The sequence below is a fragment of the Arachis hypogaea genome, chromosome 5, assembly GCF_003086295.3.
Source record: "Arachis hypogaea cultivar Tifrunner chromosome 5, arahy.Tifrunner.gnm2.J5K5, whole genome shotgun sequence".
NCBI lineage: Eukaryota > Viridiplantae > Streptophyta > Magnoliopsida > Fabales > Fabaceae > Arachis > Arachis hypogaea.
Window position 1 is genome coordinate 106,193,910 of NC_092040.1, and position 70,326 is coordinate 106,264,235.

A 70,326-nucleotide genomic window follows, 5' to 3' on the forward strand; every position below is an offset into this window, starting at 1 on the left:
TACAATAAAGACTAAGATTGATCAGGTTGAGCCCGAACTTATGTGCATACAGCCTTAGATTGTTTGAGATTCGCTTGTGCCTCGATGTTAACAGAGCCCAATATATCTCATGTCTTATTAGTACAAGTAAATATGATACTTTATATAAAAAATATCTCATTAAAATACCTGCATGATGTTTGCTAGTACCCAATTATTATTGTTATCATGGAGTGAAAATAGGATTCAAATATTAATTCCCCACAAATAAATAAATATTACTAATGACAAAAAATTTGTCTATTCATCTCTAATATTGTAGCTTATAAATGTTAATTGCATTAAATTTGATATAAGGTTTTGAGAGTCTTGACGTTCTTGTCAACATGGTCGAAGGAATAACTCCTTGCAATACGTTCATAAATCATTATCACTTTCTACTTAAATTCATGATTTATTGAATGCCTAAATGTATAAACAACATATAAGACAAAGTTTAGGAAGAATAAATTATATTTTTATTCTGTAATTTATTCTCATAGATAACGAGCTTGAAAATTCAATTAACGATTGATTAGCCAAAGCTAATAAACAAAACACTCAACATGGACTTTTGGAGAGATGAATGGGAGAAACATGAAACTTATAGCCTTACTAAGTTTAATCAATTTCAATTTTTTAGATTTGTCATTGCTATTAAAAATAAGTTAGATATCCGAAGGGTACTCCAGTATATTGAATCACGCCCTGATACAACTACAATTTATAATTATATTGACATTGTCAATGCAATGAAGGCTGACTTTGGTCAGGTTGAGTGTGAACATATATCTATACAATGTTAGATTTTTTGAGGTTCGCTTGTGACTCGATATTAACAGAGTCATATATATTTCATATCTTATTAACACAAACAAATGTGTTACTTTATTAAAAAAATATCATATTAAAATATCCGCATAATGTTTGCTTGTACCCAATTATTATTATTATCATGGCGTAAAAAATAGGGATCAACTATTGATTTGTAAAAAAAAATATTACAAATAACAAGCAACATATATCTTTATCTCTGATATTGTAGCTTGTAAATGCTAATTGCATTAAATTTGATTTTAGGTTCTGAGTGTCAAAAAGTTTTTGGCAACATGAGGGCATGGTTAATTTCTTGCTATACATATATGAATGCAAAATTGTATATATTACACATAAGACAAAGTTTAGGAAGAATAAATTGCATTCTTATTCCTGTGATTTATTCCCATAGACAACGAGTTTGGAACTTGAATTAGCGATTAATTGGACAAATTTAATAAACAAAACACAATACGAGTTTTTGAAAAGATGAATGAGATAAACATGGAACTTGTAGTCTTGCTAATTTTGATCAATTTTAATATTTTAAATTTGTCATTGCCATTAAAAATAGGGTGGACATCCAGAGCATACTCGATAATGCTAAATTAGACCTTGATATAACAATAATTTAAAATCATGTTGACATTTTCAATACAATAAAGGTTAAGATTGGTTAGGTTGAGCCCGAACTTATGTGCTTACAGCCTTAGATTGTTTGAGGTTCGCTTGTGCCTCAATGTTAACGGAGTTCGATATATCTTATGTCCTATTAATACAGGCAAATATGATATTTTATACAAAAAATATTTCATTAAAATATTCGCGTGATGTTTGCTAGTACTCAATTATTATTATTATTATGGAGTGAAAAATAGGATTCAAATATTGATTCCCCATAAATAAATAAATATTACTAATGACAAGGAACTTATCTATTCATCTCTGATGTTGTAGCTTGTAGATGTTAATTGCCTTAAATTTGATATGAGGTTTTGAGAGTCCACAAGTTCTTGCCAATGTGAGCGCAGGGATAACAAACTAGACTTCAAGGAACAAGGCCTTAAAGAGTTCGACTGATTTTAATTATAGCTTCGAATATTTGAAAGGAGAGGTGTCAGCGAGTGTTCGAGCATGTCAAGGAGCCTCTTAAAAAACGGTTGCAAGAACCGGACCGGTCAATGAATCGGTGAAATTACTGGTTCAATGGTTCACTGGTTCAACCGGAGTTCAACCGGGATTAACCGGTTTAATTAAATATTAAATAAAATTATTAAAAAATCTAAAAATAATTTTAAATATATAAATTTAATAATTTCTAAGTTAATAAAATTTAAAATTTCACATAATAAAGAGCAGAACTTCGAGCTATGTAGAGTCAACACTTAAGTATAAATATGCAGCATATACATATAGTATTCTTCCATAGATACGTTTTTAAAATAAGACTAAAAATGCACAAGCACAAGCACAAGCATAAAAATCAAAACCATGTAAATAACATGACACTTATGTCTAAATTGTTAATAACCACAACACCATCAGCAGTTTAAATACAACACCAAGAACAACACAGCAAGATTATTAACAAAAAAAATACAGATTATTGTGTAATATAAATTATTAACAATTAATCAATAACACAGCAAAAAGAACAATTATTAATACCATAACAAGAACACAGCCAAAAACACAGCAAAGAGAATTGCAACAGCATACCATTCCATACCATAACACAGCAAGAACAACTTTTCAATACACAACACAGCAAGAACACAGCAAAAAGGAGAGAACTCACCTACCAGAATCTTCAGCAAACAAATTCATGAACAAATAACCTAGAATCATGAAGCTAGCAAACAAACAAATAATGAAGCCAGTAAACAAAATCATGAACAGATATCAAAATCAAGCAGAGAAAATCGAAATTCATGAACGAATAACCTCAGAATCATGAAGCCAGCAAACAAACAAATAATGAAGCCACTAAACAAAATCATGAACAGATATCAAAACACTTTTCAAAGTCGATTGAGATCCTGGCGTAGTCCTTTCTTTAAAGTAACTTCCAATTTGTGTAGCTACTACAGCTCTTCTCTTTCCTTTATTCAACATAGGAAGTTACAAACAGAAGCCAGAAAAACTTATTCAACATTTAACAAATTTATTCAACATACAAAAAATTGAAGAACAAATTTTTATTCCTCTCACAAAAAATTGAAGAACAAATTTAATTCAACATTCGAACGGAAGCCAGAAACCCAGAACTTACCGCAAGTGAAGAATGAATAGAAGCCAGAAAAATAGCACGAACAAAAGCCATAAACCCAGAAATCCAGAAGCCAGAAACCCAGAACCCGCAACAGTGCTTGAAACCCAGAAGCCAGAAAGTCAGAAACCCAGAACCCGCAACGGTGCATCACGACCAGCGACCAAAACCCAGAAACCCAGAAGCCAGAAACCCAGAACCTGCAATGCCGCAACGGTGCTTCACGACCCGCGACCAAAACCCAGAAACCCAGCAGCCGCAACGGTGCGGGACGACCCGCGACGAACCGCGACGGTGGGAGTGTTCTTCATGGCGTTCGTCGGTTGTTCAGTGGAGTGTTGAGTGGAGTGTTGGGAGTGGAGTGTTGAATGTTCTTCGAAGATTTTGGGAGATTAGGGATTGATTTAGGGTAAACTGATGCTTCTACCCACGTTGTTCAGCGCTTCGGCCTATTTTTCTTTTTTTTTTTTTATAAAATAGCCAAACGACGCCGTTTCATAGCAGGAGTGAAAATCCGTACTTGGAAAAACCGGGCCGATTCGCCTAGTTCACCGGTTAACCACCGGTTTGTTCAGTTTTTCTACCGGTTTTTTCAGTGCGGTTTTGCATGTGGACCGGACCGGCTATGTGACCGATTTTTGGTTAACCCGGTTGAACCGGCCAGTCCGGTTCGATTTTCAGAATATTGGAAAAAAGTGCTAGCAACATCGTTTAAGTTGAATCAGGAGCTATCTATTTTGCGTTATGTGCCCTAAGATTTTTTCCTTATTTACTTTTCTATGTTATTTTCTTCTTACAATTTTACCTGTTCGTGAATACTTAAGAATCTCCTTTTTCTATTTTTTGTCATGACTTTTGAATATTATATTTATTTCTCTATTGAATAAAATACCACTATTAATTATCTTTAGAAAAAAATGATTTATTTTTCTAATATTTATTAAAAAAATTTGTAAACAATCCATAATGTTTAATTTTTATTAGTTTTGTACGTAACGAATCAATTTTAATCTTCTTTTTAAATTAAATGTGTTAACATACCCTTTAACACAATTGTCGTTGCCACCACATCCTCTGTCGCCGTCCCTCCACTCCTATTCAACATTGCCACCAGCACTTCCACTACATTTTCACCCTCATTCCTTCTACGTGAGTTTTACTCCTTTTTTGTTAGCTCTATTGTTTTTTAAAGGAAAATATTAGAAAATCAACAATAAATTTTAAACATATAAACTAAAAATATGTTATTGTATTACTAAACTAAAAGAATTACATCGATAGAAAATGATAGCAAAAAATAATAAATTCTACTAATCATTTAGTATTATTTTTTCAAATAAAAAATATTAAAAGACCATCCAAATTTATTATTTTTGCCTATTACTCTTAGCTAGCTATGAATATAATTTTTTTAGTTTAGTAATCTAATAATATATTTTAGTTCACATTTTTAAATATTAATGATTAATTTAAATATAATAAAATACTTTTATTATTTATTATCTAACATTATTCAAAGTGTGTAATGTATTAAAAAAATTTCTTTAAATAATATAAGCAAACCAGGTAGATAAAATCTGTACTTGAAAAAGCGTAAAATAATCTTAGAAATTGTGTATGAATAAATAGACATTCAGTAACATATTACAATGTAATAGAATACCTTAGAAGCATAACATTCTTATTTCATTTGAGAAAAAATTTAAAAACACGGAATACTTATTTCAAACTCGCGTCCAAATATCAAATTTTTTTTTTTTTTTTGAAAGTTATGCATAAAGGATTATCAGTGAAATAAAAATTGAAAAAAAGTTACAATCAGTGTCATCTACTTGTCCAAGATGTTAAATAGAAGATGAATCGGTCTTTCACTGTTTATGGGCTTGCCTAGATGCAAGGGAAGCTTGGAGAAGTAACAATCTTAGCTTCCATCGCCGAACCAGGAAGAAACTCCATGGAAATGGTGGTTTCGGATGATGAAGAAGATGAAGACTCTGGTAGCGACTATCTTGTGGTTGATTTGGCGAGTTAGGAACATGCAGATCTTTTTGAAGAAGCTGAAAAGAATTAGATGGAAGACATGGAATTTTCTCTCTTCAATTAATTATTTATTTTAATGGTGGAACATTTTTAATAATTTCTTTGCTGTAGGCCTAATTTAGACCATACATTTCACTACCACTTCAACTGAAATAAATTATCTATCTTTGCAAAAAAAAAAAAATTTCCTGTTCAAATAAAATTTGTGTTTTGATTCTAACGTTTAAAAATGTGTGTACTTAACAAGTCAAATTATTTTGATATAATTTTTCTCTAACTTAATGCAAAAATGATATAAAGCTACCAAAATAAGAAAATAAGAAAAAAGACATGCATATTTCATCATTTTTTGGTTGGATACAATTTTGTGGCTTTTTAATTTAAATATGGAAAAAAAGGAGGTGTTAGACTTGCATATGGAGAGGAGAGGTGCTTCACCTCGTTGTGGGATCAGAGGAATCAGAACTCAGATCCTGCGAGTTGTGTTCCTGAAAATTGACGGTCGAGTTGCGTTTTACTCAACAAATTTAGTCAGAAAAAATAAAACGGATGGTCCGAGTTGCGTGTTTCAGATTTCAAATTCCATCAGCTGCAAATCGGACCATGCGAGTTGTTCTATCTTTGGCTCAGAAAAATCTGTCTCACATTTTTGTCGTGTACGCCATAACTCCACATCTGAAAATAGCACACCCAAACCTTCCATATCCATAAAATTGAGCCCAATCTTATAATATATGTTACTACATATTTAATAATAAAAACTTTTAATTTTTCATAGGTGCTTTATTACATCCAATTAAGACTTAATAAGAATTAAACAGAATATAATAAAATAACATATTTATATATAAAATACATAATATATTTATATATTATTATTTTAAATTAGTTAAATACTAAAAAATCGACTCCATTATTGGTTTATTGATTTTAAACTAATTTTTTAATTTTTTACCAATTCTCTCACAATCGATTTTTTTTATCTGAACCAAATGGCTCACGTGATTGAACCGGACAAAAATTGGTCCGGTTATTAGAACGATAGTCACACCCCTTTGATATGACATAGAGACAATTAATCAAAATGAGTCCACTCTCACTGATGAACTGAACTTTTTGCTGTGCTCTTCATTCGGAGACCAAAAATCAGAGGAAATCAAAGTCATAATTATGGCAAGAAGATGGTCCTTCTACAAGAATCTGCTTCCAATCTTGTTGCTTATTAGTATAGAGTGCAATGATATGGGGTTACTCACTTTGTTCAAAGCAGCCACCAATAAAGGCATGAGCAACCATGTGTTTGTTGCATATGCTTATGCTATTGCTACTATTGTTCTTATTCCTGCACCTTTCATCTCCAAAAGGTTAGAATTTATTAAATTATTCTTGTTCCAAATTGATTATATGGTTAATTATTATTATGCTCTAGCATCAACATGATATAATATATCTATCTTCATGTTTTGTTCATTTCTGTTTGCAGATCAAGAGTGGTTCCTCCACTCAGTTTCTCCATACTTTCCAAAATTGTCCTTCTTGGGATCATAGGGTAAAAAAAAAAGGCACTCTAGCTTGATTACTTTAAAGTATGATCAAAGTAATTGTTATGGATCTTTAATTTTAAACTGCTGGTTGCACTTTAGAAAGTAAAATGCATAGTATTTAAAGTCATTGATTTTTCATCATAGATTAGATTTATTAAATTACAAATATATATGTATAACCTTTTTGTGAAATTTGAAACTACGTAGATGTGCATTTTATTCTAGATGATTCTAATGTTAGATTATTAATTAATAAGTGTCAAATTGACAACATTCATAAATAAATAAATAAATAAATGATTATGATCCAGAGGAATCTCATGTTGTAGTTTTTTATTTGGATTTTGATGGTGATGTGTTTCTGTAGAAGTTCATCTCAAATTCTGGGGTATGCTGGAATCAGTTACAGTTCTCCAACACTTGCTTCATCAATTGGCAACTTGGTTCCTGCTTTCACCTTCTTGCTTGCAGTCTTTTTCAGGTTTCATTGTTTCCATTTCTGAATTAAAGTTAACAAATAATTTTAGCTTATTTAAGCTAAGTTGTTATTTTATTTTTGTCTATTTGAGGTTCAACTATATATATACTAAACAATTATAAATAGATAACTAACCCATTTTATTTACTTACGTGCCTTGTACGCAATGCGACCTTAGTAATTTGTTAGTAATTTTTTTCAGTTTTTTAAAATTTATGTCTTTACGCTATGTTTATTTAGGGATATTGAAATTGATATTGAGAAGTCTCACTCTATATTATATTTAATAATTAAAAATTAAAATTAAAATTTTAATTTTAAAATATTTTAAAAATTTAAACTAAAATTTTAATAACAGTTTTTTAAACAATTTTATTTAACTTTTTTAAATTTCTATTCTACTTTTAGATTAGGATTTTTTCTGTTTGTTCTATTCAGTCACTCCTCCTCCTTTCTCTCTTCTCCATCTTCTGTCTCTACATTATTTTTTTTCTCTTACATCATTTTTTTTCTCTTTACCTTAGCGCCACCTCTCTTTTTTCTCTTCTTTGCTTTCGTAGCACTGGCTCTCTTCTTCCTGCTTCCTCCTTCCTCTCACCCTTTTTTTTGTATGTCGCAATATTTTTTTTCTTTCTCTCTGTCACCGTCAATGTCGCCTCTTTATCATTGTCACCATTACGTCGCCTCCTCCTCCTCCTTAAGTTCGCGTTGGTGGTTCAGACTGAAGGAGAAACGAAGGAGAAGAGGAGGAAGGGGATTTATTTTTATTTCTTAGTTAAAAAGATTTGTAAATAAAACCCAAAAGGTGGTCCTATAGCAGCAGCAAGGTTCTCCTAGCGTGTTAGCAACCATGAAATGATGATGCAACACTCTGTCACTCTCTTCCTCTGGCAATGGTTTTGAAAGACTCAACTCCTTCAAGTGCTGCAAGAATCTCTGATTCTCCCTGTTTCTTGAATACACTTCTTCTTCTTGTTTTCTAAATCCACTAAAACTAATAAAATTGAGTGTAACTAAATTAAACCGACTAACTAAAATGGTTTGCATATAAAATACTTAAAATAGTATTCAGGCTGAAGTTTTATTAGGTTAAATCGTCTTTCGTACGATAGAAGGTGGTAAAGAGGTATATGGCTGGAATTCGTGAGAGGATTCCAACACCATGGTGTCTGTCACTGGAGGCACCGTCGTCGAGGTAGAGCTTTACTAAGCAGATGGAGATATGGAGGAGTCCAATCTGATGAAGCAGATGTACGACTTCCTGGTTGCGGGATTGGCGTAGTAGTAGGAACTACGTGGTTTGGGTTAGGGACCATGATGAACGACTGGTCCTGTGCATCCATTGCCTGTGACGTCCACAGGGGTAGTCGGCGTAGAGGGGGTCGATTACGTAGTCGATCCATGACACCTCTAACTCTTGTCATGTCTGTAGAGAGAATATCAATTAACAGTAGTCACAAAAATAATGTAATAGCAAAGATAAAGTTTATAGACACTTTAAATTACATAAATCAACAACTATAACATAAATTCTGTGTACATTTATATTATTTAAAATTTTTTTTGGCATAACCTCCCTTAAAGTTAGACATATATCCACGTTTACAGTTCATATAAATCCAGCCAACTTCAATTATGAATTAAAACTTACAAACAACCACAACATATCTAAAATAACTTAATCAATTAACTAATTAGTTGAGTTCCTAACTACTTAGGTGTTTTAATTTATTCATAATCAAACTAATAATTTAATCAACAACACCTGAAGACATGTTTTAATTAGAATCAGAACAAATCAGAATCAACTAACGAACATAAAATTATAATAATAAATCATAATCAAAATTATAATTACTTATAATAATAAATTAGAATCAAATAACGAACACAATTATAATAACAAATTAGGATCAAATAGCCAACACAAAATTATAATAACAAATCAGAACTAAAATAACAAACACAAAATTATAATAACAAATTAAATTTTATTCCTATTTTAGAAAAAGTAAAATTTAGAAGCATTACCTGAAGAAAAGCATTAGCACAAAAAAGAAGAGGGTGGCAGAAGTGGTGGCAACAACAACGACAGAATCTGGTAGCAGGAACGGTGAGGGGGCAAGAGGGTTAGAGAGAAAGAAATTCAAACGAGAGTAAAGAGGGTTTGCGGTTGAATTTAGGGCATAATTATCATCGGATTTATCAGCGGATAAATCTAACAGTAACATATTTTTTTCGTTTTCTCTCCAATTATTACTGGCAAATTTATTGTCGAAAACGAGAATCCGCCAGTAATATTTTCTCACTAATGCCTAAACCGCCAGTAAATCTACTAGTAAAGATACTGTTGCTCTGCAATGTTAAATCCGATGGTATTCAGTATTTTTTTTGTAGTGACGAAAGAGAGGAGGGAAATAGAAAGTTTATTAGATGGGATAAATAATTTGTTGACTCATACTCAACTTCTAAGATTATTTATCCTTAAGTCACCAGACTTTATAAAGTTCAAATTTTATCTTGTTTGCTTATATTACTTAAAGAAATAATATACATTTGTGCTTGTTAATCATCAAAACTAAATTTAAAATATTGTGGAGCTAACAATAATAGCGAGAATGAAGGATGACATGACAATGGCAGTTGGAAGGGGAGGAATAGTGGTTATTGTTGTTAATGTTGATGATGGGGTGGTTCAATTCAGGCATAGTGGCAGTGGTGGTGTAGTGAGTGGCAATGATGAGGGTAGTGCGGTGAATGGTGGGGTGCTAGTGTTAAGGGATGGGATGGTACAATAGTAGAGCGGGCATGGAATAAAGAGAGGAGTGTGACGATGATGATGGATACAGAGAGGAGGGTTAGATTGGAAATAAAAACAGTTGATAAAGTTTTTTCTTTTTATATATTTTTAAGAGTGGAGTACGTATAAACTTTTTTCCTAAATCTTAAATTGAAGAAATTATGAGGCAGAAATGTGTCTCACTTTTGAACAAATGGTTTGATTAGTTTCTTGTTTCTATTTTTGTAATTTTGTGAAAAAAGGTAGTGAAAATAGGATCGATTTTATTAATTTTAATTTTTTAAATGTTATATATACATACCAGTATGCTGCTCCTCTTAAATGCAATACCAGACACCCAAAATGCTCAAAATATTAAAACACTCATGTGATAGCCATAGAGCTATAATTTCAAATTTTCAATGTATCAAAGGCAACGACTTATCATATTCATATGAATTGAACCATTAGAAACATGTTTGTCTAAGATGATGATATAACTTAATAATTTTCTTTAACAGACTCTTAAATACTAAAGGAAAGGAAACAAATAGTTACAATTAATTAATGTTTAGGAACCTTATAAATTAATGAATTCTTTCTCATTTTATTTATGATTCTTATTTTGTTCTTCTATGGCCATAATTGCAATTAAGGATGGAAAAGATAGATGTAAAAAGTAGAACTAGTCAAGCTAAGGTAATGGGAAGCATAATATCAATAGCAGGAGCATTTGTGTTGACTTTCTACAAAGGTCCATCTATCAGCAACAATTCTCATACCAAAATTACCTCATTGCCCCTGCTTCAGCAACCAATTAACCTTCCCAGAGCAGTGGACACAAATTGGGTCCTTGCTGGAATTCTTCTAACAGCTGACTATTTACTTTTTTCAATATGGTACATTTTACAGGTACACACAATTCAAATTCTTTACAATAAAATTATTAATTGATAACAATTAAAAAAATAAAATAAAATGTTATTTGGATAACTTTTTGAGACACTATGGCTTGCACTTTAGACTTATACAATTATATCCCTGAACTAGAGGATCAAATTATAATTTGTGTATTAATTTAATTTTATAGGTGGATGTATTGAAGGATTACCCAGATGAACTAAGTATGCTCTTCTTTTACAACGTGACTTCAACCATCATATCTACAATTGTAGGTTCAATTTTAGAGCCTAATGCAAGTGCTTGGAAGATAAGGCTAGACATTTCATTGGTCTCCATTCTTTGCTCAGTAAGATAACTAACACCTCTTTGGACTATAAATTCTTAACTATAAAGCAAAAATCATTTAATCGATGTGTCAATATGTTCGACATATATCAGTGTCCGCTCAAAAGACACTTTATGACACGTAACATGTATATCTTTTTTATTAATTTTTTTTTTAAATTTGTTGACGCTTCAAATACTTAGATATAGTGTTAACAGGGGGTTCAAAACTGTTAATATTGGTTGTTTATCGTGTTCTTGTCTTATTATTTTAAAATTTTGATGTGTTTGCGTGTTCTAAATCATATGAATCATATCTATCGTTTCGTGTTATGTATCCGTGTTAGTGTTCATATTTTATATGATCTTAAGTTATAGTAATTTATTGATGGAACTATGTTTTGTATTTTCTTTTTTAAATTAGGGTTTACTTGGAAAGTTCTTGAGCAATGCAATTTATGCTTGGGTGATGCACATAAAAGGTCCAGTTTTTGTAACAGCATTCAAGCCACTATCAATTGTTATTTCTGTTGCCATGGGAGTCATGTTCCTAGGTGACACTCTTTATATTGGAAGGTAGGATTAATTCACTTTTCTTTTCCCTTTAAACATTTGATTCTTTATTATGCTTATATCATAGGGAATTGAAGCAAACATACAAAATAAACTATCAATCGCAATATGAAGGCATGTGCTTTTTATAGAGTAAGAGTTAATGAAACCACACCATGTAATAGTGTATTATATTATATTGAAATATCACATAACTCATACACTGGAATTAGGCCAGTTTGAATAACCAACTTAATTAAACTCCTTTTGATAAAATAACTTAAACAATAAATAACTCTGTTAAAAGTAACTTATAAATAAATTATTTTGTATTTGGATTTTTAACTCTAAAAATGCTTATTTTATAGAAATGTGATAAAAAGTAGAAGTATTATGAAAAAAGTCATTTTTTTAACTTCTCTATAAGCTCCTAAATAACTTCTTAGAAAGTTGCAATTTGATTTTGAAAATTGTACCAGACATTAATACTACTTTTCATAAGTCAAAAGTTAAAAAAAGTTACTTCTAAAAGTTTCAAATGGGCCCTTAGTATCATTCATAAAAGGGAAAGTATGAGGAGCCAATGAAATATTTATACAATGTATACAATGGAGGTTTATGGAGTATTAGAGATATAATTATTAGTGTTACACTTTTCTATCAGCTGAAGCTTTTGGGATGAGTGGTATCATGACATGGTATTAAAGCGTTACATTCGAAAGGTCAAGAGTTTGATCTTTGGTGAACCCAAAAATTAAATTAATTTTTCGAGAAGATGTTTATTATCACTTGTACTCGAATGGTTATTCTAAATAGTATAGGAGATGTTCATTTCATAACTCAATAGCCATTGTACACATTGTATAAATAGTCCATTGTCCTTCGTAAAATCAATTCAAGTCGCCACTTATACATCATTTTTTTTTCTTTTTAGCTTTTCTTCGTACTCAGAAAACAAACCATACAATGCAAAATATGATTTAACTCCTTCCTCATATTTTGCAGTATAATTGGGGCCACAATAATATCAATTGGACTCTACACTGTATTGTGGGGAAAATCAAAAGAAGAGGCAGAGGAAGATGTTATTGGTAGCCTAGAATCACTAACTAGTGAGAATGTTCCATTCTTGCATAGCTACAACACTTCTTACTCTGAAAAGAAAACAGACACAAATTAAATGTGTAAATGGCAAGGCACAAACAACTTTTCCTACATTTAACCTTATATAAAGAAGATGTAGTATAACAACTTAATATATGGTTATGACCTTATGGGAATCAAATTTACGGTTCGGTTTTCACCTAAGCCATAAGTTCATGGCAGGTTCCTAATGATGGTCATTAGTTATATACTTATTATATGACATCGGTGACGCATATAGAAAATTTAACTGGTAGAAACAAAAATATGCTTAAAGAAAATAGATATAACGTAAAATGCGAAAATAAATGTATAATAATCTTTAATTAAAAAATATTTGATTAGTAATAAGTCTCATACTGATTAAAGGAATGTAAATTAAATCTTTTATCTTTTTTAGAAAAAATATACTTATGAATTATTAAAAGATTTTGGATATTCATTAATATATTTCTTACATCCACCTCTTTACGATAAATTCAACTAAATTATATATCTTAGTAATAAATCAATCTTAGTAAATAATTAATGCTTGTCTTAATGTATGTAAATAAAATTATATGGAGGCAAAATAAATAAATAATGGAGTGAAACCATATAACTTTTTATATATTTTATAAGGGCAAATCACATAAACAAAACATTAGAGTTTTAAATTTATCTAAATGTCCTAAAAAAAATATTATCCTAAAAAAAATGTTACATGTATGTCTTAATTGACATTTATATATAAATCAAATTTATTAAATTTAAATTAACCATTTTAGTGTTAAATTGAATCAATAAGATTCGAATTAGTAGGTTTAAATATAAAAAAATTTTAATTGTATTGATTTATTATGGCTTGAAATTCGAATTAATAAGTTTGAATGTAAGACGATTTTAATCATTGTAAATCAAAATAACAAGTTTCAATTTAATTATAAGTCCATGGTTTAGACCCCAATAAATCGAATGGAATAAATTCAAGTAACAAGCTCCTAGTAAATCGAATGAGCTGAATCAACTATCTGCAACTATTTTCGAACTCCTTATATTTTTCGTAGTACTTGGCATGGTTTGATTCTAGCACTTTGTACTCAACTTCACCGCGGATACTATAAGTCTTCACACATAAGACGACTTTCTTTTTATTCTGAAATTGCTGACCGAATTAGAACTCAGCTAGAGTTGTGGTATCCTGTGAATTTTTTGCCCCGAAACGGGATACTACATCCAGGAACCCCTGCTATCTCATGGCATCTGAGTCTAGAGTTGAAAAATGCGGCGGGTACTGTTGAGTTTTCGAGCTCGATGATCCACTAGCCCCAACAAGAATGCTCCTCCCTATATCATCATATCTATCATCATCAATCATGACGGGCTCTACATCATCGTCATCCCCTAGTACATCTTCCACGACATCTGGTTCTCCAACCTCCCAAAAAATCAGGATCATAAAGGAGTATTTCTGTTAGCACCTATTTCTGCAATCTCATCGCAGTGTAGATCAGCTGCGAAAGACGGAGATGCCACTAAATCTCTCGCAAATGTCATTACAGGAAGAGATGAAGACGCAACAACATGAGTTGAACTAGAGGCTGCTGTCATTGATACTGATTGACGATTTCGGTTTGATCCTCTTGAACTAGAGACTGTAACACCCTAACTTTTGGCATCTTGTGTTCGTTCCAAAAGTTCAGGCGTTGCTTACCTCTAAACCTTTTTTATTCTATACTATCTTTATTTAATATTGAGCTTTTGCGAATACAAAGTAAAATTTTAGCCAAGAAAACAAAGAGTCTGTACTTTAAACCATTTAATCACAAATACATACATACATACATACATACATATATATATATATATATATATATATATATATATGGTAAATTCTAGCCTACCCTTCCTATAATAACATGTAATTTACCCTCTGTGACATGTCATCTTTTAATTGGTTGCTATGTTAACTATGGTTAAATTATTAGTAATTAAATTATAGTCCAAAGTGGGTGATTATGTAATTAAATACCTCCAAATTTAATTTCAATGCCATCCAGAAATCCATATCATCATCTTTTTGTAGAAAAAATATACTTATGAATTATTAAAAGATTTTGGATATTCATTAATATATTTCTTACATCCACCTCTTTACGATAAATTCAACTAAATTATATATCTTAGTAATAAATCAATCTTAGTAAATAATTAATGCTTGTCTTAATGTATGTAAATAAAATTATATGGAGGCAAAATAAATAAATCATGGAGTGAAACCATATAACTTTTTATATGTTTTATAAGGGCAAATCACATAAACAAACCATTAGAATTTTAAATTTATCTAAATGTCCTAAAAAATATATTATCCTAAAAAAATGTTACATGCATGTCTTAATTGATATTTATATATAAATCGAATTTATTAAATTTGAATTAACCATTTTAGTGTTAAATGGAATCAATAAGATTCGAATCAGTAGGCTTAAATGTAAAAAGATTTTAATTATATTGATTTATTATAGTTTAAAATTCGAATTAGTAAGTTTGAATGTAAAACGATTTTAATCATAGTAAATCAAAATAACAAGCTTCGTATTTAAGCTCATGGTTTAGACCTTCAATAAATCGAATGAAATAAATTCAAGTAATAAGCCCCTAGTAAATCGAATGAGCTGAATCAATCATCTGCAACTATTTCCGAACTTCTTACACTTTTCGTAATACTTGGCATGGTTTGATTCCAGCACTTTGTACTCAACTTCACGGCAGATACTATAAGTCTTCACACATAAGACGATTTCCTTTTTATTTTGAAACTGTTGATCAAATTAGAACTCAGCTAGACTTGTGGTATCGTGTGAATTTCTGGCCCCGAAACTGGATACTACATCCAGGAACCCCTGCTATCTCATGGCATCTGAGTCTAGAGTTGAAAAATGCGGCGGGTACTGCTGAGTTTTCGAGCTCAATGATCCACTAGCCCTAACAAAAATGCTCCTCCCTATATCATCATCTCTATCATCATCAGTCATGACGGGCTCTACATTATCGTCATCCCCTAATACATCTTCCACGACATCTGGTTCTCCAACCTCCCAAAAAATCGGGATCATAAAGGAGTATTTCTGTTAGCACCTATTTCTGCAATCTCATCGCCGTGTAGATCAGCTGCGAAAGACGGAGATGCCACTAAATCTCTCGCAAATGTTATTACAGGAAGAGATGAAGACGCAACAACATGAGTTAAACTAGAGGCTGCTCTCATTGATACTGATTGACGATTTCGGTTTGATCCTCCTGAACTAGAGACTGTAACACCCTAATTTTTGGCATCTCATTTTCGTATCAAAAGTTCAGGCGTTGCTTACCTCTAAACCTTTTTTATTATATACTATCTTTATTTAATATTGAGCTTTTGCGAATACGAAGTGAAATTTTAGCCAAGAAAATAAAGAGTCTGTACTTTAAACCATTTAATCACAAATACATATATATATATATATATATATATATATATATATATATATATATATATATATATATATATATATATATATATACTTATTCAAAGATCCTCAAATACTAGTCCTACCCCTCTAAAAACCAAAACAATAAATGACGAGGAAAAAATAAAATCTAACAACTCAAATCGTAAACATAATCTTCTATGCTCCTGTACCTCTGCACTAAACCTTCGCACCTGTAGTTGAAAGGGGTGGAAATAGGGGTAAGAATTGGGAAGTTTTTAGTAAGATAGAGGTGTATAGTTATGTTCATTTTATTATTTGTCACACAGAAATTCCATAACAAAATGCTTACAATCTTCAACAGATGGCCAATAGCAACAAACCTCACAATACAAATAACTTCAACAAACCAGAAATACAGAAAAAATCACACGTCAAGAAGCGCGCACACACACAATCGCAGAAACACATATCACAGAGAAGTATGCGCAAACAAGTATGATGCATGTCAGTCATATGGCTGATGAGTTCATTTGTCGTTTATACAGCCAATCCGACATGTCCAGTAACTAATCCGAACATCGTCCTCTTGAAAACTGGTGAGCGGTAAATTACCTCAATCCCCTCCATCTATGGGTAGTAAACCATCTCGATCCCCACAGACATTTTTAATTGAAAAACAGCACACACGTGGGCAGTAAATAACCACGATCCCCACAAACACATTCACAACTCGTGGGCGGTAAACAACCACGATCCCCATGTCTATCGCGACACTGAATAAGCAGTACACCACCACGATCCTTGCCAGGTCATAACTCAAATTCAAAATCATAATCTTTCAAAATGTTGACTCAGAGCAAGTGGGACTAAGCCACAACCCTTAGATACTACTCAGGTCCTTCCAAATATCAAAATTTCTCTTTAAAAATAATTTAAATCTATTTCTCTTTCTTTAAATTTCTTTTTCACCAAAACAAAAGTCTCAAATCAACTTTAAAATTCATTCTTTAATTCCATTTAAAAATAAAATCCCAAAATAGAACATAAACGACAATTTTTAGAGTAATTTGAGAGGTTTTAACTCCAACATGTTAAAACCTTTTAAAATACCCTAAAATGAATATGGTTTGTGACAATTTTGCAAGAGCTAAAATGCACAGGATTCCATTTTCTAATTCTTTAACTATTTACACTGCTCTTTTGCAACTTATATATTCTGATGTTTAGGTCCAACTCTTGTGATTTCTCATTTAGGTTATTGATATTATGTGATATTTGTTGATGCATTCTCTCGTTACACTTGTTTATTTCTCTTAGTAAACAAATTTCAAGTGTTTAATGCCTTTATTCAATTTAAAGCTTTTATTAAAAATTTAATCAATCACAAATTGAAATGCCTTCAAATTGATAATGGAAAGGAACATATATCAAATGCTTTTACTACTTATCTTTAGCAAAATGATATTGAGCATAGATATTCAAGTCCTTATATTCATGAACAAAATGGAAGAGCTGAGTGAAAACATCGTCATTTCACTAAAATGGCCTTGGCAATGCTCTCTACAACTGGGATGCCTCTCACCTTCTGTGATGAGGCGGTTCTGACTTCAGCTTATTTGATTAACAAGCTACCTACAGAAACTCTTAAAGGAAAGTCTCCTTATGAACTCATTTATACTCATAAACCTGATTATAATTTTCTTAAAGTTTTTGGTTCATCTTGTTATCCTTACTTCGTTCTATACAATCAAAACAAATTTAGTTATAAATCACATCAGTGCATTTTTTTGGGCTATGCACAAAATTATAAAGGCTATAAATGCCTATCTCCTACAGGTAAAGTTCACATATCTAGAAATGTGGTGTTTGATAAAACTATCTTTTCCTACAAAACCTTATTTTCAAATTCTGATATGGCTATTGTCAACTCTGTACAAAACATAAAATTTGATGTTATTCCTAAGATTTTAGCTAAGAGTTGTAACAAGAGAGATTTTCAACAAATTTCACAACCATCCTCTACAGAAACTGTTTCTACAACTTTTCTTGGAGACATTGAACCACAATCTCAAACTTCAACATCTACTGACCCTCAATCTTATTCTATAGATTATTTACCTTCTACTATACAATCTTATCAACTTGGAGCTAATCCAACCACTAGCACAGAGACATGCCTCCCCCTGCCCCTTCAATTGAACCACCAAAGAATAATCATCCTATGGTCACTAGAGCTAAAGCTGGTATTATCAAGGCAAAAGCTCTCTTGACCAAGGTCACCAAAGTAGAAGCTGACACTATTGTACCTAAGAATGCATCTGCAGCTCTGAAAATCCCTTATTGGTATGAAGCAATGCAAGATGAATACAAAGCTTTGATGCGAACAATTACATGGCCATTGCTTAATATACCTAATAGTGTTAAAGTTATTGGATGTAAGTGGCTATTTTCAGTTAAAAGACTACCAAATGGACAGATCCAAAAGTATAAAGCTCACCTTGTTGCTCAAGGCTTTCATCAATCAGAGGGATTCAACTTTGAACAGGTTTTCAGCCCTGTTATTTGACCTACCATAATGAGATTAATCCTAAGCATCACAGTGTCTCAGACTGGATAGTGAGGCAATTCGATTTCAATAACGCTTTTCTTAATGGAGAGCTTCATCAGACAATTTACATGATACAACCAATTGGCTTTGAGATTAACTTAGAATCACAAGTTTGTAAACTAAATAAATCACTCTATGGCCTTAAATAGGCTCCTAGAGAGTGGTTTATGAAGTTAAGCTCTACCTTATACTCTTTCGGTTTAATAGCACCAAGAATGATATGCCTCTTTTTATAATATAAACTACATCTGTTATTTACATATTATTTTACGTAGATGATATTATTATAATAGGGTATGATGCAATAGAAATTGACCTTATGATTAAACAATTAGCCAAAGTGTTTTCCTTAAAAGATTTAGGTTCACTAAGCTATTTTCTTGGAATTGAGGTTTTTAGAACAAACAGTGGCCAAATGCACTTGTCTCAAACTAGGTACATATATGACTTACTATCCAAGGTAGGCATGCAAGATTCAAGTCCCATGCCTACCCCAATGTTATCCTCTCTTCAACTTACTACTACCGATTCAGAATCTTTTGAAGATCCAAAGTTGTATCGTTTAGTCGTAGGCTCTTTACATGATGCTACTATTACTTGACGTAACCTTTGTTTCACAGTATGCAAGGTTAGCTAGTTTATGCATGATCGTAAACTTGCTCATCGGAAAGCGATTAAGCGAATATTGAGACATTTGCAAGGAACCAGAGATCTGGGGCTGCTCTTTCACAAGTCCCAGGATTTCAGACTTTATGGCAAATACCTCGTAGTAGGGATTGACTACTTTACTAAGTGGATCGAGGCAGAACCATTAGCAACTATCACTGTCTAAAGAAGTCAAAATTTTTTCTACAAGAACATTATCACTAGATTTGGAGTACCCCACTCTATTACCACTGATAATAGAACTCAGTTTACCGACTCAACCATCAGAAATTTGGTGGCCGACTTAAAAATAAAGTACCAATTCACATCGGTGGAACATCCCCATGCCAATGGACAAGTTGAAGTAGCCAACAAAATTATATTGGCCGGGTTGAAGCGCCGATTACAAGAAGCCAAAGGGTCATGGGCAGACGAGTTTTCCCAAGTCCTGTGTGTATATCGAACAACCTCTCATTCCACAATTGGGGAGTCACCTTTTCGGCTTACTTACAGAATGGAAGCCATGATCCATATAGAGATCGCTGAAGAATCACCTAGGATTATATTTTATAATAAAGGGGCCAATACCAGTGCACAAAGGGAAGAACTAGACCTCCTTCTAGAAATCTGAGAACGAGCTCGGGTTAGAGAGGAAGCACTAAAACAAAGAATGGCCCTAAGGTATAACTAGAAGGTGATCAAAAGAGGCTTCACCACAAACGACCTCATACTAATCCAAAATGACATCGAAATTTAGAAGTCGAGCAAAGGAAAGCTAGCAGTAAATTAGAAAGGACCCTACAAGATTGTTGAAATCTTGGGGAAAGGTTATTACAATGTGTCCGACTTGCAAAAAAGGAAACTCCCGAGGTCTTGGCACGCATGTAACCTAAAGAAGTACTACAGTTAAGAAGCCTTGTTCCCTGGTGTACTCTTTCTCCTAACCTTAAGATTTTTTTCTAAAAAGGATTTTTTGTAAAGGAGGATTTTAACGAGGCACCAAAGCAAGGGCTAAAAGTTCCTAAAACCTTTAGTAAGTAGACTTATGTAAAGGAATTTCTCATTTATCAATAAAATTTCTATTTTTCTTCAAAGATTTTTTATTAAAAATGTGTTAATTTAAGCTCGACAAACCGCGAAAATCATTGTCTGACCTTAAATGGTCGAGTTGATGAAGCGATGAGGTACAAATTAATGTAAGAATTTATATAAACAACTTGTAAAAACCGACCTCAATGATAGGCCGAAAGAAAAATGACGTGTAAAAGTAACTTAGCAAAGTCTGACTACACGAAGTCAGAACTTGAAAAAAAGAACCTTTATAGAAAAAACTCACTACTTAAAATTAGCATAAAAAAAGGTTGATAAAGTAAATCATCGTGCTAAGCAACTACCCTACTTCTTAAAAAATACCTAGCTTCAGTTAAGCACAAAGGTTTGAATACCAACAGTCATTAAAAGCCACAAAAGTATTCAAAAAGTTACTGGCTATTACAAAAATTAAATGGTGTTTGCTGATGCCTATAGAAAATTGCCTAATTTATTAAAAAAGAATAATTATTAATATTTAATATAACAAATATAAAAATAAATTATTTTTAAATATTTAAAATTTACCATAAAAAGTAACTTCGACAAATTGGACGCCAAACTTATGGGCATCAAAGAATTTGCCAAATTAAATTGTCCAAATACCCACAGGTTGGGCTATCTCAAACATCACTAAAATAAAACTATAAAGAAACTATGAAGTCGTGACAAAAAGTAGATTGAGGGCTTCACCAGTGTCGACATCTTTACCTCGGACGGGAGGGGTCAGAGGATGCACCGAAACCGGAACGGCAGGGATAGGACCAAGAGGCTCTAGGGTTGGCACGATCTTCCCATCTACAACAATATTGTCTTGACTGAATAAAGAGAGATTGACCTCGAGAGCCAGGACCCAAACTTGGGCCTTCAGATTCTCGAACATTTTATCCATCCCTTCGACTACAGACTTTTGAAGAGAAGCATATTCCTCTTTGGCATTCTTTAACTCTTCTTGAAGGTCGAGCTTCTCTTCATAGACCCAGGTATAACTTTCTTGTGTCCTCTTTTTAATCTCTTCTGCTATAGCCGCAGCAGCCTCTGTCGTCTTCACCTAGGCTCGAGCTTTTTCCAGGTCGGACTTCAGCCTGGATTTTTCCTCTTCTAATACCTCTCTCAAACCCCTTAGTCTCTCCACCTCGACTCGGGCAGCATCAAGAGAACTTTGAGTGACATTAATAGGAGTTTTTCTTGACTCTGTGAGAAGAGAAGTGCACACTCCTGCTAGTTGGATGCTGCTGCGGGCCATAAGATGGAGGTGATTTTGGATAGCTGCATCATCCATACTTATGCAACTATGGGGGAGGATATTCTTTTCACTCCAAGCGAACCCATCGAACCCCTTGTCATAAATGCTGCCTTCTTCAGCAGTTTTTTATTTCTCATAGGCAACCAGATTTAGTTAATAATATTCCTACTAGCATTAACTAGGCTTTACAATCTATCTTTACCTTGGCGCCAAACTATAATTGAAGAACTTACTGCTCTCTCTAAAACAAATACATGGAATATTATTAATCCACCAGAAAATTCCAAAATCATTGGTTGTCAATGGATTTATGCCATCAAATGCCATCCAAAAGGTGATATATTGAAATATAAAGCCCGCTTAGTTGTCAAAGGCAATAATCAAATTGAGGGCATTGATTATGATTAGGTTTTTGCCCCAGTTATTAAACCCACAACAGTAGTGCTTACTACTGCATTGACGAATAATTGGCAAATTCACCAATTTGACTTCAGCAAGCGCTTTTTTAAATAGGAATTTACAAGAGCTTGTATTGATGAAACAACCACCAGGATTTGTTCAAGGTGATAGTACTCAATAAGTCTATCGATTACATAAGTTTTTATATGGACTCAAGCAAGTTCCAACGTCATAGTTTCTTAAATTATCCACCACTATGGCTCAATTTGACTTCTTAAATATCAGGTTAAATCATTCTTTATTTGTTACACGTGATGGAAAGCTTATTTTATACATTCTTGTGTATATTGATGACATCTTAATAACTGAAAATTATTCTATGGCTATACAATCTACTATCACTCAGTTAAATAACATCTTTTCTCTCAAGAAACTTGGTGAATTTAGTTTCTTCTTAGGAATTGAAGCACACAAGTTAACTTCTAGTGCTATTCATTTGTCACAAACTCAATATATTTCTGATTTACTTCAAAAAGTTGGTATGAGAGAGGCTAAAAGTGTTCCAACACCAATGATCACCTCTATCAAATTGTCCAAACAGAAAGCTAATGAATTTGATAATCCTTCTCTTTATAGATTCATTGTGGGCTCCCTTCAATATGCAACATTGACGTATTCTAATATCTCCTTTACTGTAAATAAATTGTCACAATATATGTAGAGGCCTCTTCATAGCCGTTGGAAATGTGTCAAATGCCTATTTTGATTCCTGGCAGGTACTGTTTCTCATGGATTAATATTTCATCCTAGTCATGATTTGCGCTTATTTGGCTTTATAGACTTTGAGGGCTTGGATGTAAAAGATTGTAGATCAACTTGTGGTTTCTGCATCTACATGGGATCCAACATAATGACATGGTCAAGTAGAAAGCAAGCTTCTATGAGTAGATCAAGTATGGAAGCAGAATATAGAGCTCTTGCCACTACTAATTCTAAAATAATTTGGATTCAAAATTTGCTATCTGAACTCAAGGTCTCTTCATCAACCATTCCTACCTTGTATTATGACAATGAGAGTGTTGTTTTACTCGCAGTCAACCCAATTCTTCACAGTAGAACCAAATATTTTGAGTTGGACTTACACTTTGTAAGGGATAGAGTTAATCAACAAAAGCTTCATGTGGTTCATGCATGTTCATTCACGAGAACAGCTTGCAGATATATTTACAAAGACATCATCGTTAGATTTGTCTAACTAGCTATGCCTAGTGTATGCATGAATATACATGCTGTAACTTTGATCAAGTCAAACAGAATAATAATAACAATTCACACAATTCAAAATTTATTTTTGTCTGTAATCACATTCCTCTGTCCTATTAGAACTCTATCAGGTGGTGGAGAGACAAAAACGGAAAAACTGAAACTGAGAGACAAAGATTGAAATAAATTTCAGTATTCTATTTGGCGCAAAGTGGGAGACAGAAATTGAAACAAGAATAAAACTTTAATTTAATTTGTACATATGGTAAAATTGGAATTAATTAATTGAAATGAGAATATTTTAGGTATAAAATGTTATTAAAGTTTCAGTCTCCATTTCTAAAAATTTTAGTTCACTGGTTTCTATCTTTCGGAGGTACAGTACTGAACCAACTAATCTCAGTCTCTCAGTCTCTGTCTCAATATCTCGAAACAAATGCTACTTCAATAATGACGAAAGAATTAATACAAATTAAAACATAATTAGTTAGGTAATGTAGTCAAATAAAATATTAAATAAATAATTAATTAATTAACATATTTAAATGAATCGATTAAAATAAATAAAAAAATATTTTTTAAAATACATCATATCAACTATGTTATTAATTAAAAGAATTTTATTTTAATAATGTATAATAGATAATAAATGTTCTGTTTCGTAGTACCCATCAATTCTAATTTAAAAACACCTTTTTTTCTCTTATTTTCACGTTTTTTTCTTTTTCTCATTAAATTTCTTTTTGTTTCGTCAAATTTGGATAATTTCCTTTTTGTAGACTATTAGCCTTCCTTAGCCATTTATTACAACACGACAGATACAAATTAAATTCACTACTGAAAATATTATCTAACCTTATTTTAATTTTTTGTCTACTTTAAAATACAAAATAGAATAAACGTAATAGTACTTTATCTTCACCAAAAAATCATAGTACTTTATACCGCTCTGTTCTTGTTTTGCTGTAACTCACATCAAGAATTCAAGATTGGAGGTATATCGGGAATTAAAGAAAAAAAATTCTCCAAATCGTATAGATAATTCAACATAAGATGTGGCATTAGCTATGTTAAAATAAGTACTTCAGTAGCTATTTCATTAGGTCCTGAATTGGATCCCTCAATTTTATGAATGCAGAACACTATATCACCACCAATATAGTGTGATTTTTAATGGAGGTTTAGGTGACAAAGACATTTCATTAGTCCTGGTGGTGGATATCTTTCAAAAATAGAAAAATTAATCTATTAAACATGATGTGCACTTATTACTTGAAACATTTATGGCCTTAACACTGGTTTCCGTTATGAATATTATACTTTCCTAAGAGTGCTAATAAGTAATAAGGCTTCTTTTTGTTCTGCAGTAAATTCAGAATTGACATGAAATAACATATTGTGACAATAAAAATAATACAGATAGAAATTATAATGACAAACACAGAGAAATTGGTAATTAGCTTTTTTTTTGCATAGAATTTTTTAGGGGTTTAAATTAAAATCCCCACATATTATAAATAAAACTGTCTTGAAATTGATTTTGTTAAAATATTTGAGAGATTTTTTAATGAAAAATTTACATTGTATCTAAATAATAATGTCGATAGTTAAGAGTTACATTATCCCTCGTATAAATGGACAAAAATCGAATAATAATAATAATAATAATAATAATAATAATAATAATAATAATAATAATATGAATTGGGATCACAAGTTACAATCTCCAATCTACAAAACAAAAAAAAAGTGAACATGGATTATTTAGGAGAAAAAATAAAAAGAATAGAAGGAAAAGAACAACGGTAGGAAGTACAAGTCAATCCAACCATTCCACTATAAAACTTATGATGTATACAAATCATCATCGAATATATATAGGATCAGTTGCAAATTCTTATCTTCAAATTGAAAGTGATCAAATTCAAGTGTCCTCAAGTAACCACTTTCCATTCCTACTACTTTAGTACTTTGTCCAGTTGTGAAAGTGTGGTCATAAGAAAACAGTATTAGAGACCGGAAAGTGGAGGATCAGTTTAATCCAAAACAGATATTTTTTATTTTTTATAAAAAGAAAGCTGTCACTATCTTGAAAAACATATGTTCCATACAAAATGAATAAATTATTTTTTGTACAACATATAACTCAACACATAAATTCCGAACTGTGAACAAGAGTACAGTAAGATAGAGATATTTGATGGATAGAAGGGGTTGTTACAAGGAATTGGTGCCATTTGTGGTGCTTGTGGCGATTGAATGCAGCAACACAGGCTTGTTCACTCTCTTCAAAGCAGCCAGCAATGGAGGCATGAGCAACTATGTCTTTGTTCCATATGCTTATTCTGTTTCAACCATTGTACTCTGTCCTATCACTTTCTTCTATAGAAGGTTAGTAATTAGCGACAAACCCTCCAAGAAAAAAACATCAACACTTGATGGATTTATATGAATTCATCTTGTTTTTGCAGATCAAGAGTGGTTCCTCCACTGAGTTTCTCAATCATTTCCAAAATTGCCCTGCTTGGGGTCATAGGGTAAGTACCCTTTTCTTTGAGTTGACTATTGGAATTCACCATCATTAAGGCTCTTTTCACCCTTAATTGTTGTGAATTTTTTGCAGATGTTCATCACAGATGCTGGGCTATGCTGGAATTAGTTACAGTAATCCCACACTTTCCTCAGCTATCAGTAATCTCATTCCTGCTTTCACCTTCATACTTGCCATCATTTGCAGGTTCCTTTCTCTTTCTCAATTTATGGATTTACCTGTACAATCATCATTTGCTGCTCAAAGAAGAAGAAAAATGAAAACAAAAATGGTCAGAAGATAATAAAAATCACTCCAAGTCAAATCAAAGTTATCTTATTTTGTATTTATTAATTACAGTTGGAATAAATGATCAATATTAGATATATAAGTGATGTAATTAATAATTTCTTTCTGAATCAGTATCTTAGTATCTTACCCTATTATCCATTCTTGTTCCGTGTTTTGTTTGTTTTTCACAATGCTATTACTACCACAACTTAAGGATGGAAAAGATAGATGTAAAAACTAGAACAACCCAAGCTAAAATTGTGGGAAGCATAATATCAATAGGAGGTGCATTTATAGTGACATTCTACAAAGGCCCATCCATCATTATTGCTGATGATTCCCCTTCTCTCCATCTTGTTCAACGATTAAATGGAAACTTTGAATCAGTGGATACAAATTGGGTCATTGGTGGCTTTCTTCTCACAACTGGCAATATCCTACTCACACTATGGTTCATTCTACAGGTACATATACTTTTGTTAATATGAACATTTTAAAATACATCTTCTTAGACTTAGGATAGTATATGTGATATTTTCTGAACTTTATGACGATTCTATGATAATTATTTGACAGGTGGAAATCTTGAAGGAGTTTCCAGATGAACTATCTATGGTCTGCTTTTACAACTTGTTTGCTGCCATATTTGCATATGCTTTTGGTTTAATAGCAGAGACAAATCCAAGTGCTTGGAAACTAAGACTAGATTTATCATTGGTCTCCATAGTTTGCATTGTAAGATTCCTGCTGCAAATTCAATTTTCACCTGAAAATGAAAGCCTTATGCAAAACTGCAAAAGTGTTGATGATGATACATTTTGTATTTTTAGGGAATATTTAATAAGTTCTTGAGCAGTGCAATATATGCATGGGGAATACACTTAAAGGGTCCTGTATATGTAGCAATGTTCAAGCCACTCTCAATTGTTATTGCTGTTGCCATGGGTATCATGTTCCTTGGGGATATTCTACATGTTGGAAGGTAATGATTATGTTCAATTTTCTTTTATTCATTTTTTTCTTTTTGAAACATGGTGCTTAAGTAAATAGAGAAGAATTCCATATAAACAAAGCAATTTACATTCCCTACACTTATCAATTTTGTGTTTGAATTTGATGAAAAAAAAAACGCTACTTGCACACCAAAAATCAGCTACAAAGTATATGTGTATAAATACGTGTTGTTCAACTTCTTTTTTAATGTGTATTTTATATTTCAATATGTATTCGAATGGATGGCTGTTTTTTTATATACACGTAGTATTATTGTTTTTAAATCATCAAAGAGTGAATCAGAACATGTATGTTACAGTGATTTCAAAGAAGAGTGTTGAGAATATGTTAGATTAACAACTAAATATTAGGCCAAAAATATAGCCGTGGATATAAAATTCAAAAATGTTATGCACACATTACAGGCATTTTGAGTTGGTATTTTAAACCCAGTAAAAATGTATTGGAAACTTTGCATCAGGCAGAACTCATCCATGAAATTTTCACCTCAGTTTTTAGCCAACATATCCTTAAGAGAAACATTGGTGAAGAATCCTTAATGAAGAATCCTTCATGCACCGCTCTGCTTCTTGAATTTTTCCCATATTTCCCTGGTTGAATATATAGAATGAAGCTAAGCAAAATCTTTTTTTTTTCTTATATTTTATTTGTATTTTTTGGATTTGGGGGGGGGGGGTGTTACTTCTAAGAACTGATACCTCAAAAAGAGTTGATTGTAAAAACCAAGAATTTCTTTTTTTCCAAAAAAATATATATCTAATTGAAATATGCTGGGAGATACCTACTCCTTCTTGTTTTTTTTTTTTTTTCTTGTGATTTTTCACTGATCATATCAAAATTTTCTACTGATTCTGAGACATTACTGTCACACACATATACATTAAAAGAAAACTATAATGATATAATAATATGGAAAGAGTTTCAAGTATACCAGAAATATTAGTGTTTCAATAATTATAGCAGTTAATCTTAGTCATAAAATAAATACATAGGTGAAATCAATGGCTAAAATCACTGGAACGCCGTTATTTCCGGAATACTTGGAAATTTTCCTATAGTATGAGGCTATTAACCCATTTTTTTTATTTTCATAACATGATGGTCTCTGAATTATGCAGCATAATTGGAGCTACTGTAATATCAATTGGATTTTACACTGTAATGTGGGGCAAAGCAACAGAGGAGAAGGAGGAAGAAGTTGTTGGAAGCCATGAATCACCAACTACTGAGCATGAACATGTTCCTCTCTTGCAAAACTGTAAAACAGTAAATTCTCAAAAGAATGTAGATGTAAATGTATGGTAGACATAAATGAATACAGCTCCAATGAAAGCTGTTTAAATTATAAAGAGAGTGTATACCAGAAACTTTAACATATATATTGATGTTGATATAGAAAACAATTACAAAGACGGTGTATTATCCTTATTAGATAACACAAGATAAGCTTCAACAACATATAACTGACCCCATGCAATTTTCCTTTTTGAGAAAATTACTCTAAAAGATCATTAGTTGAGTTTTATTAAGAAAACTCTTTGTACCAAAAGCCCAAAATTATTAAGAAAGATTGGTTAAAATAAGATTAAAAGAAAACAAAAATTTATAAAAATAAAACTTTTTAAGGCATAAGTAATTTATTTACTTATTACTAGCTAGTATAAATTAAATGAAAACGAAAATTTCAGCAAAAAAGTTTTCATAAACGTTTTAATCTAAGCTGCTAAACTGATCAGATTCATGGGCTCCTGGCCATAGCTTTCTGCCAAAATAATGAAAATATTGAGTTATGATGAACTCTGATGTTGTGTGCTCAAGGACTAATTTGCATATTCTTAAAATAAAAAAAATAAAGTTTTATTATCATGAGTAACATAGGGTCAAATGTAAAATTGAAAGACCTGCAAATAAAATTCTTCTTGACCTAGTGCAATTAGAATTTGAATTTATTAATTGCTTAATTTGATACGAACAAACCCGCTCGTAATGGGCCGAATATAACAATTGCAAACCCGACAACTCATGATGGGCCGAATGTATCAATTTGGATCCAACAAGCAAAAGAATAAGAAAACCACATGTGTAGATGAAGGATTATGAAGGGTGATGTGAGGGTGCGTTACAGGAAATTCTTATAGTATGCTAAAGTGGAGAGTTAGTTACAACAATAGAGAGAATGCATGTGTATAAGGAGAGAGGAGTGTAATGGAGGAGGATATGCATTTTTTATATGGGTTGTTATAGTAGTCTTTCTTGAGTCAGGGTTGCTGCTATTGTTGATTTACTACAATTATATTCTCACTGTTTCATTGATTACTTGATATTTTCCTGCATTGTTATATATCCTCACTTGATGATTTTGTCCTGGTGTGAATTGTATTTTTTGGTTACCTATTAATTGGTGCTTTCATTGAGAGAATCGGAGCCATGGCGGAAGGAACACGTCTGAACCGATTAGAGGAGCTCACATTGTCGAATAAGCAAGAGGTCACCACCCTTAGCCGCAGTCTCGTGAAAGCTAACGAGAGGATCGCCGATACGCAAGCTCAGCTCACGAACATGGACTCTTCCTTACGATCCATTGAAAAACTGCTTTGTGAGAATTTGAAATTGAAGCTTAAGGTGAATGATTATGGCTTCAATGGCGACGACACCATGGAAGGTGGTTCACGGGCAGGGTCTGTGAGTGTGGGGGCTGAGCAACCGTGGCCCTGACTCAGAGTGAAAGTCACCGATCTACCAATGTTCGACGGTGAGGGGGTGGAGGATTGGGTGTTTCGGGCCCGCCAATACCTAGAGACTTTTGAGATACCATGAAACAATGAATTAGGGTATTGTCATTTCACTTGGTAGGGGCGGCTTATGCTTGGTACTAGTGGGGGATCAACAACAACACGGTGTATACATGCGAAGCGTTTTTGGAGGTGATGGTCCTCGGATTTGGAAAGAACCTCTATTATGATCCCTCGAACCGCCATTAAAGAGTTGAAGCAAAGTGGATCAGTGGAAAAATATCAATGTCAATTTGAAGAATTGACCAACCGAGTCAACGGATTGAGTGAAGAATGGATAATCTCACTCTTCGTAGCCGGACTCAAGGAGCCATTGAAGTGTGAATTGCTCTTGGCCCAATCTACCTCTTACGTACAAGCTGTCTCCATCGCCAAACTGCATGAACAAAAAATGCGGTAACTGCGGGCCTAGCTAGAAGCACTAGTAGTAAGTCCATTACTCAACAAGCCCAATCCGATTTACACCCAACCGCACTCTCAATCCCATTAACACTAATCAGAAAATTCAAACTAATCCCACCTCTACCAACCCCACAAACCTTGCGATTCTCCATTCCACCAACACTCCCACCAAGGCACCCCAGCCACCATTCAAGAAATTAACTAGTGTTGAGATTCAGGCTAGACGAGAAAAAGGATTGTGTTACTATTGTGATGACAACTATGCACCGGGACATCGTTGCAAGGCTTCATATCAATTGCTCATTAACCAAGTTGGGTTGGTCTAGTGGTTAGCTCACTAGTCCGCTTAAGCAAGTGTCGGGGGTTCGAATCCCGTCTTGTGCATGCAGCAACCCATTGGCCAGCGGCAAACCCTTAAATGGAGCTCAGTACCGCGGCGGATTAGTCCTTGGCCTGCCGGGCTGGGGGATACCGTGGGAAACAAAAAAAAATATCAATTGCTCATTGGGGAAGAGGAACTTCGGGAGTTGTTGCAAGAAAGGACGGAGGGTAATGGAAAGGTACATGAGTTAGAGACCGAAGAAGCAGAGAAAGAGGGTGAACGACAGAATCTGCGAATTAGCCTCAATGCTTTTTAGGGAAAATTTCACCCTGAGACCCTGCGTGTGAAGGGTACCCACGCCAATAAGCAGCTGCTGATTTTAATCGGTGGGGGTAGCACCCATAATTTTATCAAGGGGTCCATAGCTAAGAAGCTCAATTTGTCTCTCACTCCTATACCTGTATTAAACGTAATGGTTGGTAATGGTGAATCCATAAACTGTGCTGTAAAATGTTGAGACCTATCACTATTGGTGCATGGATACAGATTCTCCGCGGACATGTACGTATTGGACCTTAAAGGAGCAGATGATGTGTTGGGTGTACATTGGATGATGAGATTAGGTACCATCCGAATTAACTACATGGAGCTATTTATGAAATTTAAGGAAATGGGGACATGGATCACATTCATGGGTGAACGATTGCTGCGAGAGACAGAGCTTAATTTCGGGGAGCTACGAAAACACAGCGGAAGTAGTAACATTACTTCATTGTTTCAATTGGCAGCAATTCCATCGGTGGAAAGCCCGTTCCGGAGGTAGAGGAAGTGGCTATCCAAACAGTTATTGAGGAATTCAATGATGTTTTTGAAGAACCAGAACAACTTCCCCTTTATAGAGCTATTGACCACCTCATCCACCTTACACCGGGTGCTTCTCCAGTAAGCATTCGATCATATAAATATCCCTATTTTCAGAAGGAGGAGATGGAGCAGTTAGTGTCAAAAATGTTACAAGCAGGGCTGATTAGGAATAGCCAGGGTGCATTCTCAAGTCCAGTATTACTAGTAAAAAAAAAGGATGGTGGTTGGCAATTCTACGTCGATTATGGAGCTCTGAACATGATAACAATTAAAGATAACTTTCCAATCCTTACTATTGATGAAATTCTTGCTGAGTTGCATAGAGCTAGGTTTTTCTCCAAAATTGACCTCAGGAGTGGGTATCATCAGATCAGAATGCGTGAGGAAGACATAAGCAAAACAATATTTCGTACTCATATGGGTCACTATGAGTTTGTAGTGATGCCTTTTGGCCTTACTAATGCACCTTCCACCTTCCAAGCGACAATGAACAAGGTTTTCCAACCATACTTGAGGCGATTTATTGCTGTATTTTTTGACGACATCCTGGTTTACAGCCCGTCCTGAGAGGAGCATCTGGATCATTTAGTTCAAGCTTTACAAATCTTGAAAAAGAACCAATTCTTCGCCAAGCGTTCTAAGTGCGCCTTCCTACCATAACAATTGAGTATTTGGGCCATGTGATTTCGGGCGAAGGGGTTAAGGTGGATCTAGCCAAAATCGAAGAAATTGTAGCGTGGCCTGTTCCTAAGTCTCTAAAATAATTAAGAGGCCTCTTAGGGCTGATGGGGTATTACAGGAAATTCGTAGCACAGTATGCGCAGCGAGTGTTTCCATTGACAGAACTTCTCAAGAAGAATGCATTCCAATGGAATATCGCTGTTGATCAGGCTTTCCATCAATTGAAGCAGCTGATGGTTCACACCCCAGTGTTGGCTCTCCCTGATTTCACACAGCCCTTCATAGTGGAGACTGATGCTTCGAGTACTAGCGTCGGGGCAGTTTTATCACAAGGGGGACACCCCATAGCCTAATTCAGCAAGAAATTGGGAGCTCAGTTATCTCAAGCATCTGCATATGTCCACAAGCTATATGCAGTAATTCAAGCTGTTGCGAAATGGCGACATTACTTATTAGGGCAGAAATTCTTAATCAGAACTTATCACCAAGGTTTGCGGGAGCTAATTACGCAGGTGATCCTTACCCCAGAACAACAACACTACCTTTCTAAATTGCTTGGATATGAATTTGAGATTGTGTACCGCCTTGGGAAGTTTAACAAGGTTGCGGATGTGCTATCCAGGCTAGGGGATGATGAGCATCACACACAGCTCCAAGCATTCACAGTAGTGCAGTCCAATCTTTTGCAAACCCTGCTCCAGGCTAATAACGAGTGAGGAGATGATTCAGTTGCAAGAGAAGCTATAGAGGGGGTACATTACCTTCTGATATGTATTCAAGGATAGGTTGATGACATACCGAGGTAAAATTTGGGTTTCGAATGTTGCTAATATACGTGAGACGTTGTTGCACCAGTTTCATTCATCCTTGACTGCAAGGCATGGGGGTATTTTGAAAATGTATAAAGGGTTGGGTGAGCTGTTCTTTTGGCTAGGCATGCACCAATATGTGGTTTGATTTGTCAATCATTGTGTGGAGTGTCAGTGTACAAAGTATGTCACTGCCAAGCCACAGGGACTCTTGCAACTGCTTCTGGTTCCGGCAAAGCCTTAGGAAGACATTAGTTTAGACTTCATCACCACACTACCAAATTCCAATGGTTTTACTGTAGTGTTATTAGTGGTGGATTGGTTCAGTAAGACAGCTCGGGTTGCGCCGTTAAAGATGGGGTTCACTGCCAAATTGGTTACTCAGAAATTCAGCAATTCCGTGGTGAAGTATCATGGCTTCCCAGCCACTATTGTCTCAGACAGGGACCCTCTTTTTCTTAGTCATTTTTGGAAAGAATTGTTTCAGCATTGTGGTACTAAACTGCTTTATAGCACGGCTTATCATCCTCAGACGGATGGGCAAACCGAGGTTGTTAATTGGACCCTGGAGCAATATCTGCGTGTGTTTACACATGCTCATCCAACCAAGTGGTCTGCCTACCTCAATTGGGCAGAGTTCTGTTACAATAATTATTTTCACTCCACCATTGAAATGTCACCACATGAGGCCTTGTATGGGTTTGCTGTCAGAACTATAACCGGCTATACTAGTCGCTCTTCTTTGGTCCAAGATGTGGATGATATATTGCGAGTTAGGGAGATTCTTGACATGGAACTCCAATTTTTCCTCCAACAAGTCCAAGAACGCATGAAATGCTAAGCTGATTCTGATAGACATGAAAAATCATTCAATATTGGTGATTTAGTTCCCTTAAAGCTTCAACCATATCGGCAGGGGGTTCGTAGTAACGCGAGGACATTTGAAGCTTGGTAAGAAATATTTTGGACCATTTAAGGTGCTCCAAAGTGTGGGAACCGTCGCTTACAAACTGGAGTTGCCAGATGGAAGTGCAATTCATCCCGTTTTTTCATGTTTCACTATTGAAGGAGTTTAAGGGTGAGTCCATTGTGGCAGGGGGCATCAACGAGCTTCCTCTTGCTTTGTCTTTTGAACCAGTGCCGGTAGCCATTATAGATAGTAGAACCTTGCAGCTTGATGATGGGTCTCAGGATGTTTAAGTGTTGGTAGAATGGCAAGGAGCACCAAGAGAAAAAGCAATATGGATGAGTTGGGCTGAGTTGGTGAGAATGTATCCTGTGAAAGACCTTGAGGACAAGGTCATTGTAATGGGAAGAGTGATTGATACGAACAAACCCACTCGTAATGGGCCGAATATAGCAATTGCAAACCTGACAACTTATGATGGGCCAAATGTACTAATTGCAGATCCAACAAGTAAAAGAATAAAAAGACCACCTGTGTGGATGAAGAATTATGAAGGGTGATGTGAGGGTGCGTCACAGGGGATTTTTATAGTATGCTGAGGTGGAGAGTTAGTTACAACAATAGAGAGAATGCATGTGTATAAGGAGAGAGGAATGTAATGGAGGAGGATAGGCATTTTTCATATGGAAGGTTGTTATAATAGTCTTCCCTAAGTCAGGGTTGCTGCTATTGTTGATTTACTATAATTATATTCTCACTGTTTTATTGATTACTTAATATTTTCCTGCATTGTTATATATCCTCATTTGCTGATTTTGTTCTGGTGTGAATTGTCTTTTGGTTACCTATTATAATTTGTATAGGATGGACAGTGGTGAAATTATATTTGTCTGATTCGTAATGTGAGGAGACCAAAACAGTCAAAATTAAAAATGATACACTTGTGTAGGAGTAGAGGTAGGAGGAAAGTCCGAGTCACTTTTGGTTAGACAATTCCATTGTTTTGCAAAGTTGCCTTGTGAGGTATTATCTTCATTTAATTATTATGATTTTAGTATCTTTGTATATTTGCAATTTTGCATAGTAAATGTCATTATTATTGCTTACTAAATGTACATTACTTTAGATTTGTGTGTACATGTGTCACATACAACATAAATTTTTAGTGATACTTTGACTAATGTTAAAGAGATAATAATTTAAAATTATTTTATTTAATTTAATATTTATAATTTTACATATTTAATATCTAAAAGTTACATATTTATTACATTTAATATTATGTATTTATTTTAGAAGTGTATATAATCTTTTAAATTAATAATATTAGAGTCTATATGTATAAATAAAGTCATATTTAAAGAATTATGTGCATTCATATTTTTTATTGAGATATTTAAAAGCTATATTTGACTGCTGAAGTTCTCTTTTAAAAAAATAATACGAAAATATTTATTTAAAATAAGATGAGTATTTTATTTAAAATATAAAAATTTAATTTACATCTATTGGTATTAAGTTTAAAATAATCAATAATGTTCCGCATCCATGTAATTTTCTTAACCAAATCCAACCAAGTTATTTTCCTTCACCCATCGTGCCACATTTTCTCTCATGCTTTTATAACAGACTTTTAACATAAACCTCTTCAATGTAAAGCTTCTCTTCTTCTCTTCTTCTCTGCTTTCTCTGATTTTTTTCGTTTTCTTCTTCGTTTTCTTCAACGTAAAACTTCGTTTTTTGCTTCATATTTGTTGTTTTCAGATTTTGATCTGCATTTGAATAGCGTATCAAAAAAATGAATGATTCAAGTTCAAATCAGTTGAATGAGAGCAATTTGGATTATTCTTTTAAATCGAATCAAGTGGATGAGGTTTGGATTATTCAATTTTGAATTGAATGGAATGAAACACAATTGCTAAATCCAGTGTTGTTTATAAACACAATTTTCAGTTCATTTGGTATTATACAATGGTTTTGTTTTGATAATATTTTTGGCTCATTCTAGAACGCAGGTGTTTCTGAATTTGAATTTATATAATGGATAATCTTCGGTTCATTTGTTATTACACAATGGTCTTGTTATGATAGTATTTTGGTTCATTCGTCAATAATTTTGAATTGAATGGAATGAAGTGCAATTGAATAAAGTGATAATGAATAGGATTTGGATAGAATATAGGAGTTTCTGAATTTACAGAATTCACATATTTCAGTTCATTGGTTATTACACAATAGTCTTTTTATGACAATATTTTGGTTCATTTTACAATCCAGGTGTGTTGTTGATGAAAAATTTGTCCCAAAAGTTAGGATGACTTTCAAGACACTAGAAAGTTCTACAAAGATTATTCCAAACTTGCTATTTTTTTTTTACAAAAATAAGAAACACCACTTGGAAGGGAGATGAAATTAAGAATCAATTAATTACATGTAGTAGAGAGGGGAAGTGAAAATCTAAGATATCTCTAACTCTGAAGAGAAATCCCTCAGTAGGAATAAACTATCCAACCGGGATTTATGTACATATATTGAAGGACGTTGGTCTTTCGATAATTTATAAAGTTGTTATGAATTATTCACACCCTTGCTGTTCAGATCGAGCAGAGATGCTTAAACAAAACAAGGAGCTAAGCATGTTTGTGCATTGTACCGTTGAAAATAACAAGGAAGCCGGAATCAGACCGAGTAAAACATATCAGTCATTTGTAAGAACAGGAGGCGGTCATCACGAACTAAGTTTTATTGAAAAAAATGTGAGGAATTACATTACAAAGGAAGTAGTACAGAATGTTTTCGAACAAAATGATGCCAAAAAATTTGGCAAGTACTTATTAAAAATGAAAGAGAAAAATCAAAATTTTTTTTGAGCTTAACTTTGAAGTTGATCACTCTATCAAAAATACATTTTAGGTCGATGCAAGAAGCAGGACTACATACGAGTATTTTGGAAATATTGTTTCATTTGATACCACTTACAACACAAACATGTATTCGGTTCATTGTGATATAGTATTTGGTTCATACGGCTAACGAGTTTTGGTTCATAACTGTTGGTATCCATTTTGCAGGTACAATATGGTTTTTGGTTCTTTTATAGGTGTGAATCACCACGGTCAGTCGGCACTTCTAGGAGTGCTTTGATGCAAAATGAGGATATCTAGTAATTCAAATGGTTATTCAAATGTTTGCTTCATTTCATGGGAGGAAAGGTACCAAAAGGGATTCTTACCGATTGATGCGCATCGATGCAAAGGGCTATTGAGACCTATATGCCAACAACAATTCACCGGTGGTGCATTTGGCATATCATGGAGAAGATCCCAAACAAATTAAATGGCTACAAGTGACACAAAGAAATCGAATAAGAGATGAGTCATGTTATTTGGAACTCGTTTACGAAAGATGCATTTGACAGAAATTGGAATGATTTTCTCACGAAGTATGGTGTAGGAGGCAATAAGTGGCTTACAGGTAACCGCGGTTTCATTCAAATTAATTGATGTTGTTATTTTTTAGTTTGGGTCAGGGTATAACTTTTGGTTCATTTTCGTGTCTGATTTTTTATTATGTCCCATTTCGTAGAGCTATACGAAGGTCGCCATTTATAGATTCCAGTTTATCTCGATCGTCACTTTTGGACCAGAATGAGAAACACACAAAAGAGTGAGAGCATGCATGCTTTTTTTAACAAGTTTATCACACGCAATAGCTCCTTGATTCAATTTTTGAAGCAATATGATAATTGCCTAGGAAGCAGAGAGCAAAGAGAGAGAGAGTTTGATGTTGTAGATTTTCATACTGTGATACCGTGTGCAACAAAATCACCAATAAAGGCTCAATTTCAGCACGTGTATACTCACGAGAAATTCAGGAAAGTTCAAGCACAATTCAAAAGAAAAGTAAATTGCATCACAAGATCAACGCATTCCACTCTAAGTTTTACAGCATATGAAGTTGTAGAGCAGGTTTCTAACTCAACATTCAACAAGTTTGTTGTTACATACGACGCAATATCATGCGAGGTAAAGTGCCGGTGCTTGTTGTTTGAGTCAAGGGGTATAATGTACCATCATTCTCTGAGTGCGTTAAGCTTTGAACAAGTAGATAAAGTGGCACCGAAATATATATTGGAACGCTGGAGTAAGAACGTAAAGAGGAAGCACACACATATCAAGAGCAGCCAAGGCGAGCCTCTATTGGAGCCAAGAAGCAAAAGATTTGACGATTTGGTGTTTTGCTCGCATAATATTTGTGAATTTGCATCAGAATTCGAAGAGCTGACTGGAATTCTACAACGGACTTTTGATAATGTCATGGCAGAGATGCAAGAATATCAAGCGAAAAGTAAGGATAAATGTTCATTATCTCACAAAGACGCTATGTTGAATGATGTTAACGACCTTTAAAGCCCCCAATGTTAGAGCAAGAGGACGTCTCAAGAACAAGAGGATGTCCTTTGATTTTTATTTGTAGATCATATTACATTCTTGTAATTTTGATACTTGTCTAAATTTAGTTGTATCATATTAGTATAGTCCTAGAAAATTTAAAAATAATTCATCAGTTCATTTGTAGAAGTTAAGAACATCTTTTTGCTGGATTATCTTGTAAGTCTTCAAACTTCACACATTTGATCATTTTTGTGATCCCTAGTCCAGAAAAGGTTTAAGGAAAAAATATCTAATATTCTTAAATCAGGCAATGATTTAATTTGAGTCTTAACTGAAATTGTCTGGAGAATATCTAAGATTTTTGTTTGATAGGATATCCAATTGAGTCATTTTTTAACTTAAAAAAGCTTGAATATCTAATGTTTTCAGGGTGGGATATCCAATCCAAATCTTACCTAAAAAGGTTAATTGAATATCTAAAGTTATTGGTCAATACAATATCCAATCAAATCAATCATAATCCTTAAAAATTTTGAAAAAATAATATATAAAAGTTCATAGGTTGTGATGCTGTATGATTTATGTTACAACTATAATCTGAAAAGACTCTATGTAAATAATATTTTTATATACTTATTCTAATAATAAAACTTTTAAGTTGCTTGTAGATTGAATATAAAATTTTTAAACTGAACTAGTATATATCACTTATATACTATAATTTCTTTCTAAGCTCTTTTCTATTGTATTTATGATTGTTTTATTATTCAATAATTTATTTCGAGTTCATAAATAATTTTTATATTTAAAAAATCTGAAATTTGTTTTAGAAATCGTTTTAAAAATCCATTTGAATTCAATCATAAATCTCATAAGACATCTTTTAAATATTTACATTTCAAAATCTATTTTCAACAAATTTAAAGCAAATTTAAAATGTGAACTAATTTAACATATATGTTCACTATAAATAAGTCACACACTTCAAAAAATTTTAAGTTTATTTTCAGATAAAAGATTTATAGTACAATTCTACGTTTTTCTTGTATATTTTATTATTTTTACAATTTCACCGCTCTCAAAAGAATGTTTTTTGTATAGTTAATTTTTTTTACGAAAATATATATAGTTATTTTTAAATGTCTGATATTTTTAAAAGCCTAAGGAGTCTTAATTGTAAATTCAGATATTCATAAAATAGATATATGACAAAACACATTATTATTAAAAAATGTCTTTCAAAAAGATTCATAACATATAGATGTTAAATATTGCATGAAATCAGTAATTTATGTATTTTTAGTTATTGTCATATTTCTTTAATTTAAATTTGGGACTTTTAATTTTTGAACTACCAATTAGAATGAAACTAGAATATCTGTTATGATTATTAGAATTAGAGACCGAAATTATACCTCTTGTGAATAGTCGTGTTCTCTCTATCAGAGAACTATAACTAACTTCCAATATAATTAACTAATAAATTTTTTTAATAATTACAATACTACCTAGATTAATTTCTATATTAATAAATTAAACTACAATTAGAATAAAATTGTAACATTTTTTCATTTGGTCCAACATTTGTTACTTCTAGTCTTTACTTAAATATTATACTCAATTAATTAAGACAAATTACACGAATCATACTCACTAATTGAGTATTACTTTTTATGTATTACAATATAACATTTTGTAATTGAATAAACTCTTTATATAATATTTCTGTATGAATAAGTCTAATGTTTATTCTAGGTCCTTTACTAAATTTTATTTGTCATTTTCAATCATGTATACACATATATACTAATCAAATGAAAAATAAATAATAATCTGAATTTTTAAAATTTTATCTCTTGTCTTACCATATTAAAGATTTTTAACGGTAATTATCTGGCCTAGACCGACTAAATAGAAATCATAGTTGTATAAATTGGATCGATATGTTTAGTCGGATCGAAAAATCGGTCATTCAATCACTAAACTGGATCAAATAGTTCACATGACCGGACTTGGATAGAATATGTGAGAAGTCGTTTGAACAGTGTAAGTTTCATAAAAACGGTGACTTGACCAATTTTAAAAAATTGGATTGGATTTAAATTTTTATTTTTTTAAAACTAGTCTAATAGAACACCGTTTTAATTTACAAAAGAGTAAAATGTTGTTTTAGTTTCTAACGTTTGCACTAAGTTTTAATTTCGCTTCTAATTTTAAAATGTTATATTTTTATCTCAAACATTTATTTTTTATTTTAATTTTTTAGTTAAAATTAATTTTTTTTCTAAAAATACCTTTTTTTACTTTATTATTATTATTATTATCGTTTTTTCCTTAATTATTCTATCACTTTTAATCTTAGATAAGTATAATCATGGATATAATTCTTACAGCGACTAATTTTATCACTAACTAAAAAAAAAAGAGAATATTTTAAAAAAAATTAATTTTGACAAAAAAAGGACGAAATAAAATATCTAGGATAAAAATTGAACATTTCATACGTTAGAAATGAAATTAGTATTTAATTTAGATGTTAGTGACTAAAATAATACTTCATCTGTTAAAAAAATGTGATAATTAGGTTTTTAAAAAATTCGAGTTCGAACTAATTAATCCCTAAATCGAATACTAATTAAGTCTTTTACGATAACAAATAATAGGTATATTATGTTCTTTCATCAATAGATAGTATGAAACGAAATAAAATTGTCTATGAATTTCGTTATACATAATAACATATTCTATTGCAATCATGTAAATATAAAAACAATGCTAGTGAAACATTTATTATCTTTTAAATTTTTATATAATCTTTACCGACTATTTTCTATTTATAAACAAATCCTAATGAAATAAGTAGAATTTCGTTCAAAAATTATCTATATAATATTTTTTTATAAATAAATAAATCGTTGTATTTACAACATATAAATATCATCGTTAAATTTTATATTATGAATTGACAAAAAGACATAATATATTTACGGTTTATCATCATAAAAGATTTAATTATCCCTTTGTTCGAAAAAAATTTTTTGAGGATATATTTATTTCTAAAAATAAGATAAGAGAAGATATTGAGAATAAGTTATAAAAAATTTAGTGTTGTTGTATTCTATTTAGTAATAAAGTAAAATAAATAAATAAAATAATTTAATTTATTTTTTATTTAAAAAATTTAAAAAATATATAATATAATTATAAAAAAAATAAATTGTTATGTTTCTGGTTAGTATATCTGTATTTTTTTTTATCAAAATATATAAAATATGTTAATTCAGTAACACAGCTTTACTCAAACGCTCACCCTCACCTCTCTACCTTGCCTTACTCACCGCACGGTAACTGCCGAACACAACGGCAGCCAACAACGGAGGTCGTCACTCGTCACTCTCCTCCCCAGCTCCTCTGTTTCGTCCCCGCGCCGTCAGTGTTTGGTGCTTCTGCTTCCTCCGCTCCTCTGCTCGCCTCTGCCTCCTCCGTCTGTGTTGTCCCGGCTGCCTTGGCTTCGCAGTGCCTCGCCTGTCTCTGCTTCCCCGTCATCATCGTGTTGGCTCCTCTTCGAAGCTCTGCTCGTGCTGAAGCTCTGCTCTCTCTCGCCGGCGGCTTGCTCTGCAACGGTGCAACACTGCAACGACCCCAAGGTGGAAAATCGTCCCCGACTCTGTTTCTGGCTCTCTGCTTCTGCTGTAGGTGAGATTTTTTTTTTAGTTATTAATTTTTTATACTGATTTTTTTTGCTGTTTTAATGTATTGATGCTAATTGTATTTGTATGTACAACTGATTGATTTAATTTGTGATAGGATAGATGAATTGTATTTGTAATTTTGTATGTAATATTGATGCTAATAGATTGTGAATCAAGAGATTGGAAATGGAAGAATTTTTTATTGATATTTGATAGTTTTATTAGATAATAGGTGCTGTTCTTGTGGTTTTTTTATTTACTTTTTATTTTTTTATACGTTTTTCTTCCCTCTGTGTTAAGGCTTCGGAGGCTTTTGGTGAAAAGCCTGAAAAGGTTTTACGGTTTAGGGTTTTGTGCTGTTGGAATAAGATAGGTGTTGTAGGAGAAAACCCAATTAAAAAAAAAATTGCCATACATTTAATGCAGTCTTGTGTGTTGTGTGTCATCTGATCATCTCCTCAAACGCTAAACGCCACCATTTTTGCCTTCCCACCTGACTCCAACAAAAGCTCCTCCTCACACACAGAATTGAACATTTTCCTATTTTTTCCTTTCCTTTTCGGAAGATACAATTCCCATGGAAGCTCAAAAAATCCTCTCTAGGTTTTGCCCCAAAACCCCGTCACTCCTGCTACCCTCTCATAAAAAGCTTCATACTTTACCTTATGTTGGGCCCAAGAACCTTGGGATTCTGAGATTGGGGTGCAGTTACACTGAGGGAAAGAAGAAGAGGGTCTTTTGTGTGAGGAGCACGGTAGAAGAAGAAGAAGCAAAGGTGGTGAAAGTTGGGGCCACTGCGCCAGTGAGGAGGAAGAAGCTGGCAGTTTTCGTGTCCGGTGGAGGGTCCAACTTCAAGTCCATTCATGAGGCTTCGTTGAAGGGTTCACTCCATGGTGATGTTCTTGTTTTGGTCACAAATAAACCTGGTATGCTTTAAATCCTTGACTTTTTCCACTGCTTCTTTTATTTTAATTTTTGTGTTTCTGGTATTCTCCAATGATAGTTGATAAAATGAGATTACTTGGATAAGGGTTTGAATGTTTCAACTTAATTTGGTAAAAGTAAATTGCTTTTTGTTAACTAAATAAAATTCTTTTTCACATATTTATATGAACTTTTAAAAGAATTAGAGTTTAGTACTTTATTTTATATATTACAGATGAATGAGCTGAACTCAATATTTCTATTAGGTGCCTTTTGTGTCTTGGTGTACTGAAAGTTTCTTTCGTTCATTTGTTTTATTCCAGATTGTGGAGGTGCTGAGTATGCAAGAAATAATGGTATCCCAGTTGTTGTGTTCCCTAAAGTAAAGGATGGATCCGATGGGCTATCTCCAAGTGAGCTTGTTGACACACTAAGGTGTGGTGCAGTGCAGTGCTTCTTTATTTCATTTGGTGCAATTGCTTTTTTGGTTTACTCTTCAGTGTGTTAATCTGTCTCTTTATTACAATTTATGAAATACTTTCACATTCTTTACATGCAAGATCAACCATGTTGTAAAAAAATGTCTTTTTCTATAAAAATAGAGATAAATATACCAGACTTTCTCAGAAACAACAAAATTTAACTCAAATAGCCACTTTGGACCTCTTGGAGGGAGCCACCAAATCTTCCAAGTGAATATGCACTTGCAGAAAATATGATTACTGCTTTGATTGCTTTCCACCTTCTCAATCTGAAATTCTTCAGTGCAAAATAATAGCTTTATCAACAGAGATAAGAACATCTTTTTAGCTAATTTTTCATCCCCATATTTGCATGTGTATATCTCAATCATCATTTGCATCTTTTGTGGATATCACCATATGAAGAAACTCGAATTGCGATTTATTGGGAAATTTCTACATGTGTCCAAGAACATATGTAATAAATTATAAATGTCCTTAACTTATTATTTTGTTATCTTTTATGATTGTTGTGTATCTGTGGTATTGGCTTGTAACCTTGTATCTACAAGTAAAAATCTAGTAGACTGGTTGGTTTTCATGAACACAAGGAAGTCTGTCACAGGATGTGGAACACTGTCTTCCTAATCAGTACATCGGAAGTGCCTAAGTAACCTAAGTAACAAAGCGCATGGTATACTTCCTGAAATTCTTTACCATTATGAAATCTATTAAACAATATTGAGTGTAAATTCTTTTTCCTCTGTTTTTTGTTCGTTTCTTGTACTGTAAGTTGTGCCGGAAGGTGGATATGTGTTACTTTTAGATTGAAGGACATCTGCATTATTAGTATAGAAGAGATGCCAAAGAAGCTGCAACTTTGCAAAAGCAATAATTTTGATATTCCACGTAGATGTGGTTATACTATTGAGTATTAACGTAGTACTTTTTCTCTTTATCAGGAGTTTCCAAGTTGATTTTATTCTTTTAGCTGGATTCCTCAAACTTATACCAGTTGAATTGATTCGGGCTTATGAAAAGTCCATATTAAATATTCATCCATCACTTCTTCCAGCTTTTGGAGGCAAAGGATACTATGGTATGAAGGTGCACAAAGCAGTAATTGCTTCGGGCGCAAGGTATACTTCTCGCCAAACTTCGCAACCTGTTTCACTTGAATTGTCACACTTCGTATCGGAGACATGTATTTGTGCTTCATTTTTCTGGGTTGGTTAGATATTCAGGTCCTACAATTCATTTCGTTGACGAACATTATGACACGGGGCGTATCCTTGCTCAATGTGCCATCCCTGTACTGGCTAATGACACTGCAGACGAGTTAGCTTTCAGGGTTCTCAAGGAGGTAATAGCATTTTATATATCTTTAAACAAGTTCAATCCTAAACGAAAGTTCAGCAAATTTATTTGCCACAAGAAGCATGCATGAACCTTTACAGTGATGTAATCAAAAGCCTAGCGATTCATTTTTGTCTTATGTTTTCATTTTTGAATTTAGGAACATCGGTTATACGTGGAGGTGGTTGAAGCTTTGTGCGAAGAGCGTATAGTTTGGAGGGAAGACGGTGTCCCTCTCATCCGAAGCAAAGATAACCCCAATGGGTTCTGCTAATTATGGTGTAAATTTAATTTGCCTTTCAATTCCTTTTCAATTACACTTATAAATTACATTGATCTCCCATGAGGTTAAGTGATATTACATATGACATTTCTTAATATCGTAGCTATCAAGGGTGTTTGTGTATTGAGAGCCATATGATCTAAATCCTAAGGAGACTAGTTTATACTTTTGCCAATAGTGAGGTGCTGTGTGTAATATCACTTAATCTCAATTCTCAAAGGTGGTTGATATCATTTACTTTAATATTAAGAGTAAGGATTGAATAACATAAGTGTAACCTTAAGTAACTAGACTTTTGTTTCTTCTGCAGGGGATTTCGCTATCTATGGAACTTCAGAAATACAAAATAATTAGCTAATCAAAGAATTAATAAATGAGCAATTAGGGGGGCGATCCTTCAAGGGGTCCACAAACCCTTGAAGAATAATCTAATAATCTAATTAGGAACTCACAAACATCTCTTTTGAATTGTATATATAAACTTGTTATAATTTTTCTTTCCCAATGGATGATGAGGGCTGATGACTTCATATTTCATAATTTTGGACCCCTTTTACCCCATACTAGAAACTTGGCATCTCATATTCCCATCTTAGTAGCAATTTGCCTTCAATTATTGTTCTCTCTCTCTCTCTCTCTCTCTCTCTCTCTCTCTCTCTCTCTCTCTCTCTCTCTCTCTCTCTCCAAAATAATAGTTATAAATTTTTAAATTTTAAATAAATAAAATTTTTATTCACTAAATCAATGAGTATTCAATAAATTTTTTATTATTTTAAAATAAATTCATATTAAGATGGCATTTTAATTAAAGAATATAAAATATAACATAATTAAATTAAACTTATATTATTTGACAGATGACAGAGAATCAAACGTCGGTTTAGAATTTTTCAATAGAAAATAAGTATTTCGTTGTAAGTATAGTCCAAACCAATATTTACCCTCAATCAAAGTTTAATTTTAAAATTGTCACAATCAAAACAATTATAAACTGGGAGTTTTAAATCTCGGGTCGTCTTCCTCGGACTAGCAATTAGATGCCACACTTTTGGCTGTGAAATAAGCGAGTTTTCAATCATGGAACAGAAAATTAAAAGAACTAAAGAATAAATGTGAGAAATGAGACCAAAACTCTAAAACTAAGAAATTAAAAGTCAATCAATGCCAATTAAAAGGAAATAAGACCAAAACTCCAAAACTAGTGAAAATGTGAGAAACGCATAAAAGAACTTTGACTTGGGAATGAGAATTAAGGAATCCTATCATTGTTATAACCACAACTATGGCAATTATGATGAGTTAATCTCATTTCGTCAACCCCTAACATCGAGGAGTAAGTCAAGCAAGCATAATTGATCCTAATCCACACGTCCTAGTTAACTTACTAATTAACTTAGTAAAAAGCTACCGTTAGTGAAAACAACAGTCAACTAACAACCCAATAATTATCACTAAATGTCGGATATTATGACTCTAGTATCCTAAGAACTAATTTTCTAAGGCAAGGTGTGAACATCTACTCAAAATTTTCAAGTGGCATTTTCACAAACACTTGGTGGGCAAAATAACAAAACATAGCAAATTGCAAAAGATAATGAAAACTATAACCAAACTATGAACAAAATCCACAATAGAAACTCAATCAAGCATATATAAATCATAAAACATCAAATTCATCAACCAAAAACTCAAGAAACCAAAATTGGATATATTAACAAAGTAACTTGAATTAGAAGAAAATATAGTAAGAGTAGTGTAATTAAAGAGAAAATTAAAGATTACTTGCAAAAAGATGAGCAAAATCCAAGATCAAAACTGAAATTATAAAATTCTACTAGTAAACCTTAAGAGAGAATTGAAAGAACTCTACTCTACACTACTCCTACTCCTAATAATGTTGTAATCTATATTCTAATATGGTCTAATGTCTCCTCTTTGATATGAAATGATCCCCCTTTGGTATAGCACTCCAATCAGCTTCAGCACTTTCGAAATTGGGCCAAGAGGTCCCAAAATAGTGAGTCATGTGCTTCATTAATCGAGTCATACGCCCAAACGTGTGCATACGCACACTTGAGTGTGTGCTTCTCATTTGTTTTCTTCATGTGTTCTCCCCTTTTACTTGCAAGTATACTAAATGCTATATATTTCTATCTATACTTTAGTTTCCTATTGAATTGGCGAACACAAACAACCAAATTTTCAAGCAAGACAATGGACATATAGGGGTAAACAAAGAAATGTTTCAATGCAATCAAAATCCAAAGAATTGATTTGAATTTCAAAATGAAATGAAGCAACTTGCAAGAAAACATAAAATCAGAGGTGGAGACATAGAATTGAGTAATCAAACCCCTCACTGGATGTGTATACACTCTAAACGCTCAGTGTTTAGGGTTTAATCACTCAAATCTCCTCTAATCATGCTTTAAAGGATTTGCTCTTTATCTAACAATCAACACGTATGTGATTTTTTAATGCAAATATCATGAGATTTTCTTAAGGTTGTAATGGGATTAGGGTTAAGGTGAGATAAATATGATTAGGTGGACTAAGAAATTGAATCTTTGATTAGCTCAAGTATCCCATCCAACCTATATCAATCCAATCACAAAAAAATGCAACCTAACTTCCTATGTCTCTCTTTTTACACACATTCATGCATGTTTTTTCATCCAAATCCACATATGCATTCCTTATTTATTTTTTTCTTTTCTTTAGGGTGACCTTTTGTCCTTTTTTTGTTATTATTATTATTATTATATAATTTTTGTTTATGACAAATGCATATAGTTAACGGATACATGAATGTGCACCAAATTTTTTAATGAATAATTCAAAATAATCTTTTATTTCATTTATCAATATTTTTCAAAAAATTTTCCCATACTTACACATGACACACTTCAATCTAAGCTAATTAAAGATGCAGATCAAGGTAATTCATAATTTTTTGCTTTAAGGTAGGTGATGTGGTAACATTAAAATTCAAGTCCCATGTCTTGTTTAAAGTGCTTTTGGTATAAAACATATAGTAATGCTCCACAAGTAGACACATAAAATAATAAACACAATTCGTTGGTATAATATATATGATCAATACAAACTAAAATAAAATACAGGAAGTGTCATGTCAACAACTATGAGGATGTTACATATGGCTGTATTGAATTATTTGAATTTCTCAATTTTCTGTATATGTAAATTACCCTTTGTATTTAGTTTGTTTATTTCTAAGTATTATGCTCTTAATATTAAGAGTTCCTTTACTTATGATCCAATCACTAATCTGAAGAGTATTAAAAGGAAAAGAAAGATGCTCAGGAATATCATTTATGAAATTGAACTAGGAGCAAATGAAATTTCACAACACATAGCAAAGATAACAATCACTGATAAAAGTAATAGACAATGATTACGATAAATAGAAAATAAAAGTTCAATAGTGAGCAAGGGAAACAAATGTTTCGCAATAAGCTAATCTATTAATTATATATTTCATTTTTTCTTTTACCATTGAAACATATATATATATATATTTGCAAGATTGTGTCAAAATCATGCTGCTTATATGCATCTAGCTAGTAATTAATAAATATGCACAGCATCAACATCAAACTTGGTAAGCAAAAGACATATGTTTATAAAGGATAAATTATCATCTGATGTGCATAATTGCATGATAAATTTAATTGTGTAATTAATAATTTCTCACATCATTTTTATCAATCTTCTGAGAATGATTAGTGGTGCAAAAGACATGTTTTAATGCAAATAGATAACTATAGACGAAAGTAAGTAAACTGCAGCATTAGGTAGTATCCCATAATTGCAATTTGCTTAAATTTTGTCTTGTTACATACCAACTTTTTGATAGTTTGCCTCACAAAAATTATTTCATAAATCTCTTACATACACAAACACAAATACACCCTTTGGGCATAATTAAAAGCCAAATAAAACTCAAAAATAGTAATCAATTAAGCTACCAAGCTTGGCCTTCATCCTTTTTCACACTGCACAATAATTCAGATATTCTTATCTGCATAGATTAAAGTATATCCTCTCTCTCTTTCTAAACTTTCAAGTAGCCTGTATTATTCTATTATCCATCTATTTTATGAGCCTCAGGCTCTTGTATATATATATATAGCATGCTGCCATGTCCAGCTTGTGTGGCACTTGAATTTTGTGGTTTTGGTATGGGTTTGCTTTGTTTTTTTCTATTATCACCACTCCTTTTGGCCATTCAATACTTCCCTGATAGAATGCATAATCAAGATATACTTTTGTAACACACTAACCATAATTTTTGTACTATTTGCAAATTGAAGAATATTTTCTCTTAAATATACATTAAGGCTTGATATTTTGCAGGCCACCCTGGGTTTTAGAGAGGAGGTCTTTCTCCTTATTAGTTTTATTCAGTGATGACCCCAAGAAATAAACACAACCGATCCAAATATCAAGACTCAGGAGGTTTAGAAATTGGAACAAAATTAAATCAAAATGTTGTTCAAACCAAAATTTAGAAAACACAGGAATAAAATTGGAGTAAAATTAATCGATCAATAACCAAACAAATTAAATTGGGACAAGGGAGAAGAACAAACTAGAGAGAGGGGAGAGGGAGCGATCGAGCAGGACAAATGGATGGGAAGGATACCGACAACGACATGGACGTGCATGGTAGGGTGAGAAGATTTGGACGATCCCTTCTACTTTCCTTTCGTGCGTGGGAGCTACACGGCGGAGGGAGCCGATCAGTGACAGGGAAGGAGGATGACATAGACGTAGCGACTGGTGGAACTGATGGAGGAGAAAGTCACGGTGGTAAGGTATCTCAGAGCTGGTGATTGGCGACTTTGTTCCCCTAGGATTCACGCGAAAACTTGAAGAATTGTGACAGATTCTTTTTTCCACCAAATTTCAATAAACTGATCAAATTGTGATTTGCGGTTGTTTGGACACCAAACCGTCGCAATTCTCATCAGTTATAAACGAAACATGAAAACACTACCAAAACCGCCATTATTCTATCAATTCGCAGCGGTTCAAGAAATCGCCGACAATTTTCCGCTGCAATTTACTGTTTATCTTGTAGTGTTTATTGACATAAAACATAAATTTTTGCACATAACACAAGCTTATTGGTATATTATATAAATTTTTACACATAACATATAAATATTTGCACACAATATAGAAATTTTTGCACATAGCACAAATTTTTGCAGCGAATATATTTTGTTGATTGGATAAGTCAATATTTTGAACACGTGATTTTTTAAAAATTTTTATATTGTACACCAAAATTTATGTATTATGTATCAAAATTTCTATACTATGCATTAAAATTTCTGTGGTGTGCATCGAAATTTCTATACTACGGGTAATTTGTTGACTGGGTGTCAATGTTCTTGGTATGTGGTCTTTCAAAAATTTGTGCCGTATATTAAAATTTCTGTGTTGTGAACTAAAATTTATGTGTTATACACCAAAATTTCTATACTCTAGCTTTTTGAACATATAATAAGAGAAGATGAAGACGACAAGCGGATGATGATGATGATTATTATGATAATAATGAGGAGGATGATGATAAAGGAAGATGAGGAAGAGACAACAGTTGCGGTATCGATGATAACGACAGTGGCGGTAACGACAATGATAATGATATTGAAGAAAAAAATACATAAAAGAAAAAGAAGAAGAATACGATGATGAAGATAACTAAAGAGGAGATTAAGGAGGAGGAGGAAGAAGAGAAGGCAGAAGAAGAAGCGTTCGTGAACGTATGAAAGAAAAAAAACGCACGATAACTTGATTAAAAACATGATAAAAATCACGCTTGGATGTCTAACTTTATTGTTTAGTTAATATAATTGATGTTACATTTATTTTTGCTTTTCAAATCATATTATTAGTAGAGATAAATTTGTGAAAAAAATAATATACTACCTAGATATTTGCCAGAATTATATAGTGACAAGACTAGTATTTTAAAATCTCGAGAAGTGCAAATATAACAAACAATGTGAAACCGAAAAACTACACTAGTAATACCTTCAATTTGCAATTAGTTTTATGCTGAATTTGCCGACCAAACTTGGTAAAATTGGCAAGAAACAAACTCATATACTATAAGAATTAATGTGATTTCTGTTAAAAGTTTTTCGGTGAATCTTTTTTTTCATTAAAAAATTAAATTAAGTCATCCAGTGACGAAACTTGAAATTTTTCTTAAGGGCCAAAAGTTTTAACATAAAAAATATTTAATAGTATCATATATATAAAAGAATAAGATTTTTTTTTTCTAAGTTTATTCAAGTAGATTTGATACCAATAAAAATCACCATTCTCCTCCTCCTCCTCCTCTTATTGATTTTGATTTTTTCTGGTGTCATCATTAAATGATTTCAGTTCATTTTTTAGTTTATTTTGATTCATTTGTAAATTAATTTCAATTTATTTGTGTGTTAATTTTGGTTCACTTGTGAATAAAAAAAATTGGTCAATACTTATCAACAGCATCAAGTGAACTGACAATTAACACACAAATGAACCGAAATAAATTAAGAAATGAACCGAAATTATTTAATAATGGCAGCAAAAAAAATCAAAACTAATAAAGACGTTTATAAAATATTAGTGTTATTGGTGATGACGATAAAGAAGAAGAAGAAGAAATGATAGTAGTGTAGTAGTAGTCTACGTGTGCTTCGTTGGAAGAAGAAGAAAAAAAAGAAAAGGAGAAGAAGAAGAAAAAAAAGAAAAGGAGAAGAAGAAGGGAAGAAGAAGAACCTGAAAAGAGAAACGGAGAAAAAGAAAGAAAAAAAAAGGAGTACGTGATTTGAAAAGTTGTTATAACAACTTAAATAGACTTGGATAAATATTTTATTTAAATGTAAAATTTTATTCATAAAAAATTATAAATATCATAATTTTTTAATATTTTGTCAGTACCATATGATATGACTACGTATAATAAATGAGTTATTTTAAAGATAAATATTATAAAATATCTTAAAATAATATTCTTCAAATTTTAACTTAAAATTTTTAATAAATAAATTAGGACAAAATTTTTTAATATTTTTTAATATAAATAACTAAATTATCTGAAAAAAGTATATTTTCATCTTGTTTTTTGAAAAACTAATAAAACATAAAATAATATTAAAAAATAAATCAATTATTATAATAATTATGATGATAATGATCCTTTCGAGTTAGCCTAATAACTCATCATGTTGAATTTAAAAAATAAGAATTGATTGAATAGATGAAGGGTCGAAGAGATACACTTAAATTGTTACATAAGATTTTGATTAGATGAGCTTGTTAGGATAAATAATTAAATTAGCCATCGAAAGATTATTTATCTTTTAAATTAGTTTTTAATTAAATTTGTTATCCAAATATTTTAAATTAGTTATTTTAGTTCTTTCAATATTTTTATTGTTGACAATATTAAAGTTTGTTGATATGACACGTTATTAAATAGTATCTAATATAATAAGTTTATAAAATTAGATCAAATCAAAATCTAATTAAAAAAAATATTTAAGGCATTGAAATATTTCAATTTAAAAAAAATGAATGAACTTTTAAAAACAAAGTTGATCATTTACCTGAACTTATTATGTAATCTGCAGTACCATTACTAAATATTTTACAAAACATTTGGGACCATAGTCTCCCATTATCCAAAAAAAAACTTCATCACTTAAGTCAACTATTCATACAATTCAATATAAGGCAATGATGGAAAGTTATGTCTACACACATTTAACAAAATAAATAAATAAATAATATATTAAAAAAAAGAAAAAAAAAACATGGAGAGAAAAGCGCATGCATGCGCTGAAGCTGAAACATGAACACTAAAATGGGACAAAAAAGTAATGTCACATCTCCGATGTAAGTCCACCGCCCAAGACCGACCATTATTGTGTTACTTCTCTTGTTTCCTCTCTGTGATTCTTGTTTGGTCCAATATATCAATCATCAATCATAGCTTCTCTACGTTTTAGTGCTTTTCTTATTCATTCATTCATTCAATTATTGTACCGTCAATTTAACAATCAAACATATCCATATATATCATGCGTTTCCATTATATTCTCAAATGAGATTACTTTATTACGATTTCTTTTTTCTTACATAGTTACGAATATACATAGTTCTGCACTAACATTTTTGTTTAAATTATATATAAAAATTGTATGAAAAAATGTTTTTTTAGGGAAGATTATTAAAAAATATATAAAAATAACCTATTTATATATATAAATCTCATCTTAATGGCTTCGGTAAAGAGGTAGTTTTTTTTCTTTTAAATGTAATTGACATAATTAAGATAGTAAAAAAGGGGTGATATTAGAAGTTAAACAAGCTAGGTAAATTACATAGAGACGGATTCAGATAGGGATAATTTGTTAAAGACTTGAATTTGTTGGTCAAAGATTTGGTCACCCTCTTTGAACGAGGAGCAATAGTCTTTTAAAAATAATTATCTACATCGGTCTTTAAAAATTTTAAAAGAAAGTATTTTAATTTTAAAAAAATTTAATATATAGATCAATTTTTAACATTTTTTTCAGTGTAACACATTAACAAAAAATGTTAAATTGGCAAATAAACTTGTACACGTAGTAATTAACCTAATCCAAAAATTTTCGTCACTTAATCCAATACAAAATCCGGTCGAATTTTTTTAACAATAATTGTGCCGATATTAAGCAAATTTCTGATAGCTATAGTGTGAAGCAGTGGGGTTATGTTAAAAATTGAGAAACAAAAAATAACATAAAAAAATGGTAATTTGTTAAAATAAAGTGTAGGCAGGATATATTGTCTACTAGTGCCCCTCTCTTAAGAAGGGTTCCCAAATTCTTGTGTGTACGCATGCGCGTATGTGCGTGCGTGTATGTGTGTATATTATAAGAAAAATGTTTAGTATTGTTGGATTTATTGACAGAAAAATAAAAATAAATCACCAATAATAAAATTATTGTCAAATTAAATTTGATAGTATAAATTTTGCCGATAAATATTTACTGTCGAATTATTCAGTACGCCGATAACTTGTGGTGGATTGAGCAACAAAATTTTATGGTTCAGTGACATGCATTATTTGTCTTTTTTATTGAAGAAGTAAGAAAAATATTGTAGTCACATGAGAGAGGGGCTTAACCAGCATTATTTGGGAATAAACATTTGCATATTAGTCATTTAGACCTCAAAAAAAGCGAATTAATATGACTAATGTCTATCCTACCTCATTATCTCTAAGTCGCAACCACAATTACGAATGCACATACATAGGTATTGGTCTAATTAAATTCATCAAGTTCTTCCATATATTCTTAAATTTCATGAAATATGAAGTGATCGATAATTCACCTTATTTAGAACTAAATTGTTCTTCTTCTAATTCGACAATTTTGAACAAGTCTCTTTTCATAAAATTTATGCTTCAAATCCTTCCATAATTTGTAGGCATTATTGCACCAAAGAACACTTTGTAAAATCTCTGGACTCAATGAGCCATGTAGTCACGAGAAAACAAATATATTACATCGATCCCAAAATGTGACATCATTCTTTTTTAGTTTAAAGAGTGTGTTATCTATGAATCTAAGTTTGTTCCTTGATTATAGGGAGATCCACACTGACTTGAACCTATAAAGATCATCCCGTGTTGTCAACAATGTTTCTATGAGAGAAATTCTAAGTATTTAACCAAGATGAAAAAAAAAATAACACGACTTAAGTTGTGTTTGGTTCTGAAAATAAGATAAGATAAGATAGTGAGAACAAGACAAAAATAAAAGAGACACAAAAATTAGTGTTTTTAAATTTTGTTTAGTGATAAAATAAAATAAATTATGAAAAATTAATTTATTCTCATTTTTTTATTCAAAAATTTGGAAAAAATATAATAATAAAAAATTAACAAGAATAATGAAAAAAATAAAACATAAATGGTGTCTTTTATTAGTGTTTCTGTGTCTTTCCAGTTAAAATTGACACAAAATATACTAATTTAGTGTTTCTAGACATAATATTTTTATCTATATTTCATCTGTCAAATATAATTTTGTATCTTTGTATCTCTATTTTAATGTCCCGTACTTATAAACAAATATAGCTAAGTTACAACCAAATTGACTTAGTCATTGATTGGCCTAATAAAAGCTACTCACACAAAATCCATGTGAATGACACATTTCTCATGAAAGAGCTTACATGTTTTATTGTCAGAGGTAAATAAAAAAAAATTTGTAGAATTTTGTAAAAGAAGAAAACACAAATTTATAAAGGTGGACACAGAAATTTGTCGCTTTTTATTTTTGATATGGAGAAGAGAATGTAGTAATACAACACTGTGGAAAAGAGAGATATTTTTCATATATATGATGTCAGCAGAAAATGGACCCTCCGTTTTGAGTTTGAAAAAAAAAAAAAAGTTAAAAATCCTAATCGGACGGTTCGATTTGTAATTTCGAAAATAAAAAAAATTTAATGTTGAAATCGACCGTCCGATTTTTATTTTAACAAATTAAAAAAAATAAAAAATACAAATCGGACCCTCTGATTTGGTGTTTATTTTCTTCTTCAAGCAAATCGGACCCTCCGATTTGTAGTTTATTTTTTTCTTCAAACAAATCGGACCGTCCGATTTGAATAAAACACCATATAAAAAAACATCTAATCTTCCAATATCAATGTATTACACATATATTTAACCAATATAAAAAAAATAGCCAAAATTTGTAAAGTTGAACACATAATAATTACATACATAAAATAAAAAGTACATAAACTTTTAATAGTCAAACACAGTATTTTTGCTATACAAAGACAGGAAAAAAGGAAAAAAATATAGAATTTTTGTGTTATTGCCTATATATTTCTCTTTTTTCTTTCAAAAGTTTTTGTGTTATTGTTTTATTTATTTTTTATTTTGTGTTCTTGTTTTTTTTAGAGAAAAAAACAAAAAAGAGAAATAGAAAAAAAATGATGATATAGAAGAAGAGGAAGAACGAAAAAAAGAACAAAAAAAAAGAGGAGGAGCATGAAAAAAAAAAGACAGACGAAAAAAGAAAATACGTAGAAAAAAGATCTAAATCGATGCGTGTGCATAAAATAGACTTTGGTAAAATAAACGTAAAAGAACAATACATAATAAAAATAGAAGAAAAAAATGTGTGCATAAAATAGAATTTGATTGAAATTAATTATAAAAAACCTTTGATCGTCTAATATTTATGTATATTAAATTCAAAAAATGTTAAGAGACTAATATTTTTTATTAATATTAATTAATATTTTGGATTAAAATTTTATTTTTATGTTATTAATATTTAAGATTTAAGATTTAAAATTTTAAATTGATAAAAAATAATAAATTTTATTAGTTCTATAGTATTATTGGTTAAATTCACTTCAAATATGATTATTAATGATTTTAATTCGATAAGATATCGTCGGACACTTTTCAAAGTATTAAAATCTTTGAAATATATTATGAAGTCTTGACTTTTATATAAAATAAAACATAGTTAATAACTTAAAAAAATATTTATAGATTATATTATTTCTTTAGCCCTCTTACATTTCGTTCCGCCACCGCAACCGCAATAATCATGTTTCTTTTCCAAGCCAATGCCTACCACTTACATGATCTATGCTAAGTTATTGAAAGATCTTTGATGATTCAGTTATAGAAAGCGCCAGATTCATGCCCTCGCCGGAAAAAAATTAGTGGGCTTGCCATCAATCAACAAAAGAAGGTCAACATCTAACTAATTAATTGCCTTAATTTCATAGTCAGCACCCCTAACCATTGAAATCAGAGCTTATCCATACATAATTTTTTTTGGTAACTATCCATACATCAATTGTCACTTGAAATTTCTCTGATCTTTGTCTTAGTTTTTTTTTTTTTTTTAAGGTTCTAAATATTCCAACAATGAATGCTACTTATGCAAGAAAGTTGTGTTACGCAAGTACAAGAGTAGAAATTTTGTTGTTTTTATAGGGAGTGGATAGTTGATAATGGTTTGACGATATTAAATAATTTAATATATATGAATTATTAATTTTATATAAAAGATAATTGCATTAAAACTTTCACCAAATACAAAAGTTGTAGATTGAATTTTTTTTAAGGAAATATTAAGTTTTATTTTAATATATCTTGTCTATAGGATAATATTTGTTTTGAGGTATTAAAACTGAGACTCAGTATTATATTTATTAATAATGTTCCACATCCATATAAAAAACCTAACCAAATCATTCAAGCACTTTTTTGTTAACGCGCTTCTCCTTTCCCTCCAAGTTACGTGAAATACACGCACGCCCCCCTCTTCCTCCTATATTAACGTAACAGAATTACGTAAACTTCTTCTTCAACATTAACAATTTGGATCTGCAATCTCTGTTGTTCATCATTTTTGTTCTTTTTTCTTCTCTTCTGTTCGTTGTTCTTCTCTGCTGCTCGTCCTTCTTCTTTCTATTCTTCTTCATTTTCTTCCTCGATTTGTGAATTTATCTTCTTCGTTTTTAGATTTCAATATTCTATCAAAACAATGAATGATTCAACTTCAAATCAGTTGAATGAGAGCGATTTGGATTATTCTTCTGAAACGAATCAAGCGGACGAGGTTTGGATTATTTTTTGAATCGAATTGAATGGAATACAATTGTTAAATTGAATTGAATTGAATTGAATGTACGCAGGTGTTCTGAATTGAATTGAATTTGATTGAATTGATAATATCTAAATTGTAGACACAGGTGTTTTGAATTTGAATTTATATAATGGATAATATTCCATTCAGTTAGCACTATACAGTTGATTCACCTTAATAACGTCTTGGGTTCATTTTGCAGAAAGCTGTTTGAATTTGATTTTATATAATGGATAATGTTCCGTTCATTTAGTACTATACAATTGTTTCACCATAATGACGTATTCAATTCATTATGTAGAAAGCTATTTTAAATTTGATTTTATATAATGGATAATTTCACCATAATAACATGTGTTCGGTTTATTCTGCAGACTATGTGTGTTGTGGATGAATAATTTGTCCCAAAATAGTTTTATTGGTAAAAGAAAACAAAATAAAGTAATAAAAACCCAAGAAATGTAATTTTATTGGTAACACAACAATAAGGCGTTAAGCAGTAAATACAAGAAAAGCTGAATATAAACTAATTACAACATAAATAAAATTACAAAGTAGAGACATAAAACAAGCGTATGCATGTTAAAGCCGCTAAGAATAAAATCCTCAAACTTATGCAGTTGTTGCTAATATTAATAATATGCAAATATTGTACAATTTCTTCTGAATTTTATTAGCTCAACAACACATCTCGCAGATCTAGTAGTAGCAGACAGCAAAGAAGCTGCATCAATCATAACAGTTGCATAAGAAATTAATTATTTTTTTATTTTTTATTATTTTATTTTTTGCAATTTCATTACAACATAGACTTTATTCGAATGAAAGGCGATAAATATATATAATGTGTACATATGTTTACGTTATAGTGCGGCTTTTTCTTCTTTGTCACCATTGTCTTATTCATTTTTGTTGTAAGGACAAAAAAAATTTGGTTAATAATTCACTCAATACATTGACAAGCACAAGCATGTACATTTTAATCAAGTGAATCAAAACGAGTAACTCCACTGAATCAAACAATATTCATGTGCTAAATAAAACGTGATAAATATTTAATCATCAATAAAAATATTTCTGCATACACAATGACTCAACTAAACACACTAACAATCAAGTGAATCAAAATGAGCAACTCCACTAAACCGAATAACATTCATGTGTTGAATAAAACGTGATAAACATTCAATCATCAAGAAAAATATTTCTGCATCCAAAAGAACTCAATTGAACACACTAACAATCAAGTGAATCAAAATGACTAACTCCACTGAATCGAACTCCATTCATATTTTGAATAAAACGTGATAAACATTCAATCAGCAAAAAAATATTTCTGCATCCAAAAGAACTCTACTGAACACACTAACAATCAAGTGAATCAAAATAACCAACACCAATGAACCGATCAATATATCACAAAAAGAAAATAACAACACATTTTCTATTTGTATGCCCTAGTTACACAATAAAAAGGGATTCAGAATAAGCCGATCTACTAAACGAAGCAACTCAATCCACTAAATCTTAAATCGAACTAGGAGAAATGCGAGTCTTGAGAGAAATTAAATGAATATAATAACGAGAGTTTTTCTCATACTTTGTGGAGTCTCTGTTCTTGTTTTTGATTGTTTTTTCTTCTTCCTTTCGAAAGCTTGACCCGATTCTGGAGTAAGAGCAATTTTCGCAGAGAATACGATGGAGGTTTGAGAGATTTTGAGAGAAATTTAAACTTTTTTGGTGGCAGTTTCGAGGTTGAAGAAGGAACGTTATTTCATAATGAAAGGAGCGAATGAATGTTAAATGTTTCGGGAATTTAGGCGCGTGAATACACGCTCATTTTATGGGATTGAATTTTTTTGGTGTTGCGCCAGTTTGGATGGACTTTGATGAAAAATTATATAAAATTATAGCCCAACTGTATATTTATTAGCCTAAGATTTTTTTAGAAACAGAAAATAAAATTTAACTAATAATTTTTTTCCCTTATTCCAAATTTAGAATTTCAAGTTTACCTTTTGTGTCTAATTAAGTAATTAGGAACTCTATAGTTCTTCTCATCTGCTTCTTTTCTCCAACGCAGGGCCACCATTGAAGAGAACTTGCTATCACTCTCTGTCCTATTGCCACCGCAAGGACCACCACCTCCTTGTCGTCGTCATAGCCATTGTGACCAAGGTTAATCATGGTCGCATCTTCATTCGTGTTCTAGCCAATGTGTTTGCATTTGTTGATAAGTTGTTTTTTCAATTCACTTTCTCCTCTTCCATTTTGCTTTTCTTCTCTTCTCTTTTCGGCTCGCTTTTGTTGTCGTTAATGGAATATCTTCTCTTCGGGTTTATAGGTGCTTTTTTTCTCATACTCTATATTTGTATGAAGCTTGTATTCTCTGGATTTTTTTTGTTGCTGAATTTTTTGTACATGAAGTTGTATGGATTTGTATTTACAGAATTTGTCTTCTCTATTGGCGTTTTTGTTGTCGTTAATTCTTACTATCAGTGTGGTTAATTTCTTGCATGAAGATTGTCTTCTTTGTATTCAATTTTTTATGATTAATTCTATATACCAATGTGTTATTCATATAAATTTGTTATAACTTTAATTTGTTATCAATTTGTTACAACCAAGTAGGATGTAGTGAGGAACACTAGTCATGGACAGGGAGAGAGACATGGAGATTAGAGAGAGAGAAGGATAGAGGCCAACGGTGACAGAAAGCAAGAGAGATTGGGAGAGAGCAATGGAGAACTTGAGAGACAGGATGAGAGTACCGTATTTGCATAAACGAATAAATAGTGGAAAGACTTCCTCGCCAGAGACAAACTTGACGCCCAAGGGGAGTAATGCCAGCGAAATGGGGTTATCCGACTTTGGAGCTCTGGAATTGACAAATGAGAAAGGAAATGGGGATGGCAACAGTATAGGGTTAGGGCTTTCTTTGTGTATTTTTATTTCAAATAGTAAGGATAATTTAATTATTTTATTTATTTAAGTCTCTATTTTTGTTTTGAATTACATAAAATATTGAGACATAACCCAATTTTATATATTATATACCAAACACAATACAGTAGTGACTTAATTAAGTCTTAATCTCTCCTTCTTTATCTTTTAATTTTTATTTTTTAGTCCGAATCTCTCTTTTAAATATAGCCTAATTGACTAGTTTTTTTAATACTTGTAACATAGTTTTAAAAAAATTTAAAAAATAAGTAATGATCTAATTCAATTTTTGTCATTTTTACAAAGAATGACGTGACCTCTTATAAAAAAAAAAGAACACTTTAACTTTTCAATATTATTATTTTGAGATAATATGAACTTCTGTTAAAAATTTTGTTAAATAGTAATGAAAACTAATTTTTTGAGGGAGGTAGTATTTATAATTTGTGAATTTTTTAAATTCCCACAAACTAAACTATTAATTAACTTATTTTTAAAAATTTCTTTATGATAGTGTTCAAGTAGAGAAGAACAATTATTAAAAATGATGTCGGATTTAAAGAAAAAAAATACTGTCAGTACGAATATCTTTCAAAAAAAATATTATCACACAAGAAATGTGAAAAAGAAATAACAATATTATTGATGGTGTTAGTATTAATGATAGTAGAAAAGATAATGATAATAATAAAATATAATTATATAATAAAAATAATAAAAGTAAAAATTATAATGCTGAAGATGAGTAATGTAGTAATAATAATGGTGACAGTTGGTCATGTATTTAAATCCTTTTTTATATATTATAAATAAAATCTTTACAAAATCAATTTTTGTTATTAATTATTTAATAAATCTTTAACGAAAGATTTATATTGTCTCAAAATAATGTGTAGAATCAAAAAAAAAAATTATTAGTAAATGATCATGTTCTCTATCATAAAAATGAACATAATACCACTCTCATATTGGGTTTTTATTTTTATCCTTTAAAACTCATTAGCGAAAAATACTTGATGTCTCTCTCAAGTTTAATTTGACATTTTTCTATCGTAATACCCAAGGTTTTGAAAACCGAATCGGTCATCGAACCGCTCTATTTATTGGTTCACTGATTTATAGGTTTAACTGGTTCGACCGTGGTTGAATTGAAAAAATCGTTTTATAATAAAATAATAAATAAAATATAAATAAACACATAAAAATATAATTATAGTCTAATGTAAACTTTAAAATATCATTCAAATTAAAAGTACTACATAAACCAAAATGTTATAATCTCATTCAAATACAAATTCAAAAGTCAAAAAACAAAACAACCAATCAAACATAACATAGCAGCATCAAAATGATCCAAGTTTGTCATCAATCATCAAAATCCTCCATAATTTGCTGCAGATTTACGTCATTGATTTCATCACCTTCATTTCCACTACTTGGACCAGAAAAAGCAAGTGGTGCAGCATAAAATGTACTACTACTACCACCACCACTATCTTGATCTAAATCAGCATCAATCTCATCTAACAAAATATAACACATTATCAAAAAATTAAAGATCAAAGCTATTGTAATTTATTGTCTGATCAATAAACTATAATACTCACCAAGCAAGTCTTCAATATTACTTGGAAGATCAGACTCTTTTTCAACAATCTCTTCAGTCACCCAAAAATCAACCATATCAATACTTTCAATATCGATTGGATCATATTGCAACTTTTGCTTTCTTTTTTTTCTTTCCTTCCTAACAAATTAAATACAATATATGATAAGCCTAGTATATTAATTAACTATACAAAATCTAATGATATGAAATGAAAGGATGAAATATATATTACCTGGATTTAAGACGCAAATTATATGTAACATACACAATATCACTTAACCTATCATGCTCCAATTTATTCCTTCTTATTGTATGAATTTGATCAAAAAGATTCCAATTCCTTTCACACCCTGAAGAAGCAGATGCTTGGCTAAGAATGCAAACTGCCATGTTTACAAAACATGGAGCAGAACTACCAAACAACCTCCACCATTCATCTACAAGTTACAATGCCACATCTCAAGTATTAGTTATCAAATTAAGGAAACCAAAACATAAAATAAGTAAATAACTAAATCTTATTATCAAATAGATATTATTACCAGGTTGAAGTTTTTTTACAGCTGGAACAGCTTCAGGCCTATCAAAGCTTTCCTTTCGATCTATATATAAGTGTATTTCTTTCATTGGCTCAACTGAATCTAAATTATTAACCTTGCAATGCAATGTAAGAAGATCAAGTAAAGCTCGCATGACATCAGGTGCTTCTCTATAATTTTCAGAAAAAAAGCAAGCAGGATTCAAGAAATAAGCTGCTGTGTGAAGATTTTTTTTCAAATGTTTATCCCATCTTGAGTTGATCATCTCTGTGTAAGGTTGATATGCAGTCTTCCTATGCATGAACATTTCTTTGATTCCATTTTCTGACCTCAGCATACCTTCATAAACAATTCCCAATGATGGTTTATCATCGGCATCTACCAACCTCAGCAAACATAGGAGTTTCTTGGTGCAAACATAGGAGGAATAATGGTTTTTGCTTTCTTTTTTGGATCGCCTCCAATAACCTCCTTAGTTGGTAACTGACTCAGAGTTTGTTGTTCTTCTTGCGCTATTGCTTCATCAATTGCATCCTCACACTCATCAGTACCCTCTTCGTTGAAACTTACTTTCCTTTTACTAGTTTTACTTTTCTGAATCTCTTTCAATAAACCTTCCATTTGTTTTTCTACATCATACGGGACCTTAGAACACTTCTTAATGTCTCCACCTATCTTCGCCAAATGCTTTTTCATTCTATTAATTCCCCCGCCCCCAAAAGTACTCAAACAAAATAAACATTGGTAATGCGGTTTTCCATTTATATTTTGTAAAGCAACATATCTCCAAGCAGGATCAGTTTTTCCCCGAACATTAGAAGTTTGTGACTGACTTTCGTTAGTCGCGGGAGGAAGAGAACGTTCATTCGAAGCAGAATTAGTTTCAGCATTATTATTCCTAGGTAGTTCTTGGTTGATACTTTCATCCATACCTAAACACTACCAGCAATCCAACCCAATAATCTCAACTCTCAAGTTCATAACAAACAACATCCAAAATTATTCACAATTATTCAACAAACAACAAAATCTAGTTCAGTAAACAAAGCAAAATTAGTTCAGTTTCAGTAATCACTAATCAGTAAACAACAATTATTAACCAAAGTTCACAGTTCAGTTTAGCAGGATCAGTTGAATCTTGAATCAGTTCACAGTTTCACACTACACAGTTCAAAGAAAAATAAAATAGGGAGACAGAGTTTCAAAGTTTACAGTTTCGGTGTTCATCATGTGACTGTCACAGAGCTTCACAAAATCAAAGATTCAAAGAAATACTCAATCAAACTCATCAGGAATCAAACAACCATAACTAAAAAAAAATATTACCTGAAACTCTGGAAGCTCAAAGGCACCTTCAAAGCTTCAACAGAACATGCAATAGGGAGAGTGGGAGACAGCAAAGGGACGACGGTGAGAGTGAGGCGTTCTCAGTTCTCGACGGCTGCTGTGGTGGCTCGACGGCAATGGCTCGACGGCGGTGGCTAGACCCATGTGAGAGTGAGGCGTTCTCAATTCTCGACGGCTGCTGCGGTGGCTCGACGGCAGTGACTCGACCCGTGTGAGAGTGAGGCACTGAGGAGTTCTCAGTTCTCAGTTCACTTCACCTCTGAAGCAGCTTCAGTCTCGATGAATGAGAAGGCAATTAAGGATTTGGTAACTGATTTAGCCATTTAGAATTTCAGAACCTTAGAAAACGGCAGCGTTTTGTTGTCAGCCAAAAAACCGGCCAAATCACGATTCGATTCGACCGACCGGTTACCGGCCAGTTCACCGGTTCAATTCCAATTTTCAAATTTTACAATTTTGTTGATGATCGAATTATTTTTGGATTCGGTTCACGGTTCGACCGGCCGATCCGAACCAATTTTCAGAACATTGATAATACCATTTTTTTCAAAAGATTAAATTTATAGAAAAAGATAATATAATAATTATATCATTATACAAAAATACTATTTATAAAAATTAATTATTAAAATTAATCATTAATATATTTATATATAAATACATGTATGTGTAATTTAATTTATTTTAAATATATATTTATATTTTAATATATATTTTATACTAATAACTGATTTTAATAATTAATTTTAGTATATATATAACATAATTAATCTTTATATTCCCTGTTCAAGCTTTAACTAATTGATATGGTGTGATATGTAGAGAGACGGTCTTTCATATTTATGGAAAAGGCCAAGAGTGGCTTTATCTAACCATGAGTTCTAAGTTTATATAAGGTACTATATATTTCTCAATTTTTTAACTACTGAATTTTAGGTTATATTATAAAGAGAAATAAAGAGGATATTAGTCAATAAATTAACTGAAAAGTTATAAAAATAAGTCAAATGTTTTCTCCATAAAAAAATTAAAATCCCTAAAATCTTTAGTTACAGAACGATGAATAAAGCTATTCGATACTATTATACTTTCCATCCAATTTTTTTTTTTTATATAAATTTGTCAAATAGTAAATTTATCTAAACAAACCTATATTTAAGTGTAATAATTTTTTATTCAACTAAATGAGGAAAATATATTTGAGAAGGAGGGAGCACCTTTTTTTTCCGATCATTACATTCATAGACTACAAAAAGAAATGAGGTGAGCCCACAAGAACACAACAGCGCTTTTAAGTGCAAATTTAATTTAGCAACTAAATTCACAAAACATATTAAGCTAAAATACCTAACCAACCTGAGATGGTTAATACCTCTTTAACTATAATTATTATCTACGGCTATAAATTCTTTTTCTTTTACTTGTATTTTTGTCATACTCCTGTTAACCTTAACAACTCTAACTCCATCATAGATAAGTATCTTTGTTGTTAAATATTTTATTGATTTTAGAGTTTCAGAAATTAGAGATATATATGGGTCGAGTAAAGTCAGATTCGTCTTAATCTATCTGATCTTAAATAATGACTGGGTCTATTTTTGAGATATTACTTGATTCTAAACCCAGTAAAATATTACTACTTTCAGATTACACTAAAACCGGATCTAAATCCGTAAAATGCAAATTTTGATAAACTTTATGTCAAAAAATTATGATGTACTTATTTATAAAGAAAAAAAAAACACATACTTATTACTAAAAAGTTGATATCCATATTTGAACTTCAGTTTGTTCATAAATTCTAAATTGATTCTTCTTTGATCTATTTTCTAATTCAACAAGTATGATTAAAAATAAAACAATAAGCTTATAATTAATATAAGGTTTAATTACTCTGTTGGTTCCTATAGTTTTGCGAAATTTTCAATTAGGTTTCTATACCTTTTTTTTTCTTTTAATTGAGTTCCTACACCAATTTTTTTTCAATTGAGTCCCTATGTTTTTTTTCTTTTTATTTGAGTCTCTGCACCAAATTTTTTATTTTAGTTGGGTCCCTATACAATTAAGCCAATTACTACTAAGAGGGACCTAATTGAAAAAAAAATTGGTGCAAGGACCCAATTAAAAAGAAAAAAAAAGTATAAGAACCTAATTGAAAATTCTGCGAAACTATAAGGATCAACAAATTAATTAAACCTTAATATAACACAATATTGGAATTAACTTAAAACATATATACATTTTTTAGTCTTCTTAGAGTGCACATGGATTGAATGAAAGCCGGATTCGCCTTGCCCCAGACTCAATCCTAAATAATTACCAAGTCTATTTTTGAGACCTTTACTCGACCCTAAACCCAATGAAATCACACCAAGTTAACCTCCAAACTGTTTGGGCCGGAGCGGATCTTGGGTCCGAGCGGGCCATTGAAGGGCACCATAGGTCTTTATAAGACTTCGGACACCATATATTCATCCAAGATTGGAAGCATAGTCGGGTTTGTTTTGACCCAAATCCAACTCTAAATAATGATCGGATCTATTTTTGAAATCTTTACTCGATTCTAAACCCAAAAAAATCATATCAAATTAGTCTCTAAAGTATTTAGGACCAGAACAGATCTTCAGGCCGGAATAGACTATATACACCTCTACCAGAAACGCCACACAATGACATAAAATGAAGGACACCATACTTCTTTATAAGATTTCAGACATCATATATTCATCCAAGATTAAAAACATTAGACTACATTTTCAGGTCATGACCACGAAAACTTTTTTCTCTATAGTGCTGCTCTCCACAAACTTCACGCTATAAGACAAGAAAAGAACAAGTGATAAACGATTTCCGAGGCAGCTCCACAAAATAGTATACACAGGTTTCCATCTCCTTCGAAAATAGGCCACACTTGCTAAGTTTTTCCCCTGTTTAATTTTTTGTGTAAAACAAACTAAACTAGTATTTCTACTTGCGGTAAAACTAAGTTTTTCCACACCTACTAATTTATAATATTGGGCATGTGTTACTCTTTGGCTCTCACAATACTCCTTTGTGTTTTTACGAGGGACATTACCGAAAACTCTCCAAACCCTTCATATATTCACTTTATTTCATCTTCGTGTTGGTACAAATTCTAACTCTCTTTAAGAAAGCTCTCCTCTTCCCACACCTTTAGGTATCGGCTCCAATTCAGACTCTATCTCTACTCAAACTTATTCCATATCCCACAATCACTAATAGTGTAATCTTTTTGTGTGGATGAAGCACAAAAATTTTAAAAAAATATCCTTTAATTTACTTTCTTTAACCTATGTGCTATGCTAGAAATTGTGCTCTCATTTTATTACCTATTATGATTTATTTTCCTTGCTGAAATTGGGATAGCATTGCCTCCTGACTTCTGTCTATGTTGGTAATAAATGACCAAATACTCCCATTAGTGGCTGAAAGGAGGGAGTACCATTTTATAACCTTTATGAATCATATGATTTGTATTTTTTTTTTCCACCTCTCTGTGAATAGAAGAGGCCAGGACAATGAGCTTAATTAAAGTGTCCACATTTTGTTTTCAAAAAATAGAAATAGAAGACCTTTATGTCAATGTGACACCTGATGACAACGCACGTGAATTCTAGTGGCTTCTTCTTCGTGTCGCAAAGTAATAATGAGGTGTTTTTCTTCTTTCTCTTTCTCTTTTATTTTTTTTTTAACTTATTATATATAAAGTAAGGAGGTGTTTTAATTTGTGATACCTGTTCTGCATGCATCCAAAAATCGAACTTTTTATTTTTTATATTGTATTATTAAGTGTGAAATTTTTCATGATGGACTAAACTACATGTTAAACATTGCTATGGTTATTTACAAAACGTCAATGACGTTTTATATTTTTACAACTAAAATAATATTTTTTTATCAAAACGTCGATGACATTTTGTCTTTTAATAATTAAAATAATATTTTTTATTATAAAATGTCAGTGATATTTTATTCTTTTATAATTAAAAAATTATTTTATTACAAAATATCAATGACATTTTGTACTATTATCACAATTATGTAAAATACTAAAATAATTAAATACTTTTGTATTTCACATTAAAATTAATCATATATAAATTTTTTAGCCCCAAAAATCACCATAGGCTATATAGATATATACATAATTAATTTTAAATATTTGCAGTGATATTTCAGGACCAAAAGAAATCTGAATTAGATCAATCATCATGTGGCAAAGGCAAAGCCACAAGGTGAAATGATGTGAGGCAAGCTCTAAACAACATCACAAAGATCTTTAAAACGTTTTTTTTTTCTTTATAAAATAACAGAAATTTAAGTAAAAATATTTAAAATATCTTTAAATAAAAATGTTTAATTTCATCTGGTAGATATATTATCATATGTTAAATTTTTAATACGTGACATAAATTAAAAATATTATTTTTATTAAAAAAATTTATTATATTCTTAAAACTTTTATTTCTTTTTGAATTTTTTAAATAAAATTTATTGAAAAATTGAGATTTTAAAAAATATTATTTTATATAAATTTAATAAATTTAGTGTCGTTTAAATTAATATAATTATTTTTTTAAATATTTATTTTTATTCATAATTTATAGTTTTATTATTAATCTATATGTTTTTTAGAATACGTTTTTAACTATAGCCAAATAAACAACTAAAAAAAAGTTGTTTTTGCTATTTTTATATGAGTGGTGCCGTTATAAAATACCTTAAGAGTCTTTATCTTTTGTGCCAATTTTATTTAATAAATATAAACTATTTAAAAATATGTTATCATATATTTTTATGATTTTAAAAATTAGATTGAACTTATTTGATTCGATCTAATTAGCCAAAAATTGACTATAAGATCCGTTCAATTTAAAGTAAAAATTAGTTGACAACGAATCAGTCAAAAACAAAAAAAAAAATCGATAAAAAATATAATTTTTTAACAATTAACTACTTAAAATAATAAATAACCATAAATTAACTTTTTAAAATAATATATTTTATATATAAATAATTATTTTATTATATTTGATTCAAATTGAATTAAACCTAATTTAAATCTTTAAATATGTAACTCCATGAATTTAATGGCTTGTTCGAGTTTCATAACCTTGATTATTTTACATTTTATATGCAAGTATAACATTTTTCAAATGAGAAATAGATTGAAAAGTTGAGGTTGACTTGGAGCAATATAATTATGATATATACAAGTACGAATGGCTTGTGATGTAAAATAATAAAATATTCAAATTAAAATTATTATGCTTCTCTTTGGAGATTTCTATATAAACCAGCATCATCACATGGGTGATACTAAGTATCACCTTCCTTAGCTCTCATTTCATTTTCATCTCTCTCTCCAAAAATGATTCACAAAGCATTGTTCATCACCCTTCTGCTTTTCTCATATGTTCTTTCATCTTCGGCTGTACCAATCACTAGTAAGAACACACACCTTAATTATTCTAAACTCTTCTATCTCTATCCTTGTCATGTTTTTATTCAATTCCTTTTCTTTTCAAATTATTATTTTGTTAATGGAATATTGCTTTAAAATTTTGCAGGAAGTCTTTCTCCAACGAGTGAAAAATCCTCAATCCAAACTTCACTAGAAGAGGTAATTAATTATAAATCTTGGACCCATATGAACAAAAATTAATTTCATTCTAAATTTTCAACAATTATATATAGTCTAACTCAGAATTTCCTCTATTTAAAAGATGCACTATATAAATGTAAAGAAATGTTTTTATATACATGGAAATTTTACATTAGTATAATATTTTTTAGTGTAAACTTCTGAAAATGTAAAAATATTCTGTTAACCACATCACATGTTCGCTCTGATGAGTAATTATTTCTAA

The 70,326-nt window shown here is 31.5% G+C and overlaps 5 protein-coding genes and 1 long non-coding RNA gene across 11 annotated transcripts; 5 read left to right on the plus strand and 1 right to left on the minus strand.

Annotated features, from left to right (window-relative positions):
- The first annotated feature begins 6,189 nt into the window (after nucleotides 1-6,189).
- On the plus strand, nucleotides 6,190-13,031 carry LOC112802498 (WAT1-related protein At3g28050). 2 transcript variants are annotated; one of them, XM_025845740.2, is made up of 7 exons: nucleotides 6,190-6,507; nucleotides 6,627-6,692; nucleotides 7,055-7,168; nucleotides 10,601-10,856; nucleotides 11,035-11,193; nucleotides 11,596-11,747; nucleotides 12,729-13,031. In XM_025845740.2, exons 1-7 carry the CDS (start codon nucleotides 6,314-6,316, stop codon nucleotides 12,901-12,903), a joined length of 1,116 nt encoding a protein of 371 aa, XP_025701525.1. In that variant the 5' UTR covers nucleotides 6,190-6,313; the 3' UTR covers nucleotides 12,904-13,031. The 2 variants fall into 2 exon arrangements, with proteins under 2 accessions (XP_025701525.1, XP_025701526.1); XM_025845741.3 differs by lacking the exon at nucleotides 6,627-6,692.
- A 5,463-nt stretch (nucleotides 13,032-18,494) lies between these two features.
- Nucleotides 18,495-18,887, plus strand: LOC112803945 (uncharacterized mitochondrial protein AtMg00820-like). The gene has a single exon (XM_025847394.1). The coding sequence runs from the start codon at nucleotides 18,495-18,497 to the stop codon at nucleotides 18,885-18,887; it is 393 nt and encodes a 130-aa protein (XP_025703179.1).
- Nucleotides 18,888-21,283: 2,396 nt separating this feature from the next.
- On the plus strand, nucleotides 21,284-23,654 carry LOC140184617 (uncharacterized). The gene is made up of 2 exons (XR_011881716.1): nucleotides 21,284-21,646; nucleotides 23,085-23,654. It is a non-coding gene; the product is annotated as an uncharacterized lncRNA (long non-coding RNA).
- A 1,822-nt stretch (nucleotides 23,655-25,476) lies between these two features.
- On the plus strand, nucleotides 25,477-28,816 carry LOC112802499 (WAT1-related protein At5g40240). Its single transcript, XM_025845742.3, has 7 exons — nucleotides 25,477-25,962; nucleotides 26,043-26,108; nucleotides 26,195-26,308; nucleotides 26,607-26,856; nucleotides 26,969-27,127; nucleotides 27,223-27,374; nucleotides 28,525-28,816. Exons 1-7 carry the CDS (start codon nucleotides 25,772-25,774, stop codon nucleotides 28,709-28,711), a joined length of 1,119 nt encoding a protein of 372 aa, XP_025701527.1. The 5' UTR covers nucleotides 25,477-25,771; the 3' UTR covers nucleotides 28,712-28,816.
- Nucleotides 28,817-41,844: 13,028 nt separating this feature from the next.
- LOC112802501 (phosphoribosylglycinamide formyltransferase, chloroplastic) lies at nucleotides 41,845-45,909 on the plus strand. 5 transcript variants are annotated; one of them, XM_025845743.3, is made up of 7 exons: nucleotides 41,845-42,273; nucleotides 42,570-43,195; nucleotides 43,517-43,628; nucleotides 44,617-44,793; nucleotides 44,891-45,017; nucleotides 45,171-45,289; nucleotides 45,604-45,909. In XM_025845743.3, the coding sequence occupies exons 2-6, from the start codon at nucleotides 42,847-42,849 to the stop codon at nucleotides 45,282-45,284; spliced, it is 879 nt and encodes a 292-aa protein (XP_025701528.1). In that variant the 5' UTR covers nucleotides 41,845-42,273; nucleotides 42,570-42,846; the 3' UTR covers nucleotides 45,285-45,289; nucleotides 45,604-45,909. The 5 variants fall into 5 exon arrangements, with proteins under 5 accessions (XP_025701528.1, XP_025701529.1, XP_072093840.1 ...); XM_025845744.3 differs by having other exon boundaries at nucleotides 42,696-43,195; XM_072237739.1 differs by having other exon boundaries at nucleotides 41,874-42,273; nucleotides 42,779-43,195; nucleotides 45,171-45,291.
- Nucleotides 45,910-62,305: 16,396 nt separating this feature from the next.
- Nucleotides 62,306-63,425, minus strand: LOC112803946 (uncharacterized). The gene is made up of 4 exons (XM_025847395.1): nucleotides 63,092-63,425; nucleotides 62,782-62,986; nucleotides 62,548-62,630; nucleotides 62,306-62,463 (listed from the first exon to the last, which is right to left on the minus strand). Exons 1-4 carry the CDS (start codon nucleotides 63,423-63,425, stop codon nucleotides 62,306-62,308), a joined length of 780 nt encoding a protein of 259 aa, XP_025703180.1.
- Between the last annotated feature and the right edge of the window lie 6,901 nt (nucleotides 63,426-70,326).

Bases quoted from the DNA above. Each gene is read 5' to 3' on its own strand.
- LOC112802498 (XM_025845740.2), top strand. From the start codon at position 6,314: ATGGCAAGAAGATGGTCCTTCTACAAGAATCTGCTTCCAATCTTGTTG. The intron at 10,857-11,034 runs GTACACACAATT...TTAATTTTATAG, and splicing joins CAATATGGTACATTTTACAG to GTGGATGTATTGAAGGATTA. The intron at 11,748-12,728 runs GTAGGATTAATT...CATATTTTGCAG, and splicing joins GACACTCTTTATATTGGAAG to TATAATTGGGGCCACAATAA.
- LOC112803945 (XM_025847394.1), top strand. From the start codon at position 18,495: ATGCCTCCCCCTGCCCCTTCAATTGAACCACCAAAGAATAATCATCCT.
- LOC112802499 (XM_025845742.3), top strand. From the start codon at position 25,772: ATGGATAGAAGGGGTTGTTACAAGGAATTGGTGCCATTTGTGGTGCTT. The intron at 26,857-26,968 runs GTACATATACTT...ATTATTTGACAG, and splicing joins CACTATGGTTCATTCTACAG to GTGGAAATCTTGAAGGAGTT. The intron at 27,375-28,524 runs GTAATGATTATG...TGAATTATGCAG, and splicing joins GATATTCTACATGTTGGAAG to CATAATTGGAGCTACTGTAA.
- LOC112802501 (XM_025845743.3), top strand. From the start codon at position 42,847: ATGGAAGCTCAAAAAATCCTCTCTAGGTTTTGCCCCAAAACCCCGTCA. The intron at 43,196-43,516 runs GTATGCTTTAAA...GTTTTATTCCAG, and splicing joins TTTGGTCACAAATAAACCTG to ATTGTGGAGGTGCTGAGTAT. The intron at 43,629-44,616 runs GTGTGGTGCAGT...TCTCTTTATCAG, and splicing joins GAGCTTGTTGACACACTAAG to GAGTTTCCAAGTTGATTTTA.
- LOC112803946 (XM_025847395.1), bottom strand. From the start codon at position 63,425: ATGCTGAGGTCAGAAAATGGAATCAAAGAAATGTTCATGCATAGGAAG. The intron at 62,987-63,091 runs GTAATAATATCT...TGTAACTTGTAG, and splicing joins TGTAAAAAAACTTCAACCTG to ATGAATGGTGGAGGTTGTTT. The intron at 62,464-62,547 runs GTGAGTATTATA...ATATTTTGTTAG, and splicing joins TAATATTGAAGACTTGCTTG to ATGAGATTGATGCTGATTTA.